The sequence below is a fragment of the Nesoenas mayeri genome (genome assembly GCF_963082525.1).
Source record: "Nesoenas mayeri genome assembly, chromosome: 12".
NCBI classification, from domain to species: Eukaryota; Metazoa; Chordata; class Aves; order Columbiformes; family Columbidae; genus Nesoenas; species Nesoenas mayeri.
In genome coordinates this window covers 22,975,863-23,047,951 of record NC_137547.1, presented here as the reverse complement: position 1 = coordinate 23,047,951, position 72,089 = coordinate 22,975,863, and the positions used below count along the sequence as shown (strand labels likewise).

The window sequence follows — 72,089 nt, the reverse complement described above, 5'->3', positions numbered from 1 at the left end:
CGCACTCATGACCCAGTAGCTGCTTAGCAGGATTTTAAAATAACCACAGCAACTATTTCGGCATCCAGATCTTTCAAATGGCTTTTGGAACGTTATAGTTTCAAATCTTTTCAGAGGGATAGCTAAAGCACAGATGTAACAGCTGAAGAAAAATAATAGTACAGCACTATCCTTCAATATTTTATACCATCGATGTGTGAGACAGAAACTGATCTCGGACAAGAATGTGTTTATTTCCCAGAATATCTCAGAAACCTGATGGTGTGAAAGACAGATATTTTCAACACATCAGATGCACGACTATGTGTGCTTTGAGTGATCCTTTTAGTTAGTTCTGAACCCACATCTATGGCAGTATGCACAGACACATGAACAGTTGCTTCCTTTAAGTATAACTTTAGTCTGTTATGAAGTGATTCAGGTTTTCAAGAGGGTCTCCAATCTGATGGCTGAAACAGTGATTTAGAAACATCCTGCCCCTATTTGTTAGTCAGCTTTGCTCATGAATAAATGCCATGCAGCCAGCTGTTTTCCTCCCCAGGCCACCTCTTAATAACAAAAGCAGCCTCAGGCCATCGAGCCTTCCCCACCACCCATTAATCTCCAGGAAGCAGCTTCTTTCTCAGTGATTGCTTAACGAATGCAACATTTAACACCCTAGATGAATCAGCACTGACCTACTAGTAAACTCTTGACTTGACTGTCCCTTCAGCTCCACAGTACTAAACTTGCTGATGGAAGTGTCAGGACTCAGGAGGTCCATTTTGGGAGGTCATTCTGGAGCCCATGTTTGGCTCTGATACTTTCTTACCTCTTCTTCCTGTGAATCTGTCTCTAGATTCTGTTAAATGCAACTAATTTATATGATGTAGTTCATTCTGGTAATCAGAACTCATGACATCCACATATAGTTTTTGTTCATCGTTGCTTGAAAGGTCTTAGATAATGTTTTTGAAGTTTAGGGATCCGGGGTTTAGTACAGAACCTCCAGTGATTCCCTGTATGACCTTATTAAACATCAAAATAAAGTATTTTGTTGGTAGAGCTACTGCAGAGACAGCAGTTCCAGCGAACACAAAACAATCCCTCTTTCTCATCTGAGTTTAACGGGAAACTCCAGCAGATGATGGAAACAGAGGACAGAAGGATGAATGGATTTGTTAGGAACCCTTTCCTCAACAACATGCATCTATATTTATTTTTACATACAGATATACAGATATATTTAAACTATATAAGTATATATACACATACCTTTTTCCTTAGGCAGTTATTCAGAAGGATGCCTGAAGATGAAATCCCTTGATGTTTTTGATGAGTTCTAACTTGCTCTTCTGCATACATTTTTCTGTGTTCACCTCAGTTTCACCGAGCAGAATGGCCTGCCTGTAATAGAAATAGCATCAGTCAGCAAGGTCTTGTTTTCAACTGTTTATGCTTATAACCAGCAAATAAAATGACCCAGAAATCAGAAAAGGAAGTCTTCAGTCTTTTTTTCTTTTACTCATATTTCTGCAGCTCCTCGCTACCCCGGAGCCAGCAGGAATGCGCTGCCTTTTCGGGAGCTGCTCTAGCGGCGTTTCCCTGCAGCGCACACACGAGCTCGCCCTCGCGCGGGGGGAGGCTGCGGCCGCGCTCACTGAGCAGCCCCCAGCGGCGGTCCTGCCGCTGCCTGAGCAGCCCCCAGCGGCGGTGCCGCCGCTGCCTGAGCAGCCCCCAGCGGCGGTCCTGCCGCTGCCTGAGCAGCCCCCAGCGGCGGTGCTGCCGCTGCCTGAGCAGCCCCCAGCGGCGGTGCCGCCGCTGCCTGAGCAGCCCCCAGCGGCGGTCCTGCCGCTGCCTGAGCAGCCCCCAGCGGCGGTGCCGCCGCTGCCTGAGCAGCCCCCAGCGGCGCAGCGCGTGGGCCACCCCGGGTCACCGCCCGGTCCTGCCGCTCCCGAGCCGGCCTGCGAACAGCGGTGGAGAACGGCAGTAGAGAGATAACCAGCTACTAACGCTGGCCTCTGTGCCACAGAAGTTGATCTGATCCTGAAACATTTACATTCTGGCAATGGCTTACAGGAAATGCATAAAAAGCAAATCAAAGGAAGAAGAAATAGCCACAGGGTGTTTGATTTGTCCCAAATGCAGCGTGTGAAGGGAAGAAAAAAAAAGACATTTTAAGTGATATTTTATCTTAGACCTTGTATCTTTATTCTTCAAAGATGATACAAAATTCCCATACTAAACAGATGCAAGATTTCCAATATATTTAATATTCTAATGTAAAAGTCTTCTAGGAATTCCTATTCCACTCACAACTTCAACAATCTACAATTTGTGAACCTACAACAACACTCTACCAAATATAGCAATTGCTCACAGGAAAAGTAGATCACTATGCAAGTCTTTCTAGCTGTTCTTTACTTTAGTCAGGAGAGCAAAGTAACAGAGATGCCTGAGTCACAAGACTAGCCAGACTACCTTTCGAAATCTCTGGGAGACGGTAAGTGAAAAGATGAGGCTTAAGGCATCAAAAGGCTGAAGATCAAAATCGAGCTTGTTGCTAGGAGTTATAAACCCCAGTTGCTTACCTTCTAATTGCACACTATTAGGAGTTAATTTGTGATACCTTGTCAGAATTAGTGAAACAGTCTCTGACCCATGTAAGATGGGCAACAGTGCTGAAGAACATCTTGTAGAGAATGAAATTGTCAGGGCAGTAACTGGCATCTCAGCTATCCGCATCGAGACCAGGTAGTATCATTCCTCATGAAGGCCAGCAGGGCCCCTTCTCCTCCAGCAGCCTGGGCCAGAGCTATTCCCAGCCCTGCCGCAGGGCACCGAGCACCCTGGGGCCCCAGGCAGGGGAGGTGCAGCCATCGGACAGAAGCCCCTTCAGCAGGCTCTGCTGCACCGAGAACGGCTCTGCTGCACCGAGAACGGCTCTGCTGCACCGAGAATGGCTCTGCCGCACCGAGAACGGCTCTGCTGCACCAAGAACGGCTCTGCTGCACCGAGAACGGCTCTGCCGCACCGAGAACGGCTCTGCTGCACCGAGAATGGCTCTGCTGCACCGAGAACGGTTCTGCCGCACCGAGAACGGCTCTGCTGCACCGAGAACGGCTCTGCCGCACTGAGAACGGCTCTGCTACATCGAGAACGGCTCTGCTGCACCGAGAACGGCTCTGCTGCACCGAGAACGGCTCTGCCGCACTGAGAACGGCTCTGCTGCACCAAGAACGGCTCTGCTGCACCGAGAATGGCTCTGCTGCACCGAGAACGGCTCTGCTGCATCGAGAACAGCTCTGCTGCACCGAGAACGGCTCTGCCGCACTGAGAACGGCTCTGCTGCACCGAGAACGGCTCTGCTGCACCGAGAACAGCTCTGCTGCATCGAGAACGGCTCTGCCGCACTGAGAATGGCTCTGCTGCATCGAGAACAGCTCTGCTGCATCGAGAACGGCTCTGCCGCACTGAGAATGGCTCTGCTGCATCGAGAACGAGCTTAGGATGCTGACGAACATCCTGTTCCTAGGTATGTACCTTGTTTCCACTGCACAGAGGTTCAGCTGCCTACGGGAGCAGCCCTGACCCAGCATGGTTTCAGAACACCTTGCTGCAAACTGCAGTCTAGGGGGTGATCTGAGAGTAGCTTTGCAGTTCTGCCTAACAAAGCTAAGCCTGATGTGCATCCTGCCTCTTACATTTTTTGCAGAGGTTCAGTAGAGTTGCTTGTGAAGCAGCTGCAATTTACAGCAGCTGTGAAGCTTGTGAAGCAGTAGCTGCAATTTACAGTCCAAGACACTGCAGATAAATATCACAGATTTTGGTGTTCTTTAACATGGCAGGCTGTAAAACACAGAAAAACATGTCCAAAAATAAGCAAAAATTCAGCAACTGCTGTGTGAATGGCTGCAGCATCCCTGGAGAGCAGCAGGGTGGGGAGCACGGGTGCGAACAACCGCAGTCCCGCCAAGCCAAGGCCCCTGTTCCGAACCCGAGCTGTCACGCGTCCTCTGAGTAGAGCCAGTAGCAGATACACAGGTCTAGAGATCTCCTGAGCCAGCTCAAGCTAGACTAGACGAGATCATTAAGCTAAGTCCTGAGGCAAAGCTAAGAACAGAAACAAGTCATTTTCTTCTCATTTTAGGCCTATATGCACTAGTTCACATGTAAAAAATAGTGATCATGACAGTGGAAAAGGAAAGCTGTATTTCAAGTATTTACTTAATAACTCCTCTGGTGACCCGAAACTTCAAACTCTCAAAAGCTCTGACCATTTTGTTCAATCTGGTTAGGATTCTGACAAAAGAGTTCTCAGTTGATTCTCTTAATTTTCATCCTAAATGGACACAAAGGGAAGAGCCAGCTTGGCTGCTCGCCTGGCCACAATGACCGCTGAAGGGAGCTCTTCCCAGCAGCAACGCCCTGCAGCACGCCTGTCTTCACTCACAACCCAAACCCGCGGCCCTGCCCGAGGGCAGAACAGCTCCCGCACCCGTCAGCATGCAGCTATGTGTGGTATGTTCGGTCACATGCACTGGAAAGCTTGTGGTCCTACCAGCAAAAAGATGAAGGTTTCATATTGCTTTGAGATACATTTTCAAAAGATCAAGGCCGTGAACCAAAGAAATACTCTAAAACTGGGAAAACAAATTTGCAAGATTTTACTTTTCTAGATAAGATACAGGGAACTCCTAAAAAAACGTATATATCTATATATTTTTAGGGCTTCTGAAAGCCCAGTGCAGCCTCAGGCTGTTAACTCCCTCGCAGCCAAAACGCAAAATTTCATAATGTTCTGAAACAATCTCACATAAATCCAGAACCACTTGATCATTTAAAAAGTATTATTTGTACTAAGTTAAAGCACATTCCTGTTATCATTGCTTTGTTCTTATTTCTTGATATCCCAGCTGGTAGGCTGGGGTATTTCACAAGGCAGGAATTGCTAGGAAAGTCCATCGCACAAGATCTGGGAAACAGAATGATTAAACAGATTAAATATTTGGACTCTCATGAAATTGTGGGATGCGAATGGGATCGTGGGACAGAAAACTGTTCCATACTCTTCTCTAGGAATGGTGTTAGCAAGGTTTTGCAGGCTCACCCAGCAGAACCGTGTGGTTCGGAACACCAAAAAAATGAGCTTCTGTCTCTTTTTTTTAATTTTTATGTAGCAATGTTAAATTTCCCTTTTAAAGTGTCTATTTCTTATTTGCCATTTACCGCCAGTAAAAGCGCATGTTTGCCTTCTTCTCTCTTTCCTCGCTGAGGAAAATCATTATGTATGTATCAGGAAAGATATATAAAGAGAACATGTTGATACCAAAAACAAGTACACCAATACTATCAGCAGAGTAGCATGAGGTACACAAGAAAGAACCTAATGGGAAAAGAGCTGCCATACAATCAGAAAGTCTGGGTTCTATTTCCAAACCACCTACTGTGGCTCTAAAAAATCCTAAACAGGTTACTACATTTTCTTTCTGTAATATCAGAAAGAATGCTTATCTGATAGGCGACACAGGGATATAAAAAACTGTAAGTAATCTTCAGACCTATTAAGTTTCACGCACGGAAAGTGAGATTTACACCACAGCTTCCAAACACACTCATCCATCCAGCCAGCCCTGCGCACACCTGCTGAGCAGCGCTGCACCGTCCCTCGGCGCCCCCGCCCCGGCAGACGCCCCTGGCTCACCGGCCCAGCCCCGCACCCTCCGGCCCAGCCCCAGCACTTCCCGCCACACTGGAGCCGCGGCACCTGCGCTGTGTGAGCCCCGGCGCCAGGACCTGCGGCTGTTCTCTTCTTCATGGGGCTACAGCCATACGGTGCTACAGAACCGGAGAAATTCAAACCCCTGGCTTGATGGAAGCATTTTCTGAACCAAACAGTCGGCTAGATCCGTAACACAGGGAAAAAGCGAAATCTCTGACTCACCCTATTTGTCAGGGGTTAAACAAATAAGTGAACAAGTCTGGCTTGTTGCAAAGTGTTGTCTCTTACTTCTCCTGAGGCTTTTTTCCTACATGCTAGTGACGTCTTGCTCTGTTATAACATCCTGAAGTCTTCTGCTGGAGAACCAAGACTGAAATAGGAAAAAAACCCAAACCAAACAATGGAAAAAAAACCCAATTCAATATTATACAGAAAGGAAGTAACTGTAGAAAGAACGGTGTTGTCAAATAGACAACAGCATGCAGAGCAGAAAATTCAAATGGATGTAGCCAAAGCAACTGCAGAGGAACACAGACACTAAGCAATTATATAGCTAGAAGAGGAGTAATAATGAGAACAAAAGATATGTTGTTAGTACAAATGATGCAGTAGGAGGAATTATAAACAATGTCCCACACTGAAAGAAACATCAGAATAGGTATTGAGTGAAAAACAAAACAAAGCCCAGGGGAAACGGGAAAATCTCATTTTTTTATATAGTTGGCAGAGGAATAGGATCTTCCTCTAAATTACTTCAGGAGCTACTTACTTCTTTCTACGGGTTAAGCAGGGACTCCAGAGGATGACAGGAGGCCAGGCCAAATTACCAGTTCTGGATGGCAACCAGTCCTGTCCCTGCTTTCCAGCTCCTCTTTCTTTTCTCCCACATCTTCCCTGTGTTGCCTCTGGAGTTTATCCGCCTGCTCTCAAGGTCAGGCACGCAAAGTCACTAACCTAGCAGAAATGAACACCCTTGGAAGGTGGACAGGGATCATTTTTTGCTGCTTTATCAGGCCGAACAACCTGCAGTCAGACAAGTTCCAGAGGTGGCTCAAGGTGAGCAGTGGGATCAGGAGGCCAAGAGCAGAGCGGGTGACAGGAGAAGGGTGGAGGGAAGACAGAAGTAAAGTAAAATTAGCAATGTCCTCCACTTCCAAACTCTCCTATTTTGCTCCACAGCACTGCTTTTATATTACAGTACCTGAAGTATTGTAATCTTTCAAGAGGAAGCCACCATTAGATTTGCACGCTTCTGGTTTTTATTGCAAATCTCATTATGCCTGTTGGGTTTTATTTTTAATCTCAAACTCTTCCATTATGCAAATAGATCAGAATCTGCATTTTCAAATTTTTATTTCTCAGGGGTGTTCACCATTTTCATGTTTATAGAGACTTCAATTTTACATTAAAAATTTCCCCACTTCTTATATATACTTTGATATACCTTAGTCAGGAAGGCTTTGTATGGTATTCAGACTGAATTTAACCAATCTAATACTCAGTTTTTCCTGTTTCTACTACCCGTGCTGCTTGCACCTATTAAATGAAATCTGAGCAAAAGGTGAAACAAGGATTCTGCTGCCTGGGGGCACAGATGTACAAGCAAGCTGCTACAGGGCACGCCGGGGTGTGAACATGCAGCACATCACACGCTCTGCAGAAGCTGTCTGCAGCCCGTTCTTTATCTAGTTTATTATGTGCTATTACTCCACAAAAGTGGACTTTCTGATACTTTGCTAGCCAACAAGAGCTTGTGTACGATACATACATGCTCAGGCTGGGTGACCATGGGGGGCTCTTTCTTTCTTCATATATAAAATTATTTCCTTGTGGCGGTTACAACTTCTGAATACCTTCAGATAGGAGATGCACCTCGAATTTCAAACACATACGCACGTGGGAATAGACTACGCGTGAAGAACCTGTTGAAGGTATCAGAAATAATGTCGGGCAGACTACATACATATTAGGAACATTCTTCCAAAAGACAAAAAATATCCCTGGAATTAGCTTCCTGCTCAGAAGTTTTTTATACTCTGGTTCCTCTGAAAAGCTAAATGTTCAGCACATACTTTTAAGCTTGGGAGTGGTCATATTAAAGTCAATGGGATTAACTAATGCATACAACAGTTATGCAGAAACAAACTCATTACACAATTAGGGATCTTCCTTGCTTTTATAACATATGTGTTTGTTTGACTTTTAACTTTAATAGAAAGACTTCATTTATCCTGTGAAAAAACATGACACACTATATATGTAATTTCTTCCTGTATACAACAGTGCATGTGCACGCATACAGATGTGTGCACACAAACAGATGTGTGCACACAAACACAAACTTATTGTACAGATTGTTCCTTACGTTGATTGAGCAAAAGGTAAAACGATGATTTCCTAGCTCATTAAATCTTTTCTAAATGTGTATCATCTTCTCCATACACTAATGAATATGTGGGTATTGCAGGTTATAGAAGCAGTGAACGCCAGAGGCAGTGAGATGGGCGTGTTCCCGGAACTGGAAGCCCGGGGAAGAGCTGTGAGCCATGGGCGGCACCCGCCCCGTTCAACCTGCCCAGCAACGGGGTGAAACATGGAGAGCTGCGACGGCACCAATAATACCCAGCAAAAGGGGCTTCCCATCAGATTGCTTTTCTAATTGCAATGACCTCTGAGACGTTGAAATCAAATGCCTGGAGAGCAGGTGTTCGGTCTGAAGATTGCTGGGTTTTAATCTCTGAAAAATTGTTTTTCCAGATAAAATTGAGATGGCTTTGTGACTATATGTTCCTTGCTTTTGTTTAAAACTTCTTTAGAGGCTTTTGCAATCCAAAGCTAGAATTTTTGCTTTAATTAAGATGTGGGAAGCTTTGTAAAATAAATTATTTCTATACTTAATATATAATTCATATACTTAATGCTGTTCATTCTAACTATATCCTGAAAAAATGTTAATTCTTAAATTTTAATGTATTGTTTTAATGTAACTTTCTCTGTTATTAATTCCTCCTTGTTCTCAATCCAGGAAGGCACTTGCAAAACCCTACGAAGTTTAATTCCATACCAGTTTAAGACATTTATCTTCCTGAACAATCAATTCTAGAAAAAGTCAGCGAAGTCTTTTAATAATAAAATTTTGGAAGTATTTTGCCTATCTGTGCGGTATGTTGACAATTTTGTTAGATCTATACTTAACTATGGTAACATATTCTTACACTTTTCTAACTCTTAACCTGAGGTGTGTTGCGTAGCCGTGGGTACCTCCCTTCACCCTCCCTTTTCTTGTCTGTAAGCTGGGAGCAATAAAGCACAGGCCAACATCACAAGTGGCACAGAAGAGCTCCCTGCACGCAGCTCACCAGGGCAGCATCTGTAATCCCTGCTTATCTTCCGCTTCCAGTTTGAAGCAGGATGGAATTTCTACAGATATGTTTTATATTAAATAAAAAACTGGTCTCTTTGTCCAGAATCATCAACTATCTAAAGCTTCTAGGAATGTGAATTCCTAGAAAAGACACAAAGAGAAATCTTCTGAGACGCGTGTAATGTTGGGGCACTAAAAGGAGTGCCCTCCTGACCCCAGCCTGTACCCTGAGGCAGCAGATAGAGTTACCTCTGATCATTGCCTCAGCTGGTATAACTGGTCACAAAATCAAAGCATCTGAAAGTTTCTGCAACACTACTTATTTCCACGAACACCTGTAGCCACAGGCCAGTTATAAATGGACTAGAGAAATAGTCATTTACTTTCATTGCGTTTCTTACTGTGACATGCCCCTATTTTCTTGTTTGAACGGAGTCTCCTCCAGTCTGTTAACAACTGCAGAGACAATTTTCCATTTCCCCAGCCTCTTTTTCTACAGGTTTAAATCCTTCTTCCTTAAAGAAAAAATACCTTCATGCTATATTCGTTTGTTTGCTATCATGTAATCACTAATTACACATTCAGAGTCAGTGTTTAAACAACAGATTTTAGAGACAGATAATTAACTGTTCAAAGGAGTTAACGATGCTATAGAAAACAGATAGGTTTTCCCGCCATTGGGTTTTTTAGTAATTACTATTCCTTTAGTAACTCTTTGAAGAATAGAATAAACTATATTAATTGAAATAGGGGAAGTGTCTAGCTTAAAAGCTTAATCTTTATCTTCTGATTCAGACAAAGCAAATTGGGTTTCCCTTTTTTTGTGTCCATTTTACAGAAAAATAATGACCTGAGGCCTGTTTCCACAGGACAGTTACAGCTATACCAGGGACCACCACACTTCTCCTTAGCCAGGAATGATGGTGAGATGCCTGGCGCGTGAAAAGCGGAAGAAGCAGAAAGAAAAGGAAGTGGTTTTGGCCAAAGCAGCCAGGGTGAAAATGTTGACACTTAGCCTGATGTTGACACTTAGCCTGAAAATATGACACTTCACTTCCCAAGCTTACCAATGCCACACTCTGTGTGTTTGATTTTGCTTGTAAATGTAAAAAAATGAGAAGAGATTTGGTAAAGTGTGTGAATCTATTCACCACTGCCCCACTACGCTACTCAGACACGCTGAGAACGAGCTGCAGATGGCTACGCTGCGATCCAGCTCAGGGCTGCAGAGCTGGGGGCTGCACAGGGAGAGCCACAGGGCAGCCCCCCGGCCTGCGCCGGGCCCAGCTCCTCCAGAAATGCTGTTTGCAGATATCTAGGAAGTAACCCACTGCCCCAGCAGCTGGAGCACGGAAAGGCTGTTATCGCCTTCAATGCAGAGAGCGCTAGGTTAGCTCAGCGCACGCTGCAGGCCTGCTCGCCTCCTGCAGCTCCCGCAGCTCCTGCTAAAAAAGGCCAGAAAATGCTCTGTGTGCTCTTAAACAGTTTCATTCCCTTTGATATAGCTTAATACATGGATAAGGCGAGTAATTTAGAACATTAAATTAATATCACTGTGAACTTATCCATGTGCCTAAAACAATTTATGTGTGTAAAATTACATAGCAATAACAAAAATTGTATTTTTCAGTTAATGCAATATGAATTTGATACTTGGGAAATGATCATGTTTTTAAACACATACCAAGCATTTTTTCTCCTTTGCTATTGTGCTCAGGATGCTAAATATTTAGCTTTATTCAACTGATGGCATTCACCTAAATGAAGTGGAAGATCGTATCTCATGGCCATTTCAATAGCTACGTTGGCTATTTAATCACCTGGTTAACTCCAGTCGAAGTTCAGTGATCCAAAGCAGGGAAATCCTCAGTGCAGTCTGGGATAACATCTCCGCGGTCAGAACAGTGTACCCCTTCCTAGCTCCTTCTCTCACAGAACTTCCATATTTTTCCAATGGTGAAAGGTTAAGACTTAATTTCCTGTATCTCAGAGGAAGCAAAATACCTCCTTGTTTCAAACACAGAAAGTGGGATAAGATTTGAAGACTCAGAAAAGAAAGTTAGATGTAAGAAAAACACTCTGAAGATATTATATTAAAACTCCTCTTTCGATATAACACTGAATTCACAAGGAATGTAAATATCACTGAAAAAGTAACAACCTTGAAATGTTAAAAAGCAAAAACATGGTTTTCTATTTGACACTCTCTGCCTTTATACAAAGTTGCCCAACTTGAGCCAATATATAAAATGGTAATTAAAGCTTATGAACATTATTCAACATATATTTTGCATTATCCTGTTCTTTAGTGTTTCCATTGCTGCTAAGAATCTATCGGGTTCCTTAATGACCCTGATTAGCTCCACCTGAGGTGTCCCTTCCACAGACCCTGCCTATAGGTCCTGGAGAGCATATAAGCTGAGGCCTGGCCCCGCAGCCCCTGCCTGGGCTGTACTGCCGGAGTGTCTGCTTTGAGCTCCGCCACTGCGTGCTTGGCCGCCTGCCTTGGTGACGCGGTCCTGCCCTACACACTGACCTCCTGGCTGCCCGCTGTGGTCTTGCTTGGTGGTCCCGGGGCTGTGTCTGACGCTGGTTGCTCCCAGTGGACCTGACCCTGACATACAGATTGTCCCCATCGCTTGACCCTATGTGCACAACAACAGCAGCCCTGAGTGAACCCACAGAGCAAGAAAATCTTCAACCTACATGTTACTTTAGTCCTTGCAAAGTAAGGTGTGTAATGTAAATGGCTGATTTTTAGTGTAATGTGCAATGGAAATCTTAGGGTAGAATGGATAGTTAAGGAAAGACATAGGTAGAATCCTTCAGTTCATGATCTCTTCTTCCTAGAAGTACTTATAAGAAGTTCTTCAGCAAAATCAATTTCTTCTGATTCTGCTATTTTTAAAAGTAGGGTTAATCAATTAGTGTGATGCTATTCGATGTGACAAATGTAAAAGGATTAAGCAAAGCCTTGTTCATGAACAGACTCTAGAAGCATTACATACAGAAACTGAACATTGCAATAGAGAAAAAGGGGAATTAGAATCAAGTCTCTCTGATTCTCTTTTCTGCTTTACTCTTGATACTTCTCTTTTTTTTCTTTCTTACAGACAAACCATTTGTGATTTTCTTATTGTGGACATCATTAAGACTGCAAAAACTATTCCAGATTCTACCACAATGAAGTCAAGACTTTTTGAAACTTTTTTGAGAGCACCCCAAAGCCACCAAAGCCTAGAAATAAATAGTATCACCTGGGATGAGGTGTGAGCTACTCAGGTTCAAGAGAAAGGGTGTAGTTCAACATGCTTATTGACGATTTTATTGTAGAGGGAAAAAGAACACAGTTGTTTTCAGCATAGGCTTTTCACAAAGTGGCATGAGGTAATTGTATTCAGTTAAAAATTCTCAGCCTGCCTCATTTATGCAGTGTTTGAAATAATATGGACTTCGTTTCCTGAAGTGTAAAAGAACCAGGTCGGTCATTATGAAAAGAATAGGACTTGGATACTTAATACAGTGTTGTGTTTTTTCATGAACCTTTCTGTCTCAATGACATGACCTTTAAAATATGCTTCACAACTGAAACAATTAACAAAGTAGCTCACCAGGTGATTTTAGTGGTTTTTGAAAGTGTGTTAATTAGGCCTAACTTTTTAGATAGAAGAGCCACATGGTGGCAGGAGAGAACAAGGCATATAGAAAGTTTGCTGTGCTAAATGCTTCCTTCAGTTCTAGCTACATAATGCTCCCTTTTACAGCACAGCTGAAGGTTTGAGGCTATGTTTTTGTATGTAATGGACACAAACGCAATTAATTAGTTATAATATTTTTTAAAATGTCCATGACTTCTAAGTTTCTGATACTACTCATCAAGTTCAATAGAGATTTACACAGTGGAAGTTAATACTACAATAACTGTTGAAGTCATGTAGTACAGCTAAGATACAGAATCTGCAACACGTTTTTAGATTGTCTACACTGCTGCATCTTACCATTGTATGAGGTGTCAACAACTGGAAGTGATCTTCACATAGCTGTCTTCCTATTTTCACTTCTGTGGTGACAATACCAGGCTAATGACAGGCCATAAGTGGTGCTTCAAATTTATAATTCTCTGAAAAAGAAATATTTAGCTCTTCATTTTTTCTGGAATGTAGTCCTTATGGCCTGGGTCAGCTGCCTCCAGTAGCCAGTCACCATGAACAAGTCTGCCACGGAAAAATGAAAAGTCAGATTTTTCACTTTAAGATCTACTAAGAGCAGCCCAAACTACTAATCCTCTGATTTAAGACCATCTGGACATACACTTCACTTCAGTGTGTTGTAATTACGCATGTTCATAATGTTTCTAGATGTCTCAGTACTGTTAGCACTGTTTTCTAGCTAACAGCCAATGGAAATAGTGATGCACTCGGTTGTACACATTGTTAGTACGTAAACAATTGCAGCCCAACTGTGGTGTAACCAATTACCTTTGCAATCAGAGTGCAGTCCAGGTAGCTGATTTCTATTAAACTATGAATAAGTAGATTTTGTAGTTGCAGCAGATGTACAATCTTCCTTATGTAAGAGTTGTGACTGTTTGGGCTGTACTGAAGACTTCACAGCATCATTTCCATTAATTCCATTACTTAAATCACTGACTTCAGACAATCCATAAAAATAACATTGTCTAATCGGAACCTTTTATCCAACTTAAATGCATCTAGTTTAAAATGTTGATTCCTTACTAAGACCCACCAGTATGACTCTTAAAATAATTGATTTAGGGGAAAAGAAGACTGGAAAGAATCAAATAGCATACAATTCTACTATCTGCATGCCTACTCGTGCAAGAATTTTCTCAGTGCTGTAAACAGAGTTGTAAAGTTTCTGGAATCCCAGTGGCACCACCACAGCCCTGCGCACACCCAGCTCTCAGTGCTAACAGGAGCAGCACCAGCTCCTCACCCCGCAGAGGACAGGCTTATGTCTCCTTAGACTATGTTTTGCTGGATCTTCCTCTTTAACCTATTAACAATCAGTGGAGATCTAGCTGAGGAGTCTTCTCATAAAGAAGTCTTTTAGTGATTAACTGATCTGTCATGAGAGCATTTAGAAAGATCCGAAACTGCCTTGCAACAGAATAGTTTTCACTTCCCTCTCTGTTATCTTTGTACACTCAGCTTTCAGAGCTGAACTTCTCAATTTCATTCTAAGGCTATATTCTTTTTTATATTCTAAACTGGCTTATTTCTTACTTGCTTTTCCACTCCAGTCAAATGTAATTTTTTCCTAACTCTTCCCTTTTCCCTATACATGCAGAAAACAGAGTAATACAAGAGTTGTAGGATATAAAACCAGAGAAAAAACCCCACAATTGTTAATATTCATATTTTGACGTCAGTAGACAGACAACAAAAGGTGTAAGAATAATAGTTTTTCTTCATGTCTTTATTTTTCTCCTGTTTTGTATATTGGCTGTGCATGAAGTGGAAATACTCTAGGCTCTTCTTAGTCCCGTTAACAGAGCACACATTCACTTCACGCAGCGCGATCCCACTGCAGCCAATGTGATAAATCCCTGATGTATACCCATGGAATGTTCACAGCACGTTTCAGGCTGGGTAAGACTTTAATGTTAGAGACTAACGTTAGAAGATTATTTTCACAAATGTGAGAATTCAAATCATTTGGTCACCTCCTAGCACTCGGTGTTCTAAGCAGCGTTACACTGATTCCATGGAATGTTCCCTGGATTTCAGTGTCCTCTGAGGTGACTGCCTCAGGTGACTGAAGAAGCCCTCTCAGCTCAGCTTTCTTCCTTGCTGTGTCATGAGACCAAGCTGGATGCTGAAACCACAGAGACAGACTTCAAAAACAAGGACAGATGAGTTAGGAAGTAAGAAAAATAAGAGGAACTCAACTGAAATGAAACTTCACTTTTCTCAGAAGGGTCCCAGTGTCTCAAGAGGTACTAGTAACTGCTCTCACCCCCAAGCCACTGCTCTGAACTAGTTTGAGCAATCAAGGGCAGTCTTTGCTCTCTAGCAGTCTTCCAATATAATCTATAATAAGATGGATATGTAATGTAGCCAACAAAGCAAGAAGCATCACTATCATAAGATACAGAATTTTGAATCAAATCTATGCTAGCTCTCGGGTTTGGCTGGGATTCAGCACTTTAGGAGATGAGAATATCCACCGTTCATTGGCCGAATGAGCCTATTGGAATCCCTGTGGGTTTGTGACAGAGCATGTTAGCACAGGTGAAGTGGTAAATCTTGGTGCATCAACAGGCCTGTCAAAGGAAGAAGTCAACCATGTCCGTGGCTTATACTTCTACATCGGCTCTTATGGACCCTGTTACATCACAGTTGTGTTGCCAGACATATTACACCAGTGGTTTTTTATCTGTGCATACAAAAGTTTGCAAGAATTAACTATTTGCTCTGCAGAAAGGTGAAATTAGTTAAGGTTGTTATTTTAGTATATTTTACCACTCCTCAAACAGCCTTTAAAAGAAACATAGTTCTTAAAGATGACTGACTATGGGAGGCAGCTGACCCAGGCCACAAACATTGACACAAGGGGACAGATCTAGCTCTAATAATTGCATTATTTCCTGGAATGCATTTACTGACCTGTGAATGTCAGTAGCTCTCTTTCTAAGACTGCAGGATGCAGCCTGAGCAGCCCAGTTCACTTGTCTATAAGTGCCAGGAGAAAGAGAAAAAATGTCTGACTTACTCATTTATATTAAAATAAGACAAACATACTGCAGTAGGTAATACTGCACAGACTATATCTGGCCACTGATTCCTTTTCAGTCTGTCCTGGGTTAGGCACAGCTGAGCATAAGACACTTCACATACAGCTACTGCTTCCCAAGGCTTGTTGAATAGCAATTGGCACCAAAAAAACCCTAATATATATATATATATAAATGGCTTCATGAGAGAGATGATATTTACAGATGGCTGGGGGTTTAACCCAATTCCTCATAAGATTGCTATAGCTATGTACAGGGCACACAGTGACAGGGAAGTTCTCATCAGGCAGCTTGCACTAGAGTTCGGCTGGGTCTCTACCCAAGCTGTAAGTTGTGAAATGCTTCACCCCTTGTGCCCTAGAACTCTGGTTCAGTTCCAGTGCTCATGTGCTTATTATCTCTTCATCTGTTCCACATTGTTGTTGAAGAGTGAGTGACTCCTATTTCAAGAACATATTGGGAAATACAGCTTCACTTTTTTATGCAGTAGGTAACTAAAGTTGCTGCTTTTATCGTGAGATAATGCCACATTGCTATATGCAATAAACTAAGAGCAATTAAAGAGCCTTCAGTGGGGTGAAAGAAGAGTGGTAGACGGGTGCAGTAAAATCTAAGGGATTTCAGCTGCTGCTTATTCTTTGCTGCAAAAAAAAGGCTTTGCTAAAGTTTTATTTGCTTTAATTTCAGTGGAGTCCCGTTAATGGAAAGCCCTCTATGGTGGAGAGTTTTCTCCTATTGAGAACTAAAATGACTTTTTCATAACAAGCAGGAGTAACAAGTACATATGCAAAGTTTAGAGAAACATTCTTCCATTACCAGTTAAGGATTTTACTTCCCCATGTTTATTTCAGTTACAAGCTAAATTAATACAACTCGAATACCCTTGGTTGTTACATAATCAGATTTTGAAAATCAAGTTCTAGTTAGTATTTCTAACTTCTTTGTAAAGATACGTAACACAGCTATTTAGCAGCTGTCCGGAACATTATGTTTCATAGTAATCAGTAGTAATTCTTAATCTTATTACAAACCATTGACTTAAAAATAAGAGTAAGCATACAAAATGTTAGGCACAAATGAAATTTAAAAAATAATTCAAAAGCAAATGCTTGGTGCCACGCAGCTTTTCCAAGGTGATTTTGTACATATTCACAAACTAAAGTCCTTGCAAGTGCTAAGTTTATTGGTTTCTTATGGCAAAGTCCATTCTATTCTACTAGAAAATTAAAAATAACGCTTTTACTTGCAAGGTGAAGTTCTTATGATACGAAACACCTTGTACTGCTACCGTACTTGTTTTTACACATAAAAACGAGTATCAAGGATTCCTCCTTCCCTCCTACCAGAAGCCGATCCAGTTCCCCCCACAATTTAACAGGTATCTTGGAAGCTCAGCTGAATCAACCTTTTCGAGGATACTCATATGTTTATTTAATATCTCAATAGTTTAATTGCCACTGAACTATGCGATGTATTTGATATCAAATATAGCACGATGTTAGTAAATGATCTTGACTCTGTAAACAACTCTTGTTACTTTCAAGCCTAAATAAAGCAATGAGTAAAAATACGTTTATATTTTCCATCTACCCCGAGAGTTTTATGGGTCATTAATATACTTTAAAACCACCCTTACCCATATCAAGAATTTAAGTATGCCTTCTTAAAACCTGAGCATCTAGCAATTTTTTCTCAAGGAAACCTTAGTTTTACACTTTCAAAGCTTCTGTTTTCCACATGCAGTCCTTTTCTGCTTACTGCACAGAAATCATGTATCATTTCAATGGAAAGTAAAAATGCTGTGTTCCTTACACTCTGAGCTTCCAGCCACACTGCCGCGTTTCTCAGCACCAGTGAAACAGTGCTCGTCTTGTGATGTGGATACTGAGGAGCTGAACTAGCTGCCAGTGCCCAATTCTTTCATAACACACAGAACAAACCCTAATAACTTTTACATGTCTCTAGCTTTACCTGAACTGCTTAGTAAACAAAACTGAGCATGAGAAGAAAGGACTACTGAAGGAATGACAGCGAATCACATTATTCACCAAGTCTGTGTTCCTCGTTAGAGATTTTCTGTGCTTACTAAAGTATCTTCTTGTTTGGTTACAACCATATTTCTTTTCTTGTCCTCCTCTGTTACAGTCTGACTCATCTGTTCAAACAGCTTTGATATCTTGGCAAATCTCAGGTGATTCTGAAATCTCCGTGCAGCAAAAGCGTAAAGTAGAGGGTTAATACAGCTGCTGATGAATGCCAGTGCTCCAGAGATGTACACTCCTCTGTCTACAATTTCTTCCAGAGCCAAAGACATTTCCTTGTTAGAGAGTTCTATCTGAATTGAAATAATATCTAGGATGTTAAGGAGATGATGAGGGAACCAGCATAAAATGAATGCCACCACAACGCTGGCAATGAGCCGTTCCGATCGCTGCCTGGATTGGTAAGTCATTCTGCTTATTCTCCTTGCAACACACATATAACAAGTGCAAATAATTAAAAAAGGGATTACAAAACCTGCCAGAGTCTCCAGCAAAAGATATGACAGTCGCTGTCTTTGCGAAGAGTAGTTGCGACATGTACACAGCAGTCCACCGTTCATTTCTTCTGTCTCTTGAAATGGAATGACAGAAATGCCGAAAGCAATAGACAGGAACCAAATGAGGAAAATGATTAAAGAAATCTTTTCTTTTGTTTTGTATCTTTGAATCGTGAAAGGGTAAAACACAGCCATCAACCGCTCCAAGCTCAGTGCTGTAATCAGAAATATACTAGCATACATGCTGCAGTAAATAATGAAAACCAGTATTTTGCAGAAGATTACTCCAAAAACCCATGAGTCAGCAAAGGAGTAAATCCAGATCGGTAAAGTAATCAGTACAAGGACATCTGCAATGGCCAGGTTCAAGATCAGCAGGACTGAAGGAGATACTTGCTTCATTTTTGTACAAACAGTCCAGATGACAATGCAATTTCCAGGGGTCCCAATAATAAATGACAAGCTCAGTATTGTGCAGACTACTGACCTCACAATATTCCACTTCGAGTGGATGCTGCTGTCCTCAGCCTGACTCATGCTGGGAATTCTTCAGTTCTTGGTTGCCAGTATCCTCAGTGCTTTGAATTCTGCTTTTGTTCTGAAGGTGTTAGAGAACTATGGGAGAGAAAAGTTCTCTAACTGATATTCTGTAGTCTAACTTGGCATGTGACTTCACATCCTAATGCTCGCTCTTACAAACGGCTGAGCACACACGGCAGTTCCTGTGATTTAGGAAGTCAGTCTGCATTTTTGCATACAAAGCAAAAACAAAAATACAGGGTAGCACCTGACCTTGGTTTTGGCTCCCCATCACACTTCAGCAGATGGAGCATGTGGTGCTCTTTCAAAAGTGTCCCTATTTAGAGAAGCTTCCTACTTTGTTAATGATCTAATCAACAGCTATGGGGAGAAAGAAACCTTTATGTGATTCTACTCTCATTTGTATTAATAAATCAACATTTTATTTTATAAAAGGCAAAAAGATGGGTGGCAGCTGAATCACAAACGTGCATTGTATGTTTGACATGAAACTGCCAGCAGTGGGCTACGACTTCATCTGCTAGGACATTTGGTAGTCAATGCAGCTTTCAAATCCTGTGGGAATCCCAAGTTCTTCACTATCTGGCCAAAGAATATGAAAATATTTTGTTATCCTGATGTCAAAGTATCTTATTTTGAAGTCCATTTCTAAAAAGTTAAAGGAGGAACTAAACCCGCAGCACCAACAGAAATGTTCAAGTCATAGAAGTGAAACTGAAAGGGTATTTTCCAAAAGAGAAGGTGCACAGTAAAGAGGACTTACGCATAGCTCACTCTCTTAAATTTAAGACTGTGATACAAACTATTTCCCTAAATGCAGAGGTAGAATTTTACAAACCTGGCAAATGTAGTGCATAATATGAATCTGAAAAGGATTGCAACACCACCCCCCCAAATCAACTTAGTTGATTTTGATCTCCTAAGAGCATAATGAGATCAAAAGCAAATCCAGAATAACTCTACTGAAGGCAAGTATATATCTTCAAATTAAAATCTGTATTACACAAATAGTAATTTGGATTTAATCAGATACATGATTCCAGTTCTTTTTATTTTTAAGTACATTTAAAACAGACTGGGTAGTGGGAAAACCCAAATCAATTGTTTGTGTTCTAAAGGGAGTTTCTGAAAACCGCTTGTAAATCACACTAATGAAGGGAAGTGCTGGGCGACGTCTCTTCTTCTAATAAAGTCACCTTTATACACATAATTATTTCCCCAGAAGTAACTTTGGAAAGTCTCTATTTATGGCCAGTGGCATATCTATATTGAACTAAGCAGCAGATTTTTATTTATTAGAAAAAGATATGTCCGGTACCTCTTGCTCCCGACGCTACAGGGACAGGCAGGTTCTTTCAGGCGAAGTCTGAATCTAGATTATGATTACTGTATCACATGCTGAATATTAAGAATTCGACCTGATCTGCAGGGGGCCCAGGTGCCTAAAAGCCTGGCTAACTAAAGCCTCTACATAGTAGGAAAGCTATACCGATTACTAGAACTTCTGCTTCACTGAAAGCCATGATGATTGCTAAAATCTGTGTAACAACAGCTGCTAGAAATTGTAGATAACAATAAACTATGCTGATAGTTAAAATTCTTATGTTATAACAAACGTCTAATTGTAACTACAACCTTGTGGCCAGTCTGCATTCTACCAAGGATCCCTAAATGAACTTGCATGTTCTTGGGTAAAAATCTCTGTAAGATTTTCCTCTTTAAAACTTTACTTTTGGTGGCAAAGAGCAGGTGTGTGTACAATTATTGATTGGTATCAGTATTAGTTCTAATCCAGTGGTGTATAGATCTGGTTGAACTTCTGAGGCATCTGTCCTCTTCTTTTTCAGAACGTTTCTCCACTTCAGTCCAAGTTTGCTTGCCAGATGGCCTTGGCCTCTGCATGTGTCTTTCACTTGAACAAGAAAACAAATGAATCTCAGAACTGCAGCAACAGCCTGGGATTTCTGCTTCAAAAAAGATCCCAGACAGATGTTGAAATGCTAAGACTTCCTGAGCGAGACTCTGAAGACAGGCTATTAGACTTAATATCCTAGATATTAGTTAACATCAGCTACGGACCACATTTCTGAAAAGCTCCATTGTGGGAATGGCAGGATATGCGGTTCCAGCTAAACAGCCTTGGACGGGTTATATAGAACTATGTGTTTTATGAGTGTAAGGAGTGACAGCCCAGGCCAGTGAGAATGATATCTCAGGTTGGAAAACCGCCCCCGTATGTGTGATGTGGGAATGCTGGGCCTGGGCGTGTGAGTAACTGGGTCGAACGCTGCCCACAAGGTACGCGTGGGAACGTGACTGTAAACAGTCACAACATGAGTGTGGTGTGTTTGGGATAACATTTTTTTTAAAAACACCCCGTCTAACCTCTTGGTCCAGCCCTGTATCTGTAAACCTATTAACTGAGAACTGTTAATAACAATCAGCTCAGCCTGGCTCTGCTTTCACTGCTAACAAGAACTTGGTGTTTGCGGCTCTGTGTCTGTATGCATCGTTCCTCATCGCCACACGCGGTGGTACTCTTGCATCACTATGAAAACTTCAGACTGCTCGTAAGATGCCTTTAGCGTTCTCTAAAATTGTCCAACTGTTATTTGCCACTCGTAGTACACAAACTTTATGGAAAACTTAACAAATATTTCCATGCACAAGAGGAGCAGCGTAGGTCAACGACATGCTAAACACAACAGTGGCTAAACAACTCACTATCTTACTCATTCTAGTGACCAAATGTGGGTAGGACTTCTAATGTATGAATATACATTTGGACTTCTGACCTCATGGCACTGAAATTAGGCTGCATTTCTGTGCTAAAAAAAAAAAAAGTCTAAATCTGTGAATTTTTTATGTGCACACATATTATACATAGGAAACAATTCAGTCATAGAATCATGGAATCATTTTGGTAGGAAGAGACCCTTAAGATTATCAAGCCCAACCATTAACACAGGAAACTTTCTGTTAAGTCTATTACCTTTAGATTGGCAAGTAACTTCTGAACACTTTCCAAGCTCAAGAATTCTGTGCTACTGCTAAGAATCATTTTGAATAGAATCTGCTTTGGCTTAAATATCAGGGAAATGTTTCATTCATCCTTCAGATTCCTGATTTTGATTTGTATGCATGCATGAGCTTCCCTCTGGTGGATGGTCTGTAATCTACAATACCACTGAGCATTTTCAGACAGAATCCCAGAGTGTCAGGGGTTGAAGAACCTGGAAAGCTCATCCAGTGCAATCCCCCCATGGAGCAGGAACACCCAGATGAGGTTACACAGGAAGGTGTCCAGGCGGGTTGGAATGTCTGCACAGAAGGAGACTCCACAACCCCCTGGGCAGCCTGGGCCAGGCTCTGCCACTCTCTCTAAGAAGCAGCTTCTTCTCAAATTTAAGTGGAACCTCTTGTGCTTCTTTATCACCAGGGAAAAGAACTTAGTGGAGAGCTACCCTGGGATCGGTTCCAGAAAGAAATAAAAGATGTGTACTTTGCACTGTAAATGGAAAGTTTCAATATTCTCTGCTGTGTGCATTGTTGTTAATCAGTCTTCCGATAACATCACAAAATTATATCCCTTATCCAGCTCAGTAGCAAATAACAATAGTTTTATATGACTGGCCAGAGAAAATCTTCCTGTTTGTTATGCTCAGGGAAAACTTCATTAGAACTTGTGATAGGAGGAGTGTTTACAAGGCACTTGCTGTACGTGCATCAATGAATGCTTACAAACTGGTACCTTCTTACCCTAACAGAATGATCGCAGACTATCAGAACACATTTGCAGCAGTTGTGACACCATTCAAGCATATGGTGAAATATTTGACTTGTACAACCAGACATACCAGGTTTGTAAGGGTAGAGGTGCTAATTAAGATAGTGAAGAACTATGTTTATAATTCTGGCCATAAACAAGAATACGAATGACAATTATGCAGAGACTATGGAAAAACTTAAATCTATTTTCTCAACATTATTATGAATGTATATAGTTTTAATTTCCTATTATTCATAGTGCATGCTTTCAAACAGGAAATGTATAGATTAGCTATACTTTAAGGTGAGTCTTCAGCCTGATCTGAATCAGCTGTCACTAAGTTGCTATTTGTGTGTACACAAACTGTTGTTAGCCAAAATCCTTATCTACAGAAGCATATCTGGCACCACAATTGCTACTGCGTAAATCAAATACATTGTTTACACACTCTTCCTTTTGAGTAATAAATTACTGATGACAAATACTTCTTGGATGATTTGCTGCCAAAAGTTACTCAATCTTTTATTTATTGTTTAGCTAAACCTATTGCCATTCCTATCTTGTTTGCTGGGATTGCATGTAAATATTATATTACTACAGGATCAATGTCTCTTCTTGTTATTCAGGAGTGTAATGAAAGGAAGTCTTCAGCACTTCACCTCTATTAAAAAGCCCAGACGCATACTTTGCTGTGCATGTGCTGCAGCGCCAGATGGTAGCTGTTCTGCATGGAAACCAGGCAGACACTATTTCCTATAGCGAACTCTTGTGTAAAAGGATCTGTCCATGTAACTACGTTTTTTCAACACAGGGCGGCACTGGGGAACCGTCTATTGTGATTTTGGGTAAGACTGAGGCCATAGCCTGTAGCCTTTCTCTACCCATGGGGCACAGCATTCAAGACTGAGACCCGTAGAACTGATGCTTCTGCATATGAAGGTTTGATGATTGTCACTTAAATTTCAATATTTTTCCAATTTATTGATAATTTTATAGATAAAAATCAGGTCTTTTCTGTCTTGCAGATTATGTTATTTTCTAAATGCTCATATTTCTAGTTAGTTGTGTCTTGATATATGTCCATTTCCAATGTTACATTCTGCTGTAATTAACACAATAAGGGAAGCTCTGCAACAAAAATAACTTGGAATCTGATTTAATCTTCCCTGCCTTCGAAGCAACAAAGTTTGGCAAGTTTGGCAATGATATCAACAATTGTTTCTTCAGCGTAGTTTCCATTAGTGTGCTCTTGTAGCCTCTTTGAAAAGTGGGTCAAGTTGCCATCTTTCATGAAACAACCCACCTCAGCAGATTTGAGCAGCGTGCACGTCTTATTTAATTCCTTTAACACACAAGCACTGAGCCACTAGCTTGGGCCCCAGTGTGACACGAAATCTTGGGTTTGTGCTTTACATCAGGAGGCTGGTTAATTGTGCAGAAAGTGGAAAGCCTGTACTAATTCCATGAGGAATACAAGGATTTTCTCCTGCTCTGTAGCAGCCCCCACAGGTGTGTTAGCTAAAGAAATTCATAGAGGAACGTTATTCCCACAGTCACTTAGTAATTAGCGTACCTGGTATGTTGTTCTGTGGAGCCAGAGAAGCTAGCACGTTGTATCATGCTGCTCTTCAGAATGATCTCGTCCAAGCACTCTTTATCTGAAACAAAAGTAGCCAGGATTGATTCTGAGATGCCACACACAGCTACAGTAACAGCAATTTACTAAACATACATAAAATATATTGTATGGAGAAAGTGTAAAAGATGCAATCTCGAGGCAGAGATAATTTTCTGTAATTCTGTAATGTGATCATCTGCTTCTGTAGCATTTTTGTTTAATATTAGAAATGGCTGTGAATAATAACTTCTCTGTTAAAAGAAGCAAGTGTTCACTGGCAGAAAGTGCTAGTATCATTTTCTTAGTTAAAAAAATCTGATTATTTATGCATTTTAATAAAATGTAAGGCTAATAGACTATGAAGTCATCTGATCTCATATTATTCTTACATTTGACTTTTGAGCCTAATAACATGATCTGGGTTCAGGTATGCTTATTTCTTACGGTCTGGTGTTGAGTCAGACAAAAAGTCCTTTTAACCCAGTATCTTATCTCTAATGGCACAAAAAGCAAGTGCCTAGGGAAGAATATCAGAACAAGTCACATGTGACTATAATTGCCCCACATGTTCTCTGGCATTTAACCAAGTACAGCTGAGGAGTTTCCTGAGCCAGGTATGGTTTCTGTGTGTTTAATAAAGCTTTGTGGACATTTGCTCTGTAGACTTCAAGTCTACCCTTGAACTCACGTAAACTTTTAGCACTGCAGTTTTGATACATGCTGTGTGAAGAACCACCTCCTCTTGTTTGTTTGCTGGTCTCCTGTGAGCTTCGTCTGGCTCCCCACAGCTCATATGTTGGAAGAAACAGTGAACAGCTGATCCCTGTTCATCCTTTCCATAGTCCTTATTTGATTAAACCCCACGTGTCAGTCCTCCCTTATTTCCAGACTGAAGAGTTCTTGCAGACGTGGTCAGTCACTGTATAGAAACCACTCCACCCTTTTCACCAGCCCTGTTGCCTTCCTCCCTTCAGTTCTTTTACATTGTCTTTGAGACGGATGAAGAGACCAGTTCTGAAGTTCAAGAGTTCAGGTAAACTGCAGTGTGCTGCACAGGGAGAACGAAAGAAACCAAGCTACACGGCAATCTAAGATCCCTCAGCTCAAGTCTGTTTGTTTCACCCTTCTACGGTGTAAAAAGGAGGATAGCTTGGTTGTCTATACTTAAGGACATTTTTGACAGTAGTTTATTTTTTTGAAAATGAGAGAATAGTTTCATTCAAACCACAGAATAATCAGCTGGTTTGGTTTCTTCCTCAATGCCAGTCTGTGCTCTAGCATTTAGAAGACTTTGTTCCAAAGGTCATTGTGTCATTTTTCCTTCACTTTTTCCAGATGCTCCACAATCATAGAAATCTTCATGTGCTGCAGTTACTTTATTATCGTTAAACCACAGGTTGTCCTCTGTCTGCTAGAGCTTTGTATCCGTGTTTGCTCTGTGTCATGTTCTCTGCTCAGACCATTAAAAGTAAATAATATGCCATCAGTTGTTACTGTATGAAAGGCTGTTTTACCTGCGTGTTATTTTTTCTTGGTAGCTTTGCGTCTTGTTATGCCTATCTGTGTGGGAAGCATTTAGTCTTCAGTGGCATTGAATGGTACCTAATACCTCTTCTTGCCTTACACAGCAAATGTGTGACTGTTTTTTCGATGATTGCTGTTTTCCTGTCTTCTGAGTTGCTATGTGTTAACCGAGTTGTGTGGTATCTGACCACGGCACTGCTGAAACCATTGCTCTAGCTCTGCTGCCTTGGTTCCCCTCTGTGTTAGCTGGGTGTACTTCATGTGGGTATAGCAAAATGTTTGCACAACCTGTATTGCTATGTGCAACATATCCTGATACAGAGTGCTGGGTTTGGGCACATTTTGAGGTCTGTTACTGAGTGAAAAATAGAATGCATGGTAGGGGAAACATGGCCAGAGCTCCTGCTAGACACCGCTGCTGAGCATCAGCTGATAAATTATTGGGAGGCCCCCCAATAACAAATCACAGATCCAGTCACAAGCTTCATCCAAGTTCTAGTTCTCTGATGCAGATTTTGAATCTATAGTTCAGGAGGTTTGGTAGGTTATTGTTTATCATCATGTAAAACTATCTTCTATACAAGGTTATATGACACCAAGAAGACAACTCCAAAGCATATAAAACCAGAACTTTAAATAGAACTCAAATTTTGAAATTTGTTAGCCTTCCATTTTATGAGAGAATAGTGGTCTCCTCTAAGCACAACAGAAAAACTCAGTACTGTCTACCAGCTTGCCAAGACAAGGAAATATCCAGTAAAACAGAGCAAGATAGAAGCGCTGAGAGAATTGCTTTCTCCAGCTAACCAAGGCATCTTTGCAGCCCACAAACACAGCAAAACTGTTGTCACAAGTTCGGTTTGGTGAGGTCCAAGTAGAAGAGTTGAAACTGCTTCGTAATGGTATATCCTTTAACAGGAAACCATGAGACCAGTTTATCTGCCGCATGAAAGCTCATCTATTTCTTGCTTTCAGCAGAAAATGTCTTTCTGCCACATGATAGCAGTACTCATTTTCTACCGCTTTGGCTTGTAATCTGAGCAGCTTCACTTCCAGCTGCCGAACACTGATAGACAAATGATTTTCACCATACCATGAGAAAACTCTTGAGAGTGTTATTCTAGCCACATATTGGCTGTGTAGCATGGCAGCAATATTTAAAGCATCTCAAGGTGTTTATAGCATATTAGTTTTTTTAAAAGCTGTTCCACTAAATCCGTTTTCTCAAAGTACTATGTCCAGGCAGTCTTTGGCAAGCTTCCCCATACTAACAAGTGCACAAATGTCTTTAAAACATCATTTTGCATTTTAAAACATGACAGGTTAGTTCACTGCCCCCTGTTCAACATGTCCTTCGCTCAGTGTTAATCCTAGAAATGGGTTAAATGAAATGGTGGAATTTTATTAGAATTGTCATTTTGTATTCTCCTTGTATTTTTTGCCCAATAGAAGCACCAGAATAACTGTACTAATCGAAGTTTTATTCCAGCTATGATTTCAACAAAAGAATTAGAATAATGACGTTCAAAAGTCACTTCCAACCTTAATTTTCCTATATTTTTGCACTGACGTGTCTGCCATCACCTGACACAACGTTACTCACGATGCTGCCGATTAAACCATTTTCCCATGATGAACCATTCCAACTGTCTGTGTCCCTCAGCCTGGAAGGGAACTATGTCCTTACAGGAATCACCAAGCAATACTTTCTAATTTAAGGTGGCCAAAGGATGGGATAGGGCGTGTCTGTGCACAATTCAGATGCATTTGTAGGCTATCTCTTTCTTTGGCAAGTGATATCAGCCAAAGAGCAGATCAGACACTTATTTTTACATGCACCAACGGTCAAAACTCAGATCTGAACAAGTAGTTTTGTTAATGTTGTTAATTTTGTTAGTTTGTTTTATTGATAATAAAGAAACATGGGTAAATGTGGGGTCTTTTTATTTGGTTTCCTACTCAGATCTATTTTTTTCATATGTTAATTCGTATTTAAACAATAGAAAATAAGTGGATGGTCCATGTACATTGCATCTCCACATCTCAGAAGACTGTTTGCGTTATAGATGCATCTTTTAGTGGGATTGCATACGTTTCAGATCCAAAGAGCCATAATTACAAAATGAAGAAAAAAAAATTGCATACCCCTTAAACTCAGTTACATTCTCATCAGTTCATTTTCTAATACACTCACTAAAGAGGAACTCTCAGGCTGTTTCTTATAGGCTGAAGTGAAGTCCCTCAACAGCTATGATCAGAGTCAGATGTTTTTCCATCGTTTGGTGTTTGAAAAATTCAGCACTGAAAATGAGTGAGTGAAACCTTAATGAGAGTAGATAATGACCAACAATCCCCTCGATAAATTACTAAATGACTGACACCGGTTTCAGTTCTCCTGGGTACACTCGTGTCTCCAGAACGGATTCACTTTCGTTAGTAACCAGCTGGATCTAGTAGCGGCGGTGCTGTGCCTTCCCAGAAGTAACTCTGCGCTAGCACGGTTCCTAAGCCCTGCATTTCGCAGCAACTTCCTCGGCACCTTGCCCAGCTGGGATACCACACAAGGTGTCACACTGGATGAAATGGCTTATTAAACAGATGAATAGTAGTCTCCCTGCCTTTTTATTATATGTGGGCTAGAATCCTGAAATGCTGCTGTTTTGACTCATGCCAGATGACAAGATTTCTCTTGCTTTCCTTGACAAGTATGTCACTGCGCCTTTGCCACTCTTACGGTCTTGTAAAATGTGTTAGCCTTACAATAACAGCATACTGAATTCTGTTTTTTCTCTCAACCTTCTCTTCACCTGAAAAAGTATCTTGTCTGCAGATCAAAAGCACCTTGTTAGCTTTCTGCCTCAGAGGGTGCAAACAGTTTCTCTGTACTGCAAAAAATGTCAGGTTCTACCACGCACGCAATGTGCTTGGAAGTTGTTGTAATTTATGGGAACTTGTGCAAGACATAAGCTGTCCCTGAGGGTTCAACCTACTCAGTTTTCATCACAACATACATTACATTTTCAACTGCTTTCCTCATATATTCATCCTACACAAAATTCCATCTCTCCTTTCCATCTTCCTGTGACCCCTTCTATTACTTTTATTTTTAAATTCCATTATTTTGCCTAGCTTCATTTTCAGAATTTCTCACTGGTCCAACCCAGAGCACCAGCTCTGAGTAAATCTTACATAAAACTCACAACACCTTAAGTCCCAGAATTCGTGCTGAGAATTTCTTACTCCCAGATTCTAAGAAAATTATCTTTGACTGAGTAGTAATTCTGCAATTTGTCTTGTTAGTCACTAGATCCTCACAATTTGCTATGAAGGTTTATGGGTGGACTGTTTACAAGGACAAATTGATTTGCTTTAGCAAAACATGAGCCAAAAGGTCATATGATCTCTATTATACAGCTTAAAGGTTTGCAGATAGGAGAGATGACAGGATCTGGTAATCATGGATATCCCACCTTGGCGAATGGTGAGCTCTGATGTTCTAGGTTGATACTCACATAAACCTGCATTTCTGTACTCCCACTATCCACCTACTCACTTCCCTTCCTTCTGGCTCTGTTCTGCACTGTAACCAAATTTAGCCTGAAGGAGACTGAGGAACCAACTTCAAGGCTTGTTTACTGTCCTAATGCTAGTGAGCAGCAGCCTGGGGAACAAAGTGGAAGTGAATGTGCAGTGCTGAGGAAACGGGGAGAAGGGACAGGAAAGGAAAGTGTCTGTGCAGCCCTCGTTCACATGCACGTCACATTGTGTTCTGGGACAATGCTGCTGCACTTCTATGCAAGTACAGCGAGAGTTTAACAAGCGTTCAACAAGTGCAGTGATTTTCTAAAAAGTCTGTGAACCTGCCCAACAGTGGATTTAAAAAAACCAAAATCTTTGCTAAAGGTAAGAACTCAATGCCCTCTTCAGGCAGTCCAGAGGTGGAACTCTCCTCTGTCTAATTTAACAAAACTGGGCTATAAATGGAACTGAATGCCTGCTACATTTATGGAATCTTCTAAATGTAAAGTTTTACTCTGAAGAAATGTTGTTACATAACCCAGTATTGCTATTCAAAAAGAAAAAACAAGTGCCTCCTTCCAGTGCACACTCAGCTCTTAGGAAAAACGCATGTTCAGGACTGGCCACCTTTCAGGTCAGCTGCAACGTGTAAGTATTATTACAGGCCACTCACAACTACACATTGTACAGTATGACTGGCTTCAGCTGGGCCTCAAACCACTCTTGAGAAGAGATTAAACTTGCTTTTTGCCTCCTGAGTTGAGTTTTAAGGGCTATTTGTTTTAAAAAACCCCATAACAATAATCTTGATCTGTAGACACTGAAGAATGATCATATTGCTGTTGTACGATTTTACTAGTGCTGCTTTTTCAAAATAAAGCTGTGGCTGATACAGGAAAACTTAAGAGGGTAAATCTGTTTTGTCAAGGAGCACTGGAAATCTTTGTGTTACAGAAAGAAGAACCATTCAGAGGAAAAAAAAGCCCAGGTTCTTTTAAAAAAGTCTGTATTCTCTAATGAAGTTCAAAAATGAGCAAGTGTGCTGTTCTGAATGTGAACTTTATGTAATTGGACTGCTTGTGGCAAACTAAACCAAAATGTATCACTCTAGTCTGCCTATGTTCCTTATGTCCGTGCACCTGTCAGTTCTTACCAATGCAAAGGCTTTTGCAAGTTTCTGGGTAGGCCTGACTTCTCACACCTTGATTCCTTCATGGCCTTGGGCACGAGTTCCAAATTGTGAGTATCAACATAACTTATCTAAAGCTGGATACTTGGGCTGGTCTGTGATGTTTGGGGGTTGGAAGTAAAGAAATGTCACAGATCTATATTATAACATTTTCCAAAGACAAGGAGAATTTTGGGGAACTCAAGAGATGTCATACTGAAGTCTGCAGGAAAAAATGAAATGGGCAGCAGATGCTGTCTATACACTCTGTAACAAGGAAGATGATTAAAGCAAAGCACTGCAAATTGACACAAACATTATTTTTTGTATACATGATAATAAGTATCTTATTAAATCTTTTATCTCATTGTTTAAGAGGCTTCTGCAAGTGTCTGTGTTTCACTATTCTCATTTTCATCACAGTTGGATTCAGGGTCTCAGGGATCATTTGTATTGGTGCAAACTCAAAAGCAAAAATCAGGATGGCTGGTAAAATCCTGTGAGGTGGTGAAGTTAAACCAGCAAGTTTCTGAATGATATGACTGGTGGTGACTCTGTTAACATACTCTGAACTTGGTAAATTCCTTTTCCCATTAGCAATGGGCAAGTGCTGACGCGGGCTCCCGCCCGTGGGAAGATCTGTGCCCACACTTTGGTTGTCTTCACATCTTCTTTGAAACCTGCTCTTTTCCTACCCGTGTGTCCAGCTCAGCACAGTTGTGTTTGGGTGTGTTTGAGCCAAAACAAACACTACTTAAACGGCAAAGATCGGAAGCAAACAAGAGAATTCTGTTCAATCAAATAAAAGATGTTCAAGTAAATATTAGATTTCTGGAAAGGATTGTTTCTTTTAAATAACCAGTGTGCAAACTCACATCCAATTCATGGCTTTTGTCAAGTAGCCAGTGCAAACTCTCAAGGAGTCTTAAACAAAGATAATGGTATTGATATTGTAGTTTCTGGTGTTTAATATGGCTTATTTCTGGTGAGGCTTTTGGAAATAAGAATATTTTCTTAGAAGACTGATTATGCAAATGTAAAAAATTCCCTTCAGTGGTAACAAACTGGTCTCTGGGGTATGGATAATGAATTTTTTCACCTCATATATAAGTGAAAAAGGTGCAGTACTGCTTTTAGGAGTAGTTTCAACAAAACAGAAATCTGCTGTGCATACTTAACCTTCCAAAGGCAAAGAATTGATTTTGGTTTTGAATGTGAATGGTCCTGATCTCTAAAATGAAGACAACAAAAGAAATCACTCACATATACTACCTGATCCGTGGGCTGAAAGGCCGTTGTCTAAAGAGCCCAGACTTGCAGAGGAATAGCAATTATGCGCTTAGCAGACTGTCCCTGGAGAAAAATAAGACAGAAAGGTTTGTAGTGAAGTGTGAAGCCACTCCCGTCTGCCAGAACAGCACCCAGATCTGTAAAAGAAATATTAAGATTGGTTTGAATTGAGTATGGAAATGTGTCTGTGTGATATCTTGAGTCGAATCAATATGGCAATGGTTACAAAAATGACACATAATGTGATAATCAAGGACACAAGAGCAGTGAAACTGGTAAACGCTGGCAAATGCAGTGCTTACATCACGACAAAAAGGCCTGTGCTCTGAGAGCCCTGCCCCAGACACGCCTTGGCAGCAGAAGTAACAGGAAGATGGCAACACGTTTACAGCAGTCGCAAGGGCCATTGTTCTTTCTGTTAGCTCAGCAGGAACAAAGGCAGAGACTTCGACAGGAGAGAACAAAGACAGCAAGCAGTGAGCTTGCCCAGAATTTGCAGAGGGTGAAATAAAAGACGGAGGCAAAAAAAAATTCAGATCATAACTCACTCCTAAAAGACAGCAGAAAATCTGTCCAAAAACTGCTTTGCTGCTACTCAAGGGAACCCCAGAGATGTAGCGAGGACTTGACAGCTGGCATTCCTTGAACCTCGTGTCACAGCTCACGGGATCCTGGCCTGACTATTTGGACAGGGGCTCTTGAGTACAGAGGTGTGAGAGAATGACTGTGAGTGACTGAAAACAGATTTCTTTAAATATTGTTTTACCCCTCCATAAGGTGTTTTGCTGCGTTTTGTAACATGTAATTCCTACACCAGGATCAATGTCGCAATAAGTTTTACAGTCAGTCATACTTGCACACCCTGTAGTTTGTTTCAGTAGGAGGTCATTTCAAGGCAACACTTGCACAGTGAGTAAGCACCTGTCTTTAGGACAGGCCTTTGGCTTTGTTGGATGTTGACACCCTTCCACTCATTGTAAATATACAAGGTGTGGCAGCTGCCTTGAAAAAGTCGAGTCCAGATTTAGGCTCAGCCTTACCTTTCTGAAGTGATTTGTTGCATTTTCTGCCCCTGTTCTTATTTCAGGAGGAAGACACGTCCTCCTCCTTCCATGGCAATGCCAAGCAACCCCCATCATTCTTCTAAACTCCTGCCAATAGGTTGTGTATTCGTTTTACCAGATTCTGGCTTCACGCACAGACCTTGGCACGTCTTTCTGCAGGCATTACAAACGTTGTTGAATACTGAATTCAATGAGGCAAAAACTACTTCAATTTTACACATTACAGTGTATATAGGTGGCAGAGTTACCAAGTCAAAGAGCAGTTTTCTACTTGTCTCTCACTCTCATGTCTTCATTTGTGATATTGTTCATGCTAGTGTATTAACCATTCCAGCTAGGAATATTCCTGAGAATTAGTGGACACACTGAGGGATGTAGGAAGCTGTGAAGCAGACACTGCAACGCCCTTGTCGCAAAGTAACCCTCCCAGAAACAGCTTTACCCTGAGCGTGAATTGATAACATCTTGCTCAGAAAGTGTGTGTTCGCAACAAGGGCAGATGTATGACCGAACCAAGGAAACCTTGTCCGGCCCCTCAGCACAACCCTGGCTGATCGTGAGATGTGAATACACTGGATCCAAGTTCCATTTTTCTCCCTGTGTAGTTTCTGCTCCTGTGGATTCCCTTCTCGCTCCCCTCCGCCCGCCACACGACGTGTGTAACTCCTACTAACTGGCATTGCTGAAGCACAGCGGCTCATATCCCTCCTGGTCTGAAATTAGTGTAATTATAAGCCTACCCACTCTTTTTACGTGAATAAAGGTATCGTGATTTTTTATTTAGTATTGCCAAATGCCTGACCTCAATGATACTCTGTAGCAATTTGGTGTCACATTAGTCAGGTGTTGCCTGAAGTACAGCTATGCCCATAAACTTTTATATGGGATGCCCAAACCCTTGACTGAGTCATACTAAAATTCCCAGCTCTGGTAAGTATTTTTGTTTTGCCTTAAATCATCCTGACCACGTCCCTCGCATGCTACCTGGTTTTATGCATAACTTGTGCAGCAAACACCCCTCACTTCACTTTCGAAATCAGGGTCACACAACTGCAGATGCGCTGAGGCAAACGCGCTCCCCCCGCGCTGCGCTGCCCGCCGGAGCCCCGGCCCGCCTGCGGGGTGTCCTACCTGCCGGCTCCGCCTCACACGGGCCGGGCCGGGGCCTCGGCAGCCCGGGGCCTCCGAAAGGCCAGGGGGGCCTGCAGGTTTGCGGGGGTTTCTGCGGCCGGGCAGCGGGGCGAGGGGATGAGGGGGCGAGGGGATGAGGGGGCGAGGGGATGAGGGGGCGAGGGGCGCGGGGGGGCGAGGGGCGCGGGCTCCCGCCAACGGCGCCTGAGGAGATGCGCGCGCCGACTGCCCCGCGGAGCGCGGCCGCGCGGCGGCTCGTGCTGTCCGCAATCGGCTGGTGACGCCTGGGGGCGGGGCCGCTGCCGGGGGCGGGGCCGCTGCCCGCGGGGCGGGCGGGCCCTTTAGAGCCGGGCCGGGCCGTGGGGCCGCACTCCGGCGGCGGCAGCCCCGGCCGAGGGACGCGTCCTGCGCGGGCTGGCGGCGGCTCCCGGCGGCTCCCGGCCTGGGTTATGCGCTGAGGTGATGGTCCCGCCGGCTGGCGCCAGGCTGCTCCCGCGCTCGGGAGGGAGCCCCTTCCTCGGTCTCCTCCTGCTGCTGCTCTGCCCCGGCGGCGGGTGCCTGCCGCGCCGGCGGCTCGCGGGGCCGCCCGTGGTGCTGGGTAAGAGCCGGGGCGTGGGGGCACGGCCGGGGCGTGTGCGTCTGGCGCTCTGGAAGCCGCTGCAGCCCGCGTTCACTGCGGTGCCCCCGGCAGCGGGAGGCCCGGGGGGCGCCGCTGGGACCCGGCCCGGCGGCCAGCGCTAAAAATAGAGGCCCGGGCACGGGGCACGGCCGCGCCGCGAGCCGCGGGCTGTCTCTGCTCCTCGCTGGGCGCGGGGAAACGAGGCTCGCCCGAATCGGGTCTTGGCTCGCTGAGGAAAGCCAGACCCTCGGCTCTCAAGTCTTCACCCGCACCTTTCAGGAGCAGGTTGGAACGAGGTGTGGAGGAGGAGTGACTGGGTGTTAGCGGCAGGCAAGCTGCAAGGATTCAATAGGCTTATTTCATCGCACAGCATAAAAAATGAGTATTGATTAGTGGTCTGTGGTTTCACCTGTCAAAATAGCAACAGATATATAGGAAGCATTTATATAATAACTGCTAGTATTTGTTAGATGCTTTTTGTAACATTGATAAGAATTGTAAATAAACGTTTTAATAACTTGTCTACTGAAGTTGTAATTATTAAGCATTCCAAAACAGTAATTAATTGCATTTGGTGATATTAACGTAAGTGGTCAGTCCCGTGAATGCATTCAGTGTGCTGTGTTTTCTTATTATGCAATTAACCTTTGATGATAAAGGGGGAAGAAAAATAAGTAAATAGGAAAAATACTGGGAAAGGGATAATCACTGGCATGTCCTTCTGTTTAGGGTTCATTTATAGTAGTTTAGACTCTGCTGTTAACTTTATTACTGCTGTCACAAACTCCTGATGCAAAAAGGTGAGCACTAAGTGAGCACTTAAAAAGATGCTGCGTATCTCGGGGCCACCATGTACAAATTCACAGTTCTTAATAGGTGTTGAACTAACAGAGAGGATGTAGATTTAGAAGCAGGAACTGCAAAAGGCTGTCCTAAGAGGCTGGAGTTAACATGTGAACAAAAGTTCTTTGCTTCTAACCTGCACGGGCAGAACTCAGTCCTTTATCTTGCCTCATCTCTGCTCTGTAATGCTGGGTTTTAGCGATGAGCTTTGGTGCTTATTCCAGTGCAAGCTTCTTGATGACAGAGGTGATAGTGTTTTAGTTGCTGATCCAATATTCAACTCTAGCTATGAAGGAATCAGAGAAGATTTAAACACAATTGTGATAAATGGGTACTGATTATAGAAGCATGGAGTTACTACTGATGGATCTGCCGTAAGTATACATGTACCCTTAGGATGCTTTTAAAACCCACGGCTGACCTACATTTTGTTTCCCTGAGAGACACTCTGTAAATACTGTGTGGCTGAGCACATGTTCATCAGCGAGTGGCTTGAAAGACAGATTTTCTTGCTGCTCCATTTTTCTTCAAACACCCAGAACTAGTCAATGTCTGTGTTTTAAAACTTACTGTTTTCTGCTGCCTAGTCCTGACATGTCCAGAAAGTGAAGGTTCAATGGGTTTTAATACAAATAATTTTTCTGGGTTGTTTGTATATTTGAGAAAGTAAGTGTTGTTAGGGAATGATTTGCTCTTGCTATTGTAAAATAACATGTTTTTTTGATGTATAGAAATGACTATCATTGTGAAAACACCTGCACTAAGAGCTTAGCTTCAATTAGCCATGACATGGGCAGTGAAGGTCAAACAAATAAAGGAAAGAGTAACTGTCGGTCACTCACTGTTTCTGTATGAAATGTTCTCAACTTGATTCTAGTTAACTTTTCGTGACCTTTTCTTCACCCTTCTTGCGTATGTGACATGTTAAGATAAGCTTTTTAGGAATTACTGTGATGAGGATGGCAGAAGGGTTTAGGAGAATCATTTAGAGAGGCTTTCTAAGTGCTGGCCTAGCACAGGTGTTCGGGAGAGGGGGGAAAATGCGTCACAAAAGCAAAGTGAGATGTGTAGGCAAGGCTGTGTTACACAGGCCTGTACAAGCCTGCAAGGGTTTTGGAATCCATACAAGAGGGGGATACAGAGTCAGTCCTCCTAATTTATCAGACTGGCATCTAGACCCTTAATTCTTCCTGTGTGTTGAGTTTTTAAATGTATTCTTATCCAGTAGTAAATGTGGTCTCATGATCTAAGCGCTCACTCTTGGTCTCTCTGGAAGTTAAAATGCTGACATAAAAAAGGGAGTTAACGAGTTTGGTCTTACTCCGTGCATGGCAAGTTGGCCTGACAATCTTAAGGAACAAAGAAGGAATGCTATTTAAAGGGATCTTGTCAACACAAGGATAATTCATACATGTTTTGTACAGTGCCAGTCACAAGACCCAGTGTAACTTGCTCTCACTTTTTTTTGGGGCAATGCTTCCTCTTGCAGTTGCAACCTGTGCTTACCAGGCAAGAGGAGGAAGTGGAGCACTGGTTTGCAAACACAGGATGTTATTTATCAACGGGTAACTTAGTTCTGTTCCCCAGGTACTAACAAAAATACTGCTTCTAGGATCTGGAGTCGGAAGACAGATGAGCAGCTTGAATACGGCCTTGTAACTATTGACTGTAGTGGTGGTGGCAACAGATCTCAGGTTTGCAGAGCCCCTGCCTGGCTTGGGCCATGGTTCTGTGAGACAGCTAAACCAGTCCCATAGCCCATTAGTGCTCCTCAGCCTTCCTTGTGCCTGCTTATTGGCCACTTTGTGGAGTCATGTGTCTTGTTAAAGCCTGAGGAAATTAACCTTTTGAAGAGGAAGTGATTAATTTTGTAGTTGAATTACCTTCATGGAGGAGCTAGCACAAGGAATGTGAAAGCAGCGCTACGCCATTTGGATTAGCTTATCTTCTAAGCTGGTCTGTGCATCACCAAATGGTGCCTTAGTGGCAGGAGCTACTATGCCTGGAGCTCAGGGAGCAGACCAGGGACCCAAGTGACATGGTGGGAACTGCCGGCCAATACAGCAGTGCCATCGCTCCTTTTCCCTGAGATTTAAGTAACAGAGCGTCAAAGGGTGTTCATGTGATAGCGGCACTAGAGAAGAGCTGCGAGCCGTGCCTGAAGGCTTGGCATGGAGGATGCGCATTCAGATGTGAGGGACTGCTTGGAGTTCCTCTCTCAAATGTTGGGCCTTTTTGGGAGGGGGGAAAGACACTGAATTGGTTTCAGGCCTTTTAAGAGTTTCCTATTCAGCCAGGACAATATATTAATACAGTAAAATCTCCTTTAAGAATCAGGACAACCTACTGAATACTTCTGCTCTACTGACAGTATCTACTAAAATATATATATACACATATATTCTGTGCAAGTACTTCTGGATGTCCGCTTCATGTTTACATACTATTATAATATTTTTGCACTTCTCTTACCAGTTTGCCTATATATTCAACACTCTTGTCATCTAATGCCCACAATAAGAATTCCTTTATTTTGTCTGTTCTTCTATTTTTCTCATATAGTCCATCATAATCACTGCAACTATCTCATGTCTTATCAATTTTGGGAGCTGATAACCTGTCCTTATAACATCAGTGCTGGATTCACTGAACTCTACCTCTTAGCGCTGACTCAACACAATTACTATATCAATGTTCTGATACCTTCTGCAAACAGCTTGTTAGGTACTTGGCTAAAGTTTTCTAGAAAGACACCTAAACGAAGTTTGTTAATAATTGATTTACATGCAAAAGAGGTTTGTCTGTGAATTCCTGCTGGCTGCTAATTGATGTGTGTGTTTGTATGGTCAGCTGGCTCCACCGCAGGAGTGACTTGAATGTTTCTGCCTCATGTGATCTGAGGTATCCGGGAGTATCATGTGAGATGTTGTTTGCGTGCTTGTTCCCAGTTTCAAGCAGGAGCCTTTTCTGTGTGGGCTGAGAGCTGCTCTGAGACGTTCTCCTTAGAACTGAGGGTTAATGTTCCAGGAAACTTGGTTCATTTTGAAGGAAGGCTAATTTATAGAGCTGAAAAGATGAATTATTTGTGGCAATTACACCAGGGAAAGTTACAATTGTAGATATATTTTCAAGGGCATTTGCCTTTCAGATAAAAGTATAAAAAAGCCCCAGTTGACCAGCTGATGGGCTCTTTGCCACACAACTCCCCCCCATTATATAAGTACTATATTTTTTCCAAATGAGATCTAAAGTCTCCCTATTCATGGCTTTGGATGGCTGTTCTGTACTCTTTGCTTCCTGAGCAGTACTAACACAAGTCGCTTCCCAGGGTGCGATTTGCTCATTGTCTTCTGCTGGGAACTATGAATCAGTTCCTGGAGACTTCGAGGACGGTGACGGGCAGGAGTATCAGTGTATCCTAAAGACACTTATTGTAGCTTCCAGACTTGGAGAAGTCCGTAACCTCTTTTAAACTCTGAAATGAGACTTGTAAGTGTGCTTTCCGTAAGTTTTAAACAAACGAGCACATCCCAGGAGGACATCTGCTAGTTTTGTCAGGGCAGCCGAGGGGGGAAAAAGAAGGCAAAGGATACTATAATACTGACGGTGAATTGGGCTCACTGATGGATTAGAATGGCTTCTGCTGGGCTTCCCATCTTTGTGAGAAATGAGAATGTGCTGGAACAGATATACCATCAGATGTGATGGAAACACTTTTCTGCTGAATATAAAATGTCATATTTCCAAAAGCTGCAGTTCAGGAGTCGATGCGTGTATTACACAACTGCAGGTGAGGGATGCGGGAGTTCTTGGACATCCTGTTTAACTAGTGCTGATGTGGTTTGCAGAACATACCAGTTATTTTGTGCATTTATGGTGTCAGTCTGCAGGCTTTAAAAAGTAAGAACATTTTATAATGCTTCCAACAAAAAGATGTGGAAACTACAGATATTGGTAGACGAGAGGATGGTGAGAAAAATTACTTAGATTACTCTGCCCACAGCTGCTTTCTGTGTGTGGTCTGAAAGCCAAGGGAAATGTGCTTTTCTACAGAAAACTCAGAAAGATATGTCCTTATCCTACAGAATTAATCTCCAATGTGGGTTTTTTAGCCTGTTTCTTACCCAAAGGCCACTAAACAGTTCTCTGGTGAAAATGTATATCACTACCACTGTGGTTAATGTAAGATCAGCCCATGAAGTCCCAGTGAGACTTTCTACAGTCTCCTGTTCTCAGTCTTGTTGACAAATGTGTCTTGATGATCTTAATGTATCTTAAACTCCTGCAGTCGTGAGTCTTCCCAGCCTGGGCAGGAGTGCTCAGGATCGAGTGCTGTTTGGAGACCTCAGCAAGGTTAGGAACTAGAAACTCTGACACCTCAGGTGTTTGCCTTAGGTTTTTTAAAGGGATTTTTGCTGGAAGAATTTGATTTTTACCAAAGGAAATGAGATTCCAGGTAGAACAGAACATCACTTTCCCACTTTGTTTTGCATTGAAACTGAAGATAAAGTCAACCTGCTCTGTCCTTGGTGGGTCTGCTGCTGGACTGGCCAGCCACCAGTGGTCCATATAAATAGAGCCACATGCTGTTCCTTTTCTAATTTAGAGCACTGAGACAGCACAGGCACGAGACTGTGGAACAAGCTGTTGCCTTATAGTTCTATGGGCAATAACGAAACAGCGTTTTGTGGGGTTGAGACTGAACTTCAGTAAACTCTTTCTAGGCTGTGATGCAATACCATAATCTCCCTTACTATGCTTTCCAGTATATCAGAGTCCTTGAAATGTGACCCAAAATAAACTGTGGTCAGCTACTGGGTCTTTCAGCATTTCACTACAGAAGTAAAACCACTGAAAACCGAGGGAGCAAGTGGGGTAGTTAATAAAGAAATCATGAGGTCTGTTTTCTGTGGCGGGGATCACCTGCAGCGGTTGGAGGTTGACTGTGGTTTTCCAGGGCTATATTTAGCCTGAAGTTCTGTTATTTTTCGGTTCTGCAATACGTGTTTTGCTGACAGCATATCTGGCTTTTCAGTTAAATTAAGTAGCCACCAAAATATATTATCGCTTTCTCTAAACCAGTGCAAAGTATGAGTGTGCTATGGAACTTAAACTGTTCTGATTAAATAATTGGCTGCAGTGGAGGGAGAAAGCAGCTCTGTGGGTGGGCTTGCGTTAGGGCGGCGCGGGGCTGGGCGGCGCGGGTCAGCGGCAGGCAGGCAGGCAGTCCTGCCCCTCCACAGCGGCGGGCGTGGAGCTGGGAGATCAGGGCAAGCCCGAACTACCAGGTGTTTCTAACAGAGAAGCTTTTCAGCTACTGAAGGTTTGCCTTTTCTTTAGGAAAAAACGGTTAAACACAACAGTGTAAGAACTTTCTCTGAAACTTGCTGCTTAGAACTGCAGGAGCATCTTTTGATGTTAGTTCTAATTTAGAAACAATACTTGTGTCTCCAGGAATACTGGTGTTTAGTGTGTGCCTGAGGAGCAGCGCACTGCGGATGGGGCACATACGAGACCCTTCCCTCTGTGTATGACCGATGTAATGTACAAAAAAACCAAACATCAAAACTGTTGTTGCATCTAAACCTGAACAGAAAAGAGATGAAACTATGTATTTGGGTTATTATGCTAGCCAGCTAAGTCTTGTGTAGCAAAAGCGTGGTCGGAGGTGAAATAGAAAATAAAAAGCATAACTGGAGCTGCTTTCACTCACTCTTCATGTTTTTAACATCTGTGGATAGTGTGCAGTTGTTTGAGGAGAACAGGAACATTTGTGTGTGCCGTGTAGTACTCTGAAGAAAAAGAATCAGGCAGATTGAGTTTGCAGTTCAAAGCCCAGATAATGGCGCTGGTGTCCGAGACGATCTGTTCCTCTCGACGTGGCCTGTTCCTGCATGCTCTGCTCTTTGAAGTGGTGAACTGTCCGTCCAGAATTACTCTACATGGTGCTTCCCAAGTAACGATTTTTGAAAATCCAAATATTTTCAGTGGAAAACGTGCACGCAGTACTTTGTTCTTATGCAATATTTGTTCATTGAATTATAAAAGTTAATGATATCTCTGAATGCCGTGGTACCACATATGATGGATACGATGTTAAGGTGTGGATGTTTATAATGTAAAATGTTATACACTTTCATTTTTAAAGTGTCTCCTTTTTGTATCTTTCAGTTCCAGGGGACTTGGGGAACCAGCTGGAAGCGAAGCTAGACAAGCCGTCAGTAGTGCACTATCTCTGCTCTAAGAAGACAGACAGCTATTTTACGCTCTGGCTGAATTTAGAATTGCTTCTGCCAATCATCATTGACTGCTGGATTGATAATATCAGGTAAGACCAGTAGTGTTGCTCTTTGCAGGGATTTCCTTTCCCTAGACTGACATGCTTTGTGCAGAACGGCTGCCTTCAACTTTCTCGTCTGGTTCAAACAAACAAACTAATTACAGTAACTGTTTGCATCTTGTAACCCCTTAGCTATTAGAGTACTCTTATCATGTCTGCCCGTTTGCTGCTGGGTAATAGCACTTCAAGTTCTTGTTACTGCACTCAGAACATAAAGCCCAGTGTAGCTGAGAGTTGTCATGTGGTGCCAGGACATGCTTCATGGGTTTTTGTCTCCCCAAGGCTGGTGTATAATCGAACAAGTAAGATTACGGAGCCGCCGGATGGAGTGGATATCAGAGTGCCAGGCTTCGGGCAGACGTTTTCCCTGGAGTTCCTTGACCCGAGCAAGAGGAGCGTTGGTATGTACGAGCTGTGCCTCAAGTGCTTTGTCACTCGTTGGATTTTTCTAGTGTCTCTTTATACAACAAGCTACTGAACTGTGATTTCCGTTTACGGTTCTGTTGAGAAGTAGAAAACTTTTGCAATAGTAGGGTAGTACATGGCTCACTTTGCTTTTAAGTGTTTTCATTGCACTGGATTGTTTTGTCTGTTTGGCCTGGTAGATTGAGAGAAGATGATTCCGTGTTATTTAGTCTTGTGCTAAATTTAAGTTCTCCGATGAAACCTGAGTGGGCGCTTTGAAAACAGACACTTGCAAAATGAGACGCGTTGAGTAGAAAATTCCGGGACTGAAGCTTGACAAGCAAATAAACCGTTTCAGCTTAGTTCTGAGCAAGATGGTTTTTGGCCTTAAGAATGAGTTAATGGGCTTCTGAGAAATGGTACCACTCTCTGTAGTTCCTTGCTTGCTGTCAGTGTAAGAGTAACTATATAATTAATTTGTGCTACAAAGCTTTGTGTATTAGGATGTTTGCAGGTGTGTTTGTGTAGTCACCTTTCAGCAAACACTGAGCCTGCTAAGGTTTTGTGAGGAGGAGTTAGCTGTGGTTGAAGGCGTAAGTAACTTAGAGTTTCACATGCTCCATAGCATCCGTTTGTCTTTCTGTAGGGATCAGTCCCCGGAAGGGCAGTGATGTGCCTAATGATCATCACTAGATGACTCTTACGGCTAGAACGGGCCGTGTGTAAAGCTGCCCGTGCTGATTTCAGGGAGGCCCTCAAGGCTGAGAGTGAGGTTCTGCTCAAAACTCACATGTGACTCTCACATTGAATAAGATGTTTTGACACGAAATTTTTCAAGCTGTTACTAAATGCAGTTAATTGTTGTGATACTTACATCCTATGCATCAAAGCTTGTAGGATGTAACATCTTTCAATATATAGCCAGTCTGCAAATGTTTTTATTTGCTCTTAAAGCACTACATTCAGTCACGTATCTTAGTCCACTGCCTGATAGAAAAGAGTGGTTTGGGTAGTTTTCTGCAATAAACTATAAGCATTTGTTTCCAAGAATAAATGTTGGTGAAGTCCAGGCCAACCCTTATGAACATATTACATACCCTACCTGAAGCTGATGTGCGGTCATTCTGAGCTGTATTCTTCACGCTTCCGCTGGGGGGAATGGGTCTGTTCTGTGTATGCCGTGTGTTGCTGCCACAGCCGTTTGATAGATCAGCCAGTTAGTAAGAAGTTTTAGTAGTGCTGTTCTCTCACTTTGGGGAACAGTGAGCATAACTCATTGTAATATGCAGCTTTCTAGATTGTGAAAGACTGAAACTACACTTTTAATATCTATATATATGGTATAATGCCTCCAGAAGTTAGTTAGGTTTGCAATAGTGCCTGACGGTTGCTTCTAATACTAATCTTTTCCCTGCTCTGTTTCTTCTCTGATGTCTACAGGGAGTTACTTTTATATGCTGGTGCAGAGTTTAGTAGATTGGGGCTACAAACGTGATGAAGATGTAAGAGGAGCACCTTACGACTGGCGGAAGGCACCAAGTAAGTAACTATTGTTACTCAAACAAAACTTTGACTCTCCCACCCACTAATAATGTTTTGGGTCTATTCTCCTGTCTCCCCTGCACAATTACACTTGAAACCTTAATTTTGACTGGTTCTTGGGGCCTGGATGCACCTGGACCCAGGTGAAAGCTGTGGTGTGTTTGTTCGTTTTCTTTAAACAATTTGCTACTTCAGACTTGCTTAAAAACAAAACAACCCCACACCGCCAAACCATGTCCGCACAGAAACACCCACTCCTCCCACTTAATACTGCAATTTCTAAGCTCTGCATTATAAATTCCACAGACAGTTCCAATAAATAACCTTTTAAAGAGTTGTGTTCAAGGTCAGCATTCACATGTACCTGTGTAACCTGTATGTCTTTATTTAGATGAGAATGGAGACTACTTTGTGACGCTTCGCAAGATGATAGAGTTAATGTATGAGCAGTATGGAAGTCCTGTTGTCTTAATTGCCCACAGTATGGGTAATATGTACACCCTCTACTTCCTCAACCATCAGACTCAGGATTGGAAAGACAAGTACATCAAGGATTATGTGTCCTTAGGGGCGCCGTGGGGAGGAGTGGCCAAAACTCTCCGTGTGCTGGCTTCAGGTGAGTAACTGGCGTTCGCCGTGGCTTTTGTCAGCAGGGCAAGGCACTAACTAGATGAACTCTAAGACTGGACAATGAGAATTTAAGGTACTATGAAGATTAAAAAGAATTTTTTAGTAAGTGATAACAAGTTGATGTTTCAAGCCTTGTAACCTGCCATTCTTTAAATTCATGGGAGAGGACTAGGATTTTTATCCCCTAGCCAGGAGCATGTCCCCTCTTGAGCTCTCCTAACCTCTTCAGAAGATTTTTGTGTCTTCTAGTTGTCACCTCGTGCTCCAGCCTGATTGCTCCCTGTGCAGTGTTGCAAAGCGAACAGGGACTCGAGCGTTCGGTGGTGTCCTTTGATCAGAGATCACACAGCTCTTGAGGGGAACTTGGAGACATGGTGGTGAATGGTGCCCACAGCACAAATGCCTGTTGAACGTTAACAGATAAAGAATGTGACTCTCTGGGATCTTAGGCTTAGCATACTGGGTATGTCTGACACTAGCAAAAAGGCAGCATAATGTATTTCACTAAGTAACTGCATGTGACTGCAAAAGCTTACTTACTCCATGTGATACCACAATTACTTCATGTGCTTTGGCATTTAGTTTGATGTTTCTGGCTTGGTGTTTTGTTGGTTTTTTAGCTAGTTTCTGACTGTTTAGGTTTGGATATCATGACCCTCTTCCTAAACGAAGCTGATACCAGAAACTGGACTTCATAAAAATATAGGACACACAGCAAGTGCCAGCCATGCACGGACAGATCAAAGAATACTTTGCTTAGCGAAGGCATTTGATTCTGAGTAGTAGCGCACAGCTCAGTTACTGAGTAAAAACTTAAACTGGCTGTTTGTACTGAGATACACATTGTTAAATCTACTGCAGTAGTGGATTTCCCTTTTCACACGGGCTTTGTCTGACAAGCTCGCATGCTACAGCAATGGTGGTGTTAATATCTACTTCATAAAGTTCTACATGATTTCATATGAAATTCCACAGTGTTGGGTTAAGCTTTTGTGCTTCACATGTTTATAATGCATCTCATCCAAAGTGGCTAGCTATACAAATACATAGTTAAATTTCTACTGAAATGTAGTTGTTTAATCTGTAAGTCTGTTGTACTGAACTCATGTCTAGAGCAGGAATTTGAGACATGTAGGAAAGTTAAATGGGCAGAACATAGTATCAGAATACAAGTTTTTAGGCTAGGTCAGTGTCAAATATCTGTAGTAAATCGCCACCATCAGGCATTAACCCTTGAATTGCATTAGTCCAAATAAGAAGTTTTTTAAATTGCCATTATTAGGGGCTTAGGATGCACACTTGTTGCTTTAAAGAAAAATACTGCCTATGAATGTGCTCTTTCTGCTCCTGTTTATCGTATGGTAATGGCCAGGAACTGCACCTCCATTCACAGTTGTGTTTTCCAAATGGTAACCAGTACACAGGTGGAATTATTTTCTCTAGATCTTCTGGGATACTTTCTGCTACTTCTTCATGTGCTTTTGAGGCTCAGTGCTTCTGTTGTTACAATTCCAGTGCCAATGCAGTGAGGCCGTTATTTCCACTACGGTGAGAAAAGACACTACGGTCGCTGTGGCGGTCTGTGTGGTTTTTTCCCCGGTTTCAGATACGAGCAGTGTCTTCCTTGAACCTTGCATTTCATTTGCTATAATGTCAATGAGTGGCGTGCCTGCTGACGTAAGGATGGTCTTGGCCATACAGTATGTTAGCATTTCAGAGAAAAGTAAAGGATATGGTGAGCACTTTGTAACAGTTGTTTAGGAGAAGCCTGGAATAGTCAGGCTCTGTGTTTGATTATTCTACTGGAAATAAATCCTGAACGCATTCCTCTCGTTGTTCAGTTTAGAACTCAGGGTTTCTGTGCTGAGAACTGCCGAGTGGGTTCAGTGTCTCACTCAGTGGGTGAGTGTGCACAGTGAAGTGTTTAGATCACACAATAGTATGAAACACACTTCAGGACCTTTGCGATTCTTGCTGTGCTCTTTTGAGTTTCCTGTACTTGTTCTGGAGCTACATTAGCAATGTCTCAATATAGTCCTCCTGAAGGTGGCGTTAGACTGTGCGTTAGGTCTCCTTGCTGAAGCAATAGCGCTGCTTTATGGAACTGAAAAATACACTTCTGTGCTATTTCAGGAATAGTGGGTTTGGTTCCAGTATTTCGGTTTTCATGGCGAGGTTGACGTGTTGCTACGTGTTGTAACCACCTGGAGCTGAGAATGGAAAACTGGATTCAGGGTTCAGGTGGTGAAGGGAGGTGTGCCAGCTGCTGTGATAACACAGATGTAGGTCTGGTCAGACAGTCAGTGTGAAAATAGTCGTATCTGCCTCAGGGCTCTTCTAAAATTTGTTTCCACTAAACACTGTATCTGCAATTCGTTCATTATGCAGCTTTTGATTTTGTGAAGATGCAAGGACACTGCTTAGAACATGAAGGTGCACATCATTTATAGCTTAGTCATATATTAGGTAGCGGAACAAACTGCTAGGAAAAGAATGGACTTGATGTCTACAGGAAAATTCTTCAAATGTTTTGGTCAAACACTAGTTCTGTAATAAGAGTAAGTCTAAATTGGGTAAAATATAACTATTTTGAGGTGTTTTTTCATCTTATAATTTAAGACCTTTATTCATAATAAGTTCTAGGATATGGATATAGGATTTATATTACATTATGAAAATATAATGCTTTGGAAAAGCTTGGCTAGCTAAAAACATTTCCCGAGTGTAGCAGCTATCAAGTGGTCTTTCAAGAATTGTTGGGTCTGTGTGTCCCCAGCGAGGATGGTGGTAGTGTCACGCTCCAGAGAGCATGGGAGACAACTTGCAAATGGTACAAATAATGCCTCATAAAATGTCCTGACTTTTAAAAAGGAGCACATCTGGAAAGGCAGCAGTGTTCTTGGGTCCTATGTCATTCATCAACTTGAATTTAAATTTGGAAGTTATCAGAAGTTAGTTTGCAGAAGTTAATTATCAAGACAATCATAGCGGAAGTTAATGATCAAAATAATCATAAATGAGGAAAAACTTCTCATTGTCACTGTAAGCAAAGGGAATAATCCTTTTACTCGTGTTATCACTGAATAGTAGCAATGGCTGCTGGTTAAGATTCATGCTTGCTTCGTGGATAACGAAATTCAACCTTTTTTTAAGGTGACAACAACAGAATACCTGTGATCAGCTCGCTCAAGATCCGAGACCAGCAGCGATCAGCGGTTTCCACGAACTGGCTGCTCCCCTACAACTACACGTGGCCTCCAGACAAGGTCTTTGTGAGCACACCCACGGCCAACTACACTCTTCGGGACTACAGGAAGTTCTACAGGGACATCGACTTTGAGGATGGCTGGTTCATGAGACAAGACACTGAGCCCCTGCTCTACCAGATGACACCGCCTGGGGTGCGCATACATTGTCTTTATGGCACCGGTGTGGAAACACCCGATTCCTTCCATTATGAAAGTTTTCCTGACAAGGAACCCAAGATCCTTTACAGCGACGGGGACGGTACAGTAAACGTACAGAGTGCCTTGCAGTGTCGGAAGTGGGTGGACAGGCAGAAACAGGAAGTGGTTGTATTTGAGCTTCCAGGAAACGAGCACATTCAAATGCTATCCAATGATACTACTATCTCCTACGTGAAAAAGCTGCTCTTTGATTTGTGATACCTTGTGTTGAGTTATTTTCCTCACCTGTGATGCCTTCCCTTAAATATGGGAAAATGCCTTTTAATCCCTTAATATTTAGATATTTGAATTATTTATTGTGTGGGGTTTTTTTAAGGCTGTGTTCAAGAAGTTGTCTGGTGTCCTAAATGACTCTGTCTCAATTTGTGCTTAAGATGCATCACAATATCTTCACATTCTGCAGATTTGGTCAAATATGCATTTTGGTGCCTCCAGTGTTGTCCAACATTCATACAGACTTTAACTGGAGATCGTGCAGCCCCTTGCACGTACTGCATAGAATCATAGATACCAAGTTCCTCTGGTCTGTGCAGGGTTTGGGGTGCAGGGCCAGCAAGGATTGCAGTTTTGGATGCCTGTAAAACAAGGGAATACTGTTCATTTGGGAAACACAGGAAACTTTTTAAAGGGTCTTGCATACTCTGATCCACAGTTCCCAGCACCTCCTTAGTCTGCAAGTGTGCGTATCTACTAGGTAAGATAGGGAATGGTCTGCCTGGTGCTGTACTACCTTTGTCATACCCGCCCTTTGTTACAGCTTTCCTGGGAAAAGAGAGATGTGTGAATTGCTCGAAGCTCATTAGGGTCCTACTAAAAACAAAAAAAAGGAAATGTTTCGCTCATCACCTTCTGGAACCTGGTCACTTGGAACCTGGTCACTTGGAACCTGGAGCCTGAGGAGTTCTCACCTTGTGCTTTATTTATCAATGAGGGAAAGAGAAACAGTGGTTGGTGCTTACAAGAACTGTAGCTGTGTGGAGCAGCACATAAATTAAAGCTAATTGAATTGAATACTGGCAAACAATCCATACTGTGCAGAACTGCATGTCTGAGTCAAATTATCTCCTGTAGTCGAAATTATAATGGATGGAGAGCATTAATTCAAAAGCTAAGTGAACTTCCTGAAATGGAGTGGGAATGAAAGCCAGCATAATACAGTATGAAGTATAAACCTTGGTCTCAGTCCAATACTTGGGCATTGGATCAATATTGCATTCAGCTGAAAAGAAACTTTACATTAAGACTTCCCATAGACAGAAGTTTCATTATTGCTGTTTCAAGAAGTTGGGATATGCTGTTCCTTAAATGCTTATCTATGTTGTTGAACATGCAGCTCCTATTTCCTACAGCATTGTTTTACTCAAAAACTCAACTCTGAATGCCACAGCAATGAGAGCCTAGAGGCCAGCGTACTTACACACTTGATTACACGAGTGCTGTTGGAGGAAGCTTCACTTGAAGATTCTCTTTTGCTTGCTTTAGAACCAGTCACCCAGTCAGACTGTGCTTAGCTTGCTGAAAACACAATTCTGAATGCTTTGAACATGCCAGGTCCTCCAAGAAAAATGGTTTAGGGGATTGAGAAACTCATCAAAACTATTGAAGATTCATTAGTTAAGAAACTTAAGTTGTCTAAAGGGTCAAGTTTTTAACCATTTTGGTAGCGTGCATGAGATGCTTGCTGCCAGTATATGTGTGAAGATGTGTTGAAATGACAGGTTCAAACTCTTGTTAGAGTAGAATGCAAACATTTTTGGCACAGGAGATAGGTTTAAGGCTTCAAGTTTTAAATCAGAAATGACTTGTAAATCCAGAACAACTTGAACTAAGGTCATGGATAAGCTAAATATTTTCCTAGGTTTTAACTTCCTTATGAAGCTTCCTTTCCCCTATTACTTTTGTTGAATGAGGGACACGTTCCTGATTTTTAAGACTGAATCTTTATCTTGTCGTCAGTTGCCCAGGAGTTCAGCAGCAATAGTGTCTGGACTTCTCCGCAGTCTGGAGTTGCCCCAAGCCATTTGTAATGGGTAATTGTTGGAAGGAAAACGAAACCCAAACAAATCTCCCCAAAGAAGTCCTTTGGCCCAGCGTTCTCTTCCATGCCGGGCTGCCAGCTGGGGAGCTGCGGGCGTGTGTTCCGAGACTGCTCGGAGATAAAGCTCTTCCTGTGCTCTGGCTCAGGTTTTGAATCAAATGCTGTGTTGCTGGTTTACTACAGAAAACAGCTTAGCACAATTTCTTTGTTGCTGGAGTAGAAGGTGTGTTACAGGGGAGCTGGAGGCTGTATTGCAGGCTGCCAGCGTGGGCGTCAGGGCTGAGAAAAGAACACAGGCAGCTGGTTCTTAGCCTGACGTGGAGAATGTTTCTAAGCTTCCTTCATATCTTGGTCCATCAAACAGCTGCATTTCCAGTCTCAAACTGAGAGTTTAGCTTCAGGGTTTGTTGTAATTGAGTTCTGAAATACATGATTCCAAAAGATGCTCTTTCTTAAGCTTTTCTCCCCGCCCCTCTTACTACACTTTTAATTCTACTTTTTGTGCCTCAAAAGAAAAATCTTATTTTTTCTAATGTTGGTGACCTAGTACTGTGTTTGAGATCGGTGAACTGTCTTTTAACCTCAAGATGTGTAAATCATCTTTCCATTAGTAGACAAGCTAGAGCGTGTCTCTCTGAGTTTGCGCTGGTTACCCTGCTAAAATAAGCTGGAAGTTTTTCAGGGCTTCTTGTTTATGGTGTTTGTCACTACAAAGGCTTGTTGTGCAGGAACGTGTGTACCTGCCCAAGTACATGTTAGAGCAAGCACGCTGCTGCTGCTGCTGTGGTTTTGATTGGAAGTGATGGGTTCTGAAGACTAGAGTTCTATCTCCAGTACTTGTGATTTTTCTACCAAATCATCTGCAGCCCTTTCATTTTCAATTTCTTGCACATTAGGATGGAGTTCTCATTGCAAAGTGAGTGCACCAAGTAAACTACATTATTCTAGTCATTGAAACTGACCCACTTCACTCAGCATGGTGAGCAGTGCTTGCTCACTAGGGCATGTTCCTCCACAGGGCCCGAGTATGTATCAGCATTACTATTCCAGGCCTGCCAGAGCCATGTGCACCTGAGCACTCTAGATCCTTGTGTGGAGAGAGAGGTCTGAAGGAATAAAGAGTTAAGGAGAGGAGAATGTGGCGCTTCCCTCCGAGGAGCAACTCGGGTGCTCTGCCATACTGCACAGTTTGAATGTTTGAACTTACTGACATATCTTCGTTATACATATATCGCTTGTCTCTCCATAATTTTTACTTGGTTTTATTCTTCCAGGGTGTTTTCAGCAGCCAAAAACAGTCTTGAGGACCAAATGTTTCATATTTTTGACAAAATACCTAGAAAATGCTGAAGAAGCTTTCAGCTGTCATTGTACTACTTCTGAAGAGGTTCAGAGTCACTATGTGATTCTGTTTAAAAACAGAAGGCTTCACTAACTAGCAATAATTGCAAAGGACTTGCAGACCAAAGGGAGGAATGTTTGGTATTAAGGTAGTTCTTGGAGCACGGTGTGTTCAAGGCCCTCTTAAATTCAGGGAATGTTTGGCAATGACTTTGCTGCTTTACACTTACCAGTATTTTGTACAGAACATGTTCTGAGACCTAGCATTTTATATGCTCTTTGTGTATGAATGTGTTCAACAGACTGAATATTTTATTGTCAAACTTTGCTAATGTAATAAAGTTGATCTAACACAGCATGTCTCCTGTTGTGAATAGCTCATCTCGGTGCTCAGATGGAATGTCAGCTTGTTGCTGTTTTTCTTCCCCATGGATTCTTGATGCCTCATTTTCTCCTAGGAACTGCTGCTTGGTTCATCTTCCAAATGCACCTCCTGTCTTTTCATACACTTGGAGCTCTGTTAATTCTTGATTGTATGGAGATGTGGGAGTGAGACTACTCAATTCCTTTTGTTTTACTTTTTCTTATCTCCTGGAAGAAAAGATATTTCTTGGGATGGCTGATGCTGCTGTTCAGGCCGTCGTTTTGAAACTCTGTGCGTCAGGGGCCCTTTTCGCCGCCAAAGCCCGTCTGTTTCACGGCCGGGCAGCAGCACGCCGTGCTGCGGAGCACTGGGCGCCGGCGCGGGCTCGGCCAGCAGCGAGCGGAGCGGCCGCTAGAGGGAGGGGGGGCCCGGCTGCGGAACCGCTCCCGAGCGCGGTGGCAGCGAGCACCTCACCTCACCTTCATCCAGCGCATTTTAACGGCAAATATGCGGCACTGTCTCTGTACTGCAATCCGTCCGCGCCCCGTTAGAGAGCAGTCATGTGGGAGCACACGGAATGCTTTTAAACACCGGAGCAACGAGGTTAAGTCTGATGTGCTGTGCGTCTTGCAGAAATCTTTTCCCTATACTGAAACAAAGCATCAGTTGCTGGGGAACTGAATTAAGAGGATTAAAACTTAGTTGTTTCCTGATGCTATTTACTCCAAGGTGTACCCTGGATGTGAGCTACGTTCAATAATATGAAAACCTCAGTTATTGGGAAATAAGCACGTTTATGTAGACTTAGGTGTTACATCATACTAGTAGACATCTTCAGCAGCCAGTTGCATTAGAGCTTTGTGAGCCTCAAATAATCTGAGAGCATTAATATTAGTTATGTGTTTCAACGTCTCCTATAGGATTGGGTTTATTTCTTCTTTTCTTCCCCCCGCCTTGTATTTGAGCAGCTGGAACTGACCGGAGAGCGCTTTTGATTCTGCAATGGCTGTGATACTGTACTTTTCTTGTGTGGTTGGAGGATGTGAGATTTAATGAATACAGCTCTACAAATACTTGGTGTGGGGTGGTTTGTGGTTTTTTTTTTGGTTTTGGTTTCCCGGTTCAGACACATTGTGATTTTCTTCCTCAAAACTTTGAATGCTTTTTATTTTATAGCTTTGAGGTACTGGTAGGCAGGTTGAATGATGACATGAATGACCCTCATAAACCTGGCAAGAACTGTGACTTTTATGGTTTGAGTTAACATAATGCATATTTTCATGACCTATATTAAAAATGCAGTAGAGGGCAGTAGCACCTAAGTCAGAGAGGGGTGTTTTGGTCATGTTGAATGGCATCTGTGTTAATTTCACCTGAGAAATCCAGCGTTACAGGGAAATGAAGACCTAAGTTTGATACCCACAAAATGCTTCCTGTCCTGAAGTAGCTGTAGATATGTAGATTGTGCTTTTGAAGGAATTTTAAATAGTGAGGCAAAGATTGTTCTATCTGACATAAAAAGCAAGAAACACCAGCTCGATTCAAACTCTAAGAGAACATGAGGCGTGAGTCCAGTCCCGTCCACGTGCTCATTTGGGAGGACGAACTGGACGTTGCAGTCAGAAGCCTGAGCATTAAGTGTTGTGCTGCGCACCAGCAATGAGGTGTGTAGCTACACTGAATTACAGCTGTGGAATCTGTCACTTGGACATCTTCTTGTCTAACTGCTAGACAGAGTGGATGTATAGAATGCACTCTGTGTATGGTACTGTGATGTACAACCAGGTCATGTATTTTTTAAAAAGTACTGCGAACACTGCTGGGTCTGTTTTCTTACTGCACTGCTGAATGATGGACAAACCTTGCACCTCAAAGTTTTCACTTTGCTTGTGACCATTGATTCATGCCCAGTAACCTTTTGGGAAGGCAGAATTATTGACCAAGCTGCAATTGCATGTGTAACTAAAAATGTCACCTTATGCGAGTAAAGTCGCAAACACATGATTCTTTTTTTTTTTCCAGAGAAGTGGCGGGTTGAAAACAGGAAAGGCCATATTTTATCTGCTGAAATTAGTCAAGTTGTGATAGATAATATGAGCTTTAGGGTTTAGACCCAGGTTCCCATTCCATGTGTTTCAGCAGAAGCGGCTCCAAGCGCAGTGGTGAAGCCGGGAGGTCTCCCCGCAGCAGGCGCGGAGCAGGCAGCTCCCCAGACGCAAACCGGCCGCTCCGCCAAGGCACGTTGGCCTGGAAAGGTGATGAGCCTTGTCACTTTTACTGATAAGCTGTTCATTACTCCTTTGCTGTTGACGTATGTCACCTTCACTATGTTACTGTTACTAAGTAGTCCCAGAGAAATCAGGATTTTCTCTTAAGCTCCATGTGTGTTTTCAACGCAAGCAGCGAATCAACATGGGAGCACATTTAATTTCACTGGACAGCATCCTTTGCAAGCTAATTGCTTCAAGATGCAGCAGCTGCCTTCCCAGCACTCAGCGCACCACCACCTTTCTCCGTGTTACTGACTGCTCACAGTGCACAAACGTGTGCCATTACCAAAGTTAGAAATTATGAGATGCCAAGTAATTCAAAATGGATGTAACAGGTACTTTTCAACCCACCGTGTTTGTAGTTTGGGACATAGCTTATAAAACTCATTAACTTTTCTAAATAAGAGACCCTATTTCAAAAGGTGCGTGGGAAGCTAAGCACAAATGCAGTCGGTAGGAATGAGTACGCTAACCTCCCACATTGCATTAAAATGTCCCGCGCCACAGGAGGTGGTATGTAGGAGTGGGTGGGCAAACTTCGGAACAGAGGAAGGTACTGAATCACTTGTTCCCAAGCACTCTTACCTCCCAGGGTTATTTCAAGGCTGAATACAAGTGCTGCATTCTTGATGCAAACCTGTCTTTACTCCCACTTCCTCTTCTCTTTACATGTAAAAAGCACAATTTTACTGAAAGATGATGAACCAACTCCCAAAACAAGTTCCAAACCTAGACTGCGCTTGTCAGCTACCATCCAGGATTCACAAGGACATACAATTCTGCTACAGCTGAATTTAAAGACATATTTTACAGTAGACCAACAAGTACTGTTGTGCTACAGACCACAGTAAACAGGAGAGAGAATCGAGAACATGAAGGGCTTATATATTTGAAAGACAAGCAAAGATGAAAAGGTAAGGGGGCCAATGTAGAACATAGCAGTAAAGGTGGGAAAATGGACTTGGATTTTTGTCTTAAAACCAGTTGTAACAACTGGAGTTGGAAAATCTCTAGTTCTGAAGAGGGCTGAAACGAGCACTCAAGCAAGGGGAGTCACGAGGTGGTGAAAATGCCTGAGATTGTTATCAGGCAGTTTTTGGTATGTGTAAGGGCAGGAATGCAGTGCATAGCTTTCAAAGTCACATCTTTCTCTTAGAAAAGCAGTAATGATCATCTTCACTAATGTATGCAAAAGATTACTTCATACAAGCAGCATTGTTGTAGCCACTTGTTGCCTATTTGTTCCAACTAATTGCTATTCATACTAATTTATAACATAATGTGTAGTTCACATATATAGTACATATTGTAATATAAGCTTTCAGTGGGTGAGGCAAGAAATGCAGCTTATCTGCTGAGTTCATACAGGTGTCCCAACTGCCAAAAGCTGGCAAGTGAAGTGCTCACGGGGTGAACACTATCTCGACAAACCAGCCATGTTTGGATCCCGCTCCGCTCAGCTCTGCGTGTCCTAGAGCAACAGAGCCGCCAGGGCTGGCTCTTGGGGCTGGCTGGGCTGGGAGCCCTGGCCAAAGGCTGCACTCACAGCTGATTACAATTGGGTGTTTATGTTTGTCTCCTTTTACACAAAATTCAAACCTGGACTTACTACATTTAGAAGTCTCATTGGCATTTCTGTCAATTCTGCTCACTGAGCTGGGCTTGCACCTAAATAATAGACCAAGTAGAGAAGAAAGCAGGTCTTACTATTTGTTACTGAATTCTCTGTTTCTGGTAATCCAAAACTTCCGCCTGAAAGACCTACATTTATTCCAGAGACTTATTAGATGATGCTTTAAAATTAGCTTGTGGCTTTAAATGGCAGTTCTAGAATGGCAGGGTTTCATTACAGATGTTTCTAAACCCAGTAATTACTCTCTTAATGAGCCCTTGGTGGTATTGTTTATATTTATAATTAGCTTTAGAGGGGAGACTCAATTAGTTGCAATACAGCTGGGGGCAGTATGCTGGCTGAGGCAGCCACTGATTTGAATGTCCGGTCAGACACAATTGCCTCTTGACAAAGATCACTGACCACCCAGGGTCTGCAAAACTGACGAGAATACTGCGACTTTTGTATTCCACTTCAAACCCAAACCCAGCGATTCTCTGCTGCTAGAGGAAAGATTTTGGATGGTTTTTAATTTGGATGCAAACCAAGCTGTCCCTCATTTGTGTTGCTGCTGGGATCAGTGGTTTTGATTAGTTGGCATTTCTGGGGGAAGGCGGTGCCTTTACTAGGAGGAGGACACCAGGTGAAGTTGTGCTCCTCCTATGGCTTCATACACAGTTGTCAGAACCAGGAGTATGAGCTTTCTCGACGTGCCCAGCAGCACTGGTAGGGTCAAAACCCCAAAGTATATGTCTCATTTACGTGATGGTGATTTTCTTTTCTTCCTCTCTACTCAGGTCGCATTTTGTCATTTAGCGGACAATTATTTATCAAGACATGCAAGGGAAAAAAGAGAAGCTAAAGTGAAACAGAAAGTTCATTGCATATACAGCTGCACATAGCACAGCCTACATATATGGTATTTGGGGTTTTTTTACTTTAACACGAAACATCATTACTGTAAACCCAACTTTGCTGCCCTTTGACATCAGTTACACAAACAATTGTCTTAAAATTGCTAATGAAATAGTACACAAGCATCCAGTGTTTAATAGGAGCATCAATGAACCTGCAGCCTGTAAGAAACGGTGCTCTTTTTCCTCAGTAGTTCTGTTTGTAGACCCGCTGTAGGTGAGTCTGAAGCTCGCCAAAGTGAACTCGCGACCAATCAAAGTATTAGAAGAAAAAAAGGCTTCATTGCTATCAAATTTTTTGCGGGAAAAGCGTAGCATACACATTTAAAAAATGAAAATGTGTATCACAGGTCTCACATTTCCTATTTGTCACATAGCTGGTGCCGCACGTTAACACTCGATAGTCTCCGTTGCCATAGCAACACATGCTTGTCGGGTTAGGGCTGATGTGACGCTGGCAGCTCCCTGCAGGAACAATCCGCTAACCCCTAAATACCTATTTCTAGATTTCAGTAGGACTTTCATGTAATATCTTTTAGAAAGGTAATATTGTTATACAATACAAGGTCTACATGTCAAGATAACCTATCTGATCTGAATCTGTGCAACTTGTTCTTTACTGACCCAGAGTTCTGGCCTGCTTCATGTAGGCAGGCACAGAAGTAGGTGAAGTAGCCTACAAGTTTTTATATAGCACATTGTAAACAAAAATAATCAGATTGGGCACTCTGCTTAGCTTTGATATAACAGCAAACAAACACTGGGTATCATCCTGCTCTCTTTGGAGCCAGAGACCCCTTTGCCCTTTCTTTCATTGGATAAAGAAGTTCATGCAGTTTGAACCTACAGTCCATCATGACACACGAGTAGCGTTATCACCATACACAGCTGGATTGAGGGAGGGGTGCAGTTACGTGATTTGTGCAAGTTTATGTACAAAGTTGGCAGCTTTGGATCAGTCATGACTACGTTATTATTATTATTACTACATATGCTACCATGTATATTTTCATAATTCCCTGACTAAAAGAAAAGCAAGCGATATAAAAGATCTCTTAGTTAATGCTGCCCACTTTGCCTGCTTCTAGGAATTCAGCACACAGACTGCTAAACCTGGTTTCTATTGTGATATGCTGAGCTTTAGAACCTTGGCACATTTTTCATCAATCAAGTGTTGCTACATTTAAAAACAGATGCAAATTGAAATGTAATGTCCCTAGAAACTGACGGCTGGAAAATGCTGAAGTGTAGCTACAAGTTAAACTCAATATCTCATTATTCATGCTTTTGGTTTTACTTTTTTTCTGTCGAAGCTGGATGGGCTCCTTTAACGCAGGGCAAATGAAGAGATTTACATGGAAATGTTGCCTCAGACATAGAACTATACATTGAAGAATTGCTAGAATCGACTTGTACTTGTTTATTCTGTATTGGTAGAGCAAATTATTCAAAGGACCAGGCAACTCATTTCTAATAATTTATTTAATAAAACAATATAGCTTTTCTTCACTTCACACTTAGAAAGAGTTCAGACTGCTTTGGTAGGTTAAAAAACTCCACCTCCTACAGCCTTTTTTTCCTAACCACTAGCACACGTTTGTTAGGAGACACCTGTGCTCTAGGACATGCTGCAGAGACATGGCAAACAGCAGGTACCTTAGTAACCGCCAGCACCTGGTAGGTGCTTTTAACTTTGTATTATGTAACGCTATTTGCTTTATATGTTTTTCAATCATTATGATAAGGCTTATGAAATGCTTGGACTTGGAATGACTTTGCAAAATTGCCCATGTTTCTTTGTATCAGGTGGTTCACCTTGATCTCCTAAGGGCTGGTTGCTCAGGGCCATGTTGTATCAAATAAAGTTCTAGTAAGACGAGTCATTCCCCGCATGCAGAGTTTTCTGTATCACACTGCAACACGATTTGCCAGCCATATCTTTTTTCTTTTAAACAAGGCACTAGACAGACACAGAATTCAAACTAGGCACGCTCTCTAATCTAAACTAACTTTGTGAAAACCTGGGCTAACATTTAGAACAGTAGCTCCTCAAATACTTCCATCTGTGACCCAAGTGCAATAACTAGCAATCTGTTGGATTTACAGATCTATAAGTAAGTTAATCGTACTCCTTCAACTTGGAAATAAGATGGTAAAGGAGGGTCTCATACCATAATTGACAATTATATATATTTTTAGAAATGTTGATAAATTACCTTGAAACTGTTTTGCAACACATCAATCAGGTCCTCTTCCTTTCTTCACATTTCTGCTATATTCCATCTCATGTCTTCTCTTTTTGGCTAATGGCTAAAAAAAAAAAGAATTTATATATAGTTAAAAACCCCATCACCACCACATAATTCTCTTAGATCAAGTAGTAGTCTTTCTAGAACAAGGAAATTAATGAACAATGTATTATACTCCTACCTTCAACAAAAAGCACTGAATTACAGAGTACTGTTACATCGGCAGCTAGTACGGCTGGCCACAAAACGTGGTATTTGGGTACATTTCAGGAAAATGTCAGAATACCAGAAAAGCAGGAAGGTGACAGGAAATGGCCATTCGCATTCCCGGCAGTGGAGCTGTATCACATACACCAACTCCACAGCAGCTATTCCTGTAATCTGGCTTCAGCAAATCTCTATCAAGAGAGGTCCCAGTTCTTTTAAGAATCTGTTATAATGTTTAGTACAAAGAAAGAAAAAGCCTCATACCCAACTCATACCATAACTGCTCCAAAAGTACACAGAAGTTCTTCTTTTCAGCAGATATATAAGAAACAACTTATCACTGTTGCCTTGTACCTACCAAGAGGATGTTAGCACAGCATGTAAAGCTTGAAGCAAAGGACAACTGCTTCCTGTTCTTGCTCTTTTTCTTTATGACAGTGCAGCTCCTTAAACGATACCGATGAGGAGGAAAGCAAGTAAGAGAGTGCTAGTCATGGAGCTACTCAGCCTGCTCAATATGTACCAGCTTGGCTGCTGCCAGTCAGAACACTCAGCCCTGAGGAGATGCAGAGAGCCTTAATAAATCTGTGCAAACTGTGATTCTATAATTTTATCCTATCCTACGCTTGTAATACACAGTACATTTCAAAGTACTGTATGAAGTATGGAATATTTAAAGTATCCGAAGCTGCCATGTAAAGCCACACAAATGATCAGTTATTTGTTCCACTAAATTCACCTGTGAGAAAACCACGCACTCCTTTTGCTGCAGCTGCTGAGAAACAACTGTCTGTTCAGCACGGTAAAACTGACCCTTGGGAGATACAAGCTGGTGCTGGGCAGCCGCTGTGTCACATGGAAACACTCCGCAGCTTTGTGAACGACACGGAACGAGACGTAGCACTACAGCTACACTGCACTCAAGTGAATTCAAGTGTGGGAAGGCTGCAGCACACCCCATTTCCTACTACTGCACACTACCCTTGTATTTTGCACTAATACATCAAGAAAGAGAGCTGGTATAAAATTTATTTTTGCCGTCTATGCTGTGTATTTCATGTTATTTCTTTCTCACTTGCTGGTTTTGCACCCCGGTATTCAGACCAGGAATTGTTAAACCTACTTTGCATTCTCAGTCATAGCAAAACCTCTCATTAGAATTCTAGGTCCATAACCCAGCCACTGTAATTACCTTTTAAAATGCCCAATTTAACTCTCTCAGCTAGGCAAATGACAATGGTTTCTCTACCTGTGTCTTGGTTTTGGCTGGAATAGGTTAATTTTCTTTCTAGGAGCTGGTGTAGTGCTGCGTTTTAGATTGGGTATGAGAAGAAAGTCGACAATACCCGGATGTTTTGGTAGTTGCTAAGCAACGCTCATACCAAGTCAAGAACTTGTCAGCTTTTCACAGCCTGCCAGTGAGAAGGCTGGAGAGGCACGAGGAGCTGGGGGCACGGCCAGGACAGCTGACCCCAGCTGCCCAAAGGGGTATGGACGGCATGCTCAGTATACAAACTAGGGAAAAGCCAGCCAGGGGGCTGCTGCTCGATAATTTGGTTGGGTACCAGTCAACGGGTGGTGAGCAATTGCATTGTGCATCGCTCGTTCTAGATATTATCACTATTTTCCTTTTCTGTCCTATTAAAGTGTCTATCTTAACCTGTGAGTTTTACCTCTTTCCATGGCACTGCGGGAGGGCAGTGAGCACACGGCTGTGCGTGTCAAACCGCAACAGCCACGCCAGAGGGATCCCTCATCAGGTTGTTTAGAAAAAGGCACTATTGAGTTTACAAGGTGTGACCACACAATGGTGTAGTTCTGCGTCAAAGCAATCCGCATGTGGAACTGTACAAAGCTGAAACTGCGTTATCACAACATTTGTAACTCAAGATGTAACATCTGCAAACAAGTTAAATGTCAATCTTTAAACCAGAATTTCAGGTTTGCAACACATAATCTACTTCCACAGAATTTTTTTCTCTTCAAAAATATGTTTTCAAACCTTTCAAAATATACAGCTAATGATTAAATTAATCTCTAGTTTTAGGTCTTCCAGCCTTGGATTCTGTTGTATATTATTTAAATGTATTTCTTCATGAAGTTATGGTACACATTTATTTCTGGATGAGAAAAGATCCCAACCAAGTGTCCTGGGCTCCAAAAGACACACACAATATGCAATCCAAATACCCACACAGTAAGTGTGTGTGATTATTCAGGCAAAAAAAGTATGTGCACACATACAAATGTAAATTTGATTTGCTATGCTTACATACCCAGGCTATAAAGCGATAGCAATGTTGCTATGGGAACAGGTTCTCAGCAAAAATAGGAGATCACACATGACAGGCAGCACATTTTTGGATGGTTTTTGTACCTGTTCTGTCAGGGTGGATAGCAAACACGCCAAAGCATAAGGCTAACTTAAAGCCTCATGTGCCCTGACCTGTCATGAGGTTTCATTGATAATTTTGCATTACACTTTTTGTAAGGATTCCACAGAGCACTACTTGCTTCCCGGTCAGCCTCCCAGCGGCGCAAGGACTCTTCCCTCATCTTCACATTCTTTACTTTTCATTTGGAATGTCCTGTCTTCTCATCAGGTTCTCCTCTTTTGTGTCGTTTTCCTCTAAATGTACTCACAACACTCACTTGCTCATTCATTCTTGCTGCCCATTGTAAACCAGCCTACCTACCTACCTTCCCTCCTCCCTTATTTACAGGACCGTTTCAATCCTCCTTTGCCTATTCTGCAGCCTGCCTTCTCTCATAGCATCACCCCTTGACAAAACACACAGCACTATCCACATTTCCTTCAACAGAGAGGCCTACGAACATACAGAGCCACAGCAAAGCTGCTTGGAGCGGTATTTTTTCATTCAACAAAACTGGAGGTGTATTCCTTCCTCCCATTTCCCCAAAAGGCAGCAAAGGAGGCAGAGTCACGTCTCTCATGACAAGAGGCCTCTGGCTCTGCGCTCCCCGGCCGGGTCCCGGGGGCCGGCAGCGGGGCCGTGCGCAGGACGGCCGCTCACCGCGGCCAGGGCTCCATCAAGAACTGCAGACAGCACCCAGATTCTGCAGAAGTACCTTGAGGTGATCTACAGAGAAAGAAGGTGCCAATGTGGCAGTATTCTCAAAATCTGTTTCATCGATTCCTGCTTTTCATATGTCCATGAGAATGTTGTTAAAGATTTTTGTAGATCTTGACATAAAAAAGGTGTTTCACGTCTTAACGTGACTTAACATGCATTGAAGGACTCTATAAATTAATAACTTGTGTGAATAGCATGCTGTCCTTAGGTACAGACGCCATATTGTACTCTGCTTGACATTTCAAGCTGTTAGTCAGGCACTGGCAGCGTCAAGAAAACGTTATCTGAAGTGGAAGGTAAGATATTCATCTGAGTTCTACTTCTCTAGTTTTCTGATCTCTTCTTGTTCCATGATTATTTCTCTGCATCAACATTTCCAGGAATTTGTAAGTCAAATATAGCATTTTTAAATGCCAGCAGCTCAAGCTCCATCTGGGATCTGAACAGTCAAGCTGAGCTCCTTCTGCTACACGCAATACTCACACCATCACTACCAATAAATACGGGGAAATTACAATGCCACAGACAGGTTTTCTAGTGATCTGCAGGCAGAACAGGACAATTCGCTCTTTCACACTCTTACTATTACTCTTATTATAACTCCCATAAAACCTAATTTTGTAAGATAACATTTTAAAATCTCGGTGAATCAGAATTTCTCAGATAATTCTAAGTTCATGTGCGTACTTAATAAATATTTCAAAACTCTGAATATGAGTGGCACATCTATATGAAAATCTACTGAACAGGTGCGTAACACCAATTTGGTTGAGCGATAGTGGGTCGTATGATTCAACTTTTGGGTTTGCTCTAAGAAGCAAATAATAGCTTCTGGAAAACTCTTCCTATAATTATATGACAGCAAAATTTACTTTCTATGACTTCGAGACACTCCAGTGCATTGATCAGTGCTCAGCGCCTGTCTGGGCTGGTGTGCTGGGCAGGTGAAACACTCTCTTCTGAAAGGAGGAGTCATGCTCATGTTATTGTGAAGAGGTGAAGTTTATGACTTCCAAGGTTGGTCAGGGTTCCCTTCAGCCTGTAATTCTGCAAGACCTGAAGCGGATCAATGAACACTGTGCCAACAGGCTCACATCCAGCTGCGGACAGGGGTACAGCACAGTTCACACACACCAGGAAGACTTGCCTCAATTTTTTACAGAATTTAACATGCAACAAGAGTGCTGTTAGAATTCGACTATACATGCACTGATAGAAGCGGTTTCTGAGTTACTCTGTTTACAATTAATGTATTCAACTAATTAAAAAGCAAGATCTGCAGTTTTCTACTGTATATCATCTGACATTGACTTTCAAATAGTGTACTGCATTTTTGTAAGAGATATAATTCAATCTTTTCCATATATACTCTATTACTACGAATGCTGCTAACTCATAAATACAGTGATTCTGAAGCTTGCCATCATAGTAGGATTACTCACTAGAAAAGCCATTCCCTTCTTCAGCTAGAACCAGGGGAAGTTATATTTGTCTGACAAGGACTTTCAATAGTTCCCATTTCAGATTAGATGGCTGCCAGACCACAAACCAAGCTGCTTCTACACTGCCTGAAACTCTTAAAAATGATGCTAATTTAGAAAATTGACACAACACAGTGAGTACCTTCATTTCTGCTTGCTGGTTTTGATAAAATAATGACATTTCCTTATGCGAGTTACTGTGTGAGAAGGGGAAAAAATAAGTGCCAGGTATTAATAAAATCAACCTTGTCAAAGGACTTTAACACCAAAATAGCTTCTATGTATGTTCTAAGATACCAACAACAGGCTGCCAACATTCTACTTGAATGCATGGGGTCCCACCTCTGTTGGTATGGCACAAGCACAGTAAGTCACTGTTGTCATATTCAGCTTACCACAAGGATGTTCCATTGCATTACAAAATCTGTTCTATGAGTATTCCTTACAAAATCTCTGGGGTTATTAAATTCTTCCCTACCCAGCTAGATGCATTTCGAAGCCCTTAGAAAACCGCTTCTCTTTGTAATTTAACTTCTTCATAAATATAAGATAAAGCATGCACTCTTACAAAGGACATTGCAGATATCCGCATTACCTGGGGCATGAACATCAGACAGCACGGCTGTAGCTGGGAAGACAGATTTTGAACAGATATGTATCCACAGACAACAAGGGTCAGTGAGCAGAGCACCAGGTGCAAATGTTAAAATAATCATTCAGTAAAACATTGTCTCTTCACTGTACATACACTGTATATTCCCGAACACATAACACTTCAGAAAACCCACCAACTCTCGGAGTGTCCTGTTGATGAAGCCGGTGTCAGGATTTTGCGGTTCCGCTCCTTTCGGGCAGTTTAACGCTAGATGGCACATCACACCACGAACTGGGTCCCGAAGTGTGAGCAAACATTGCTTGCGCTGGACCAGGGTGGCCATCGGAACAGCTGCTTCGGTCGATGGAGCAGCACCTCCGCACCAGCTCCTCCTCTTCTTTCTGTCGGGTGTGCTTCAGTTCTGTTTTGACAGGTGGCTGAAGGCTACCGAGGTGATAGAACAGTATTAAATATGCTGGGTCAACTTCTGAAATAGGCCTTTGAGAATAGATTTCATACAGTATTTATAGGCAGTTGTTTCTCTTCAATTTACTACTAAATTAATCCTATCAGGTTTTATTATACACTAAATATCTATTCAATATATGTTCAATAACCACAGGAGTCATAAGTTTTGAGTTATGCTTTTTTCCCCAAGCTTTGCAAAGTAGCCCCATCGAGTTTTACTGTCACTACTGATGCATCCCTGTAAAAAAATTTAATTCAAAGTTTATAGCACTTAATGTAATTATCAGATTTGGAACTGGAACTGATAGCAACACACTGGTCTTTTAATATTAAAAATCAGTAAGAATATAAAGTCAAGGTGTAGTTGCCCAGACCTCATTTTTCCATAAGTAATGTTGGATCACTGGCAGTCAAAATAAACCACAAGGCTCAGAAGCTAAGCAAGCATTATTTTCAACTGATGCCTCAATCACTTAACAGAATATGTTTGTTCATATACATACTACAGGTAAAGGCATGTGAACAAAAAGAATTATCAATTAAGTAAAATATAATATATATAATGAACACATTTTTTCACACAAACGAAGCTTTTCCCTTTGTTAGAATCATAGAATCACCTTGGGTGGAAGAGACGCTCAAGATCACGGAGTCAAACCGTTAATCTGACCCTGGCACTAAACCATGTCCCTAAGAGCCTCCTCTGCGCATAGCAGACACTGTTTGTATTGAATGAAACAATTTTTTCCTTGCTTCCTAAAGACATAGGATTATTTCTAAAGATGTTTTTTCTGATTTAAGAGTGACTTTATTACACTGGAGCTATTTACATCATGTCTTACATGTATCGGTCCTAATTTTATGATGATACAAGATTTTTTTAAATACAACTGCTAGCAGAATTCTTACATATTTTTTGTGACAGGTATCCAGTTATCAAAGGAAGAACTTACACAAAAATAAAGATAAGCCTTCACCCTATCCCACGGCCTTCATGTAGTCGCTTCCCCACAATCCTTGGCAGCACAGTTAGATTTCAGGAGTATGACAAGTAATGACTGCAGAGATAATATTAAACTCTGGTTTCCAGATACGTTAATAATAGTTTTTCCTTTTGCACGAGCAGTCCTGAATGGTTCCCAAGCCTGCCCTGTTCTCCAGCCAGGGCTGCCCTGCTGAGCAGTGTGGGGAAGGGACAGAGAAGGGCGCCCCGAGCCAGCCTTGTGCAGAACTGAAACATCGGCCTCACAACCGCGAGATCTGTGTGCTCCGAAAGCCCAGATTCTCAGACTACAAACCCACTGACATCTGCCTTGAACACTGAGATATTTTACTGCATTTTGTCCTGCACATAGTCCACACTCTGCTACACTGTACTTAATCTGCAGCGCAGGACACAATTTAGATATTTAAACATTTGCCTGCATAAACAAGTGTTATGGTCAGATGTATAAATTAAATGCACCAGACATGGATCATAATCAACACACAGTTATCAAGTGATGGAAACTTCTTTACTTATTGGTCTTTCCTTCTTTTCCCTTCTTTCTCCATTAAGGAGCCAAGATTCCAGTTCCAAACGCACAAATGTATCTGCAGTTGTACTCCCCGCGTCACGGCTGTGGACTGCTGCCTTCATTTTTAACAGTAGCCTTTCCTAACCACAGTGGACCCAATGGTGAAAGCTTTACTGCTCAGGCTTTGGAGCTTTCTAAGCAACCAGTATATTTTATTCACCAGGCAACTACTAAGTATATTTTTAGACCTGTAAATAAATATCTGTGATTCACCTAGGTATTATATTTGTGATGCATGGCTGCACAAAAACCTTTACATTGGACCTGTGTTCCATATGCCTTGTAACAGCTTGAAAACCTTCAAGTAGGAACTAGCTGGCAGAGTATTTTTAAGCTGCACCGACGTCTGATGCATGACTCCAGTAATAAAACACACAATAATCTCTGGGTAAGAACTGGGATGCACTTCCTTTAAGCTCTACCCCAAGAATAAAAAACGAGAGCCTCTCCTTTCAAAACGGGACATAAAGCAAGATGTTGTAGAGAAATAATTCAGTCAGTGGAAAGCAATGCTCATAGTTGCCTGCATATAAAGGCAAGGAAACAAGAGTAAGGACAATTCAGTTTCATCTAAACTGAGACCAAAACCTAAAATGTTTAAAATCACAATGTAATTGCAGGACAGAGAACTTATGTGGTTGCCATGGCTGCCTTCAGATGCCTTGATATGCTTTCCTCTCTTTATATTAACATTTAATCTTAACTCTGAACTAACCTTGAATTTATCTCTGTTACTGCTGTATCAGCCATTTTTCTTCAGAAGTCTATTCCACTTCCTAAGGTCTTAAACTGCTAAGGCCAGACAACCTTGGGATAACGGATCTCACTGTTCGACATCTGAATTCGGTATTTTACATGGTAAAAACAAGTACTTTAACATCTAGTTCATTTGGTAAGCAAAAATAACCGTGGTTAAACAGTTACAGCATTATTGATTTTCTTAGCACCATTTCTCTTCTCTCTGGGTAGATGCTCAGCCTGGAATAAGGCTCTGTAGCTGTATAAGATGGTTTTCTCCACTAACACAGGAAAAAAGCCCATGGTGTTCTAAGCACAGTCAGGCAACCAACATACTAACCAGAGCTATTTTGGTAGCAACAGCACCTCACAAAGATGTGGGCTCCACAAAGACAATGTGGTTAAAACTATGACTCAAGGAGGTCAAAGTGTCAAAAATAGCTTTCCCTCAAACACAGTGATCAGGCTTGTCTTTGTATGTTCAAATTACAGGCAGTTTTGCATTGCAAACAACTTTGTGGCAAACTAAAAATACAGGCTTTTTTTCCTTCCCCATACACACATGCTGATTTATGGTGTCCTTTGGTGGAAGGAAGTTTCCTCTGTTTTTAAAATAAAACAATATCTCTTAGTAAAACGTGTTGGGACTCTGAAATGACAAAATCAGAGCTGGGATAATGTCATCTCTTGATTAGAAAACCTCTTTCTTGTCGTACTGCTGTGGCTCTAACGAGCAGCTGCTGGCCTGTTCTGCTCCTCAGCGGGGCTCAGTTCCCACCAAATGACCCTGTTCCTCGGATGGTCAATGGGTGCCAGCTTTCCCTGCACCCTAAGAGGCAAAATGGCAGCTGGAAGACTAGTCAGCTTCTTCATGAGCAGCTAATGCCAACAGATCATTAACGAAGGAGCCACGTTCACTGTTGTGTTGTCACAGTGTAAGGGTGCTTCTAATTTATTATACGTGGCATTATGTCCTAGGATTGATTTAAAAAATCAATAGTAAGTATTAGAGAGATCTGCCTCTAATCTTAGCATCCAGATACATATGGCTACATAAGATGACAATTATCAATCAGTTTGAGAAGACTTCATTTTACTTGTGTTAGTCAAGTTAGAGATCATGTTACATTTATAAGAAGGATGCAAAAAGATTCAGAGATAGTAACATAAGCCCGGACTAACGAGACACTCCTGTATTATTAGGACAGTGGTCTGGGCTTTGAGGCTAACACCACTAACTAGTCCAAGGTCACCACAGTATCATACAGTATCACAACCATATGTGCAAACTTTAAATATCGAAGAACAAAGAACATGAAACCAAATGACCAGATTCAAAATCACTGTTTAAAAACCCACTGAAATTGTGGGCTTTGTACTTTGCCATTTCAAACGCGGAACTTCAGCCTTCTGCTCTGCTAGCAATCCCAGCACACAATTACAGGGAGAGGTCTTTCAAAGCAGTCAGCAGTTTCCATTTAGGACAGAAAAGGGAGCAGCTAACTTTCCTAAAACAATGATCAACTAACAAATTCCAGTCAATTTATGTACTTTAAAATATCATTTAATTTGGGGGCCTAAATATGAATCAAGCTCATGTGAAACATGATCTTTGATGCAGTATAGAGAACAGCTACTTGAAAAATATTTTCCTTTAAAGCATAGCTGTAAAAACCAGAACAACCCTGAGCAAGTTGTGATCTAGTCTCTTACTGCACCCAGAGCATTGCAACGGCTGTACTGCAGTCCTCCCTTATTTGCAGCACCAAACCCCCTACAGATTTGCCAATGCAAAAGTACAGATTTGTGGCATGCCAATTAGGTGCACTCATTAGCTTAAAAACACTTGGCAGCTAAAGACTTGGTGGATTTATCCTGGCAATACTGAATTTCTACCTTGTAAAGGGTGTATTTCTTTTTAACATTTCAAGTGTATTAATCAGCAAAAAGCAAAAGCTAGAATGTTGATCACAGTGCAAAGCTGATTAATGGGGAAATAAAAGACGACAATGCACATGCTTGGATTAGCAATCTGTTCACAGTAGCAGACAGAATACTTTTCGATAAATAAACCCCCAATATCCCAGACTGACGTTCATGCATAATCCATTCTTTGCACAACAAACTCAAATAAACCTTCATTTCAAAATGCTATGGAACCAAAAAGCAGATCTCGGGCGAATATGTTTTCAGCAGGTATATGCATGACCATCATATGAACAAATGGTATTTGGATAAATAGTATGAACTACTTACCTTTTAGAGGAAAACAATGTTTCCCCTACTCATTTATAAAGCACTGTGACCCAAACATGATTTGACTTAGCAAAGAATAAAAACGAGTCAGACGTGGGCCTGTACCAACACCTCGACGTACAACGTGAAGCTGCCCACAGCGGGCTCCTGCAAAGCCTTTTGCTGCTCTACCACATTCTGGGGATGCTGAGGCCCCAAAGATTTTGTCTAGATCGAAGTATTTCACACTTACGAAATTAGTTCAACTTTGTTACTAAACCTATGCTGAACTCCGCAGTTTTAATTTGAACAGATCTCCTATGTGCTATCTGAATTTACCTTGCTCTTCTGGGGAAATAAAGCTAAGAGCAGGAGACTATTATTGCTCACGAGTGTCGTGGTTCATGTAGCTACCAAATTACTCAGTACTTTCTTTTAGTGTGGTTCAATTTAAGTTTACAATTTTTTCAGTCATTGCAGACTACATGTTTTAAACACACTATACTCTCCCACCAAAGATGTATTCTTTCTTATTCCTTTCACTGAAATAAATCCAAGTTAATGGATATTGTTGTTGTGGGTGTCTAGAAGAGCAGAACACATAGATCTAGAACTTCCAAGTCTTCTTTCCCTAACTAAGTTATTCACTTAATGTGAATGTTAAAACCTTTCACTTGTGAATTTGCAGGATGAGATTCATGTGCCAACGTTGGGTGGTAGAGAAATGAGTCCAATTTTTGGGAAGCTTTGTGATCCAGACTTTTTGCAGTGTGCCAAGCCAGCAGGTCAGTTCTGGACCAGCATTCTTAATCACCACCAAGAATGAGAGACTGCAAGAATTAGGCGAGGCCTGCTGGACACTGCAGATGTTCACACGTGAAATGCTCGCCCAGGAACACGCTGGAAATCAGAAGTAGAGCATTTCAGACTACAGTGAGCAGATTGGCCATATATTTTTCAAACGAATGTCGGTGAACTCCCTTAGTATAGAACAGCATGCAATAACAGCAGAGGAGGGAGAAACTGTGAAGTGTTCAGTGAAATCACCAGAGTCAGATTGGACTATGCTTTATTGCAAATTGAATTTATTACCAACAGTTGAGATTTAGGATTTGATTCTGCATAGCAAACGTTTTCCAGTAACTCTCTTGAAAGGTGTAAATAGAAAGAAATCTTCTGTTCAAGAACAATGATATCTCCCTAAGTGCCATAAATGCCCAGTGTCGCCTTATCCACAGGAAAATGCAAATGAATTTCAATATCTAATACCAGAAGGAGACTTTACTTAGATGTATGTCATCTATATCAGGCTTAACTGAATACCATATGCCGTGAAGACACAACTGACATTCATATGCATACGCAGGTAATGGGACACTTTGGTTTTATATCAAATCAGTATTTTAAAGGATGTTGAAGAAATGATGGAGCAAGGGTAAAAATCAGATTATTAATTAGATTAGGCTTGGCATTCTCATTTTAAAACATTTTCCTCTTTTATAGGTCTGTAAAATTTAAGAATAATTCTTATAAAGAATAGAAGGCAAGATTAGGGATAAACAAAAGTATCAGGAAGACTTAGAAACAGATCCCATTTAATAAAATCCTACCAGATCAAAGCCCCCTAGACTTCATTTGAAATTCAGACGTTGAAAACCACAGGATGGAAACTCCTGGTTATACTGGAAGCCGTGCTATCCTACTGGGACTCAAAGGAGGCTGTAACTCTCTGCTCCTCCATCCACCTCTCAAAAGCTGGCAAAGCTGTCTTGCATACAGCCTTTCCCTCTGCACTTTTGGAAACTGGAACCACAGGTTTGCCCGTTATTTACTGAACTTCCAGTGCAGGCTGTCATTAGAGACTCTGCAGAGCGCCATGCCAAAGGCAGAACTATTTATGAACCTTCATAGCAGCAGATGTGTAACAGGGACACTAACAGCAATTCAAGGCATGTGTTAAATTCAGGACCTAGAGCAAAATTCTTTAGGCAAAAAAGACGGCAAACAAGAATGAACTGCAAATACAATGTATATTAGTCCTAAATTATCATACCTAGCAGAATAAAATGAGCTGTGATTCATTCACTTCTATTTTTTCATTTTAATTTCCAGACGGACATCTGGTTTGAGAAGAATCCTGTTCCCTGATCCTATGATTTTCCAAAACTAGGAGACGTGCTTGAGGTGTTTTCATGAAGAGAAGCACAGCTTAACTTTTTCATTGGTGTTTGGTTTTGAAGGATCTGTGAGTAAACGGTGACATACATTTCCATATCTGTCAATGTGGGGAAAAAACCTGGAGTATTTATTAATGATGGCATTGTAGCTGTAACGATGTAGAGACTAAAGAACGATTTTAGAGTCCAAAAACTGAATGAACAAAAGGATGCTATGCAAATAGAAAACTGTCACTAAAATATAAAGTCAATCTGGTACATGTTAACTAAAATCAGATATATTCTAGCTACTAGTTTTGCCTTGATAAAACACAATGATTACCTCTCCTTACCATAGCTCTTCTTCAGTTTACTACTTATTACAACCCACTGATCATTAATGTAAAGTAATAAATCTCTCTACAATAGCATTTTATTGACGCATAGCTGTGTTTGTGAGCAGAATCTACTTGTTAACCATTGTTAAGATCCTTCAGCTTTTTATGGTAGGAAAATACCTGGCTTAAAAAGAGATGTGTACTCATGAGTGTTTGCAGCTTAACTATTTAATCTCATATATTCTTCTAAGGATCTTCCTATTAGCTGGACTTTGATTTTCTAAATTCTAAATGTAATTGGACTTGGGAAGATTGCTGTGGTACCTGCGTGCCAGCTGAAACCTCAGCTCGCATTCCTACAATTCTCCTTTTGGCCCCACACGCGTTTTTCAGGCAGTCAACTTGAGTTAAAACACAGAAGTCACTGGGAAAAGTACTACATGGTTTTGCTAGGATATACCAGCTTTTGTAATTACAAAAAGCCAGGGAAGTACAAATGAACTTTTCTACACATTTTCTACAAACAAGCAAGCTAAAATGGGTGAAATAACTGTAACTATGAAAATACACTCCTGTCGTTG

At 41.9% G+C, this 72,089-nt stretch overlaps 2 protein-coding genes across 2 annotated transcripts; one reads left to right on the top strand and one right to left on the bottom strand.

Moving 5' to 3' along the window:
- Positions 1-17,887: 17,887 nt before the first annotated feature.
- LOC308045003 (leukotriene B4 receptor 1-like) lies at positions 17,888-18,898 on the bottom strand (the record flags this gene model as incomplete). Its single annotated transcript, XM_080352000.1, has 1 exon — positions 17,888-18,898. One exon carries the CDS (start codon positions 18,896-18,898, stop codon positions 17,888-17,890), a length of 1,011 nt encoding a protein of 336 aa, XP_080208126.1.
- Positions 18,899-34,372: 15,474 nt separating this feature from the next.
- Positions 34,373-48,309, top strand: PLA2G15 (phospholipase A2 group XV). The gene is made up of 6 exons (XM_080351957.1): positions 34,373-34,582; positions 41,618-41,774; positions 42,069-42,187; positions 43,632-43,730; positions 44,125-44,349; positions 47,517-48,309. Exons 1-6 carry the CDS (start codon positions 34,447-34,449, stop codon positions 48,026-48,028), a joined length of 1,248 nt encoding a protein of 415 aa, XP_080208083.1. The 5' UTR covers positions 34,373-34,446; the 3' UTR covers positions 48,029-48,309.
- The last annotated feature ends 23,780 nt before the right edge of the window (positions 48,310-72,089 follow it).

Excerpts from the sequence above, each read along its gene's own strand:
- PLA2G15 (XM_080351957.1), top strand. The coding sequence starts at position 34,447 with ATGGTCCCGCCGGCTGGCGCCAGGCTGCTCCCGCGCTCGGGAGGGAGC. Across the intron at positions 34,583-41,617 it reads GGGGCCGCCCGTGGTGCTGG|TTCCAGGGGACTTGGGGAAC; the intron begins GTAAGAGCCGGG and ends TGTATCTTTCAG. Across the intron at positions 41,775-42,068 it reads TGCTGGATTGATAATATCAG|GCTGGTGTATAATCGAACAA; the intron begins GTAAGACCAGTA and ends TGTCTCCCCAAG.